The sequence below is a fragment of the Balaenoptera musculus genome, chromosome 5, assembly GCF_009873245.2.
Source record: "Balaenoptera musculus isolate JJ_BM4_2016_0621 chromosome 5, mBalMus1.pri.v3, whole genome shotgun sequence".
Lineage (NCBI taxonomy): Eukaryota > Metazoa > Chordata > Mammalia > Artiodactyla > Balaenopteridae > Balaenoptera > Balaenoptera musculus.
The window spans coordinates 63,743,076-63,807,303 of record NC_045789.1 but is presented as its reverse complement, the minus strand read 5'-3'; the positions used below and the strand labels follow the sequence as shown (position 1 = coordinate 63,807,303).

At 39.9% G+C, this 64,228-nt stretch overlaps 1 long non-coding RNA gene and 1 pseudogene across 8 annotated transcripts; one reads left to right on the top strand and one right to left on the bottom strand.

Annotated features, from left to right (window-relative positions):
- The first annotated feature begins 8,123 nt into the window (after positions 1 to 8,123).
- LOC118895757 lies at positions 8,124 to 54,828 on the top strand. Of its 8 annotated transcripts, XR_005020015.1 has the most exons (8): positions 8,124 to 8,258; positions 9,817 to 10,435; positions 11,830 to 16,213; positions 19,677 to 19,748; positions 30,935 to 31,006; positions 40,942 to 41,045; positions 41,181 to 41,368; positions 54,713 to 54,828. It is a non-coding gene; the product is annotated as an uncharacterized LOC118895757 (long non-coding RNA). The 8 variants fall into 8 exon arrangements; XR_005020013.1 differs by lacking the exons at positions 8,124 to 8,258; positions 9,817 to 10,435 and adding an exon at positions 42,125 to 42,276 and having other exon boundaries at positions 16,078 to 16,213; XR_005020018.1 differs by lacking the exons at positions 8,124 to 8,258; positions 9,817 to 10,435; positions 11,830 to 16,213 and adding an exon at positions 16,602 to 16,702.
- LOC118895756 lies at positions 35,617 to 36,918 on the bottom strand (annotated as a pseudogene).
- Positions 54,829 to 64,228: the final 9,400 nt, after the last annotated feature.

Genomic DNA, 64,228 nt, shown 5'->3' with positions numbered 1-64,228 from the left:
CATGTCAATCCCAATCACCCAATTCATCACTGCCCCCCCTCACGGCTTTCCCCCCTTGGTGTCCATATGTTTGTTCTCTACGTCTGTGTCTCAACTTCTGCCCTGCAAACTGGTTCATCTGTACCATTTTTCTAGGTTCCACATACATGCGTTAATATACGATATTTGTTTTTCCCTTTCTGACTTACTTCACTCTGTATGACAGTCTCTAGATCCATCCACGTCTCAACAAATGACTCAATTTCGTTCCTTTTTATGGCTGAGTAAATATTCCATTGTATATATGTACCACAACTTCTTTATCCATTCGTCTGTCGATGGGCATTTAGGTTGCTTCCATGACCTGGCTATTGTAAATAGTGCTGCAATGAACATTGGGGTGCATGTGTCTTTTTGAATTATGGTTTTCTCTGGGTATATGCCCAGTAGTGGGATTGCTGGATCATGTGGTAATTCTATTTTTAGTTTTTTAAGGAACCTCCATACTGTTCTCCATAGTGGCTGTGTCAATTTACATTCCCACCAACACTGCAAGAGGGTTCCCTTTTCTCCACACCCTCTCCAGCATTTGTTGTTCATAGATTTTCTGATGATGCCCATTCTAACTGGTGTGAGGTGATACCTCATTGTAGTTTTGATCTGCATTTCTCTAATAATTAGTGAGGTTGAGGAGCTTTTCATGTGCTTCTTGGCCATCTGTATGTCTTCTTTGGAGAAATGTCTGTTTAGGTCTTCTGCCCATTTTTGGATTGGGTTCTTTGTTTCTTTAATATTGAGCTGCATGGGCTGTTTATATATTTTGGAGATTACTCCTTTGTCCGTTGATTCGTTTGCAAATATTTTCTCCCATTCTGAGGGTTGTCTTTTCGTCTTGTTTATGGTTTCCGTTGCTGTGCAAAAGCTTTGAAGTTTCATTAGGTCCCATTTGTTTATTTTTGTTTTTATTTCCATTACTCTAGGAGGTGGATCAAAAAAGATCTTGCTGTGATTTATGTCAAAGACTGCTCTTCCTATGTTTTCCTCTAAGAGTTTTATAGTGTCCGGTCTTACATTTAGGTCTCGAATCCATTTTGAGTTTATTTTTGTGTATGGTGTTAAGGAGTGTTCTAATTTCATTCTTTTACTTGTAGCTGTCCAGTTTTCCCAGCACCACTTATTGAAGAGACTGTCTTTTCTCCATTGTATATCCTAGCCTCCTTTGTCGTAGATAAGTTGACCATAGGTGCGTGGGTTTATCTCTGGGCTTTCTATCTTGTTCCATTGATCTATGTTTCTGTTTTTGTGCCAGTACCATATTGTCTTGATTACTGTAGCTTTGTAGTAAAGTCTGAAGTCAGGGAGTCTGATTCCTCCAGCTCAGTTTTTTTCCCTCAAGACTGCTTTGCTATTTGGGGTCTTTTGTGTCTCCATACAAATTTTAAGATTTTTTGTTCTAGTTCCGTAAAAAGTAACATTGGTAATTTGATAGGGATTGCATTGAATCTGTAGATTGCTTTGGGTAGTATAGTCATTTTCACAATCTTGACTCTTCTAATCCAAGAACATGGTATATCTCTCCATCTGTTGGTATCATCTTTAATTTCTTTCATCAGTGTCTGTTTCATCAGTGTATGTTTTCTGCATACAGGTCTTTTGTCTCCCTAGGTAGGTTTATTCCTAGGTATTTTATTCTTTTTGTTGCAATGGTAAATGGGAGTGTTTCCTTAATTTCTCTTTCTGATCTTTCATTGTTATTGTATAGTAATGCAAGAGATTTCTGTGCATTAATTTTGTATCCTGCAACTTTACCAAATTCATTGATTAGCCCTAGTAGTTTTCTGGTGGCATCTTTAGGATTCTGTATGTATAGTATCATGTCATCTGCAAACAGTGACAGTTTTACTTCTTCTTTTCCAATTTGTATTCCTTTTATTTCTTTTTCTTCTCTGATTACCGTGGCTAGGACTTCCAAAACTATGTTGAATAATAGTGGTGAGAGTGGACATCCTTGCCTTGTTCCTGATCTTAGAGGAAATGCTTTCAGTTTTTCACCATTGAGAATAATGTTTGCTTTGGGTTTGTCATATATGGTCTTTATTATGTTGAGGTAGGTTCCCTCTATGCCCACTTTCTGGAGAGTTTTTATTATAAATGGGTGTTGAATATTGTCTAAAGCTTTTTCTGCATCTTTTGAGATGATCGTATGGTTTTTCTTCTTCAATTTGTTAATATGGTATATCACATTGATCTGCGTATATTGAATCCTTGCATCCCTGGGATAAATCCCACTTGATCATGGTGTATGATCCTTTTAATGAATGTGTTGTTGGATTCTGTTTGCTAGTATTTTGTTGAGGATTTTTGCATCTATATTCATCAGTGATATTGGTCTGTAATTTTCTTTTTTTGTAGTATCTTTGTCTGGTTTTGGTATCAGGGTGATGGTGGCCTCATAGAATGAGTTTGGTAGTGTTCCTTCCTCTGCAATTTTTTGGAAGAGTTTGAGAAGGCTGGGTGTTAGCTCTTCTCTAGATGTTTGATAGAATTCACCTGTGAAGCCATCTGGTCCTGGACTTTTGTTTGTTGGAAGAGTTTTAATCACAGTTTCAATTTCATTACTTGTGATTGGTCTGTTCTTATTTTCTGTTTCTTCCTGCTTCAGTCTTGGAAAGCTATACCTTTCTAAGAATTTGTCCATTTCTTCCAGGTTGTCCATTTTATTGGCATAGAGTTGCTTGTAGCAGTCTCTTAGGATGCTTTGTATTTCTGCGGTGTCTGTTGTAACTTCTCCTTTTTCATTTCTAATTTTATTGATTTGAGTCCTCTCCCTCTTTTTCTTGATGAGTCTGGCTAATGGTTTATCAATTTTGTTTATCTTCTCAAAGAACCCACTTTTAGTTTTATTGATCTTTGCTATTGTTTTCTTTGTTTCTGTTTCATTATTTCTGCTCTGATCTTTATGATTTCTTTCCTTCTGCTGACTTTGGGTTTTGTTTGTTCTCTTTCTCTAGTTCCTTTAGGTGTAAGGTTAGATTGTTTATTTGAGATTTGATTTTTCTTGTTTCTTGAGGTAGGCTTGTATAGCTATAAACTTCCCTCTTAGAACTGCTTTTGCTGCATCCCATAGGTTTTGGATCGTCATGTTTTCATTGTCATTTATCTCTAGGTATTTTTTGATTTCCTCTTTGATTTCTTCAGTGACCTCTTGGTTATTTAGTACCGTATTGTTTAGCCTCCATGTGTTTGTGTTTTTTATGTTTTTTTCCCCTGTAATTGATTTCTAATCTCATAGCATTGTGGTCAGAAAAGATGCTTGATATGATTTCAATTTTCTTAAATTTACTGAGGCTTGATTTGTGACCCAAGATGTGATCTATCTTGGAGAATGTTCCGTGCGCACTTGAGAAGAAAGTGTAGTCTGCTGTTTTTGGATGGAATGTCCTATAAATATCAATTAAATCTATCTGGTCTATTGTGTCTATTTAAAGCTTGTGTTTCCATATTAATTTTCCGTTTGAATGATCTGTCCATTGGTGTAAGTGAGGTGTTAAAGTCCCCCACTATTGCTGTGTTACTGTCGATTTCCTCTTTTATAGCTGTTAGCAGTTGCCTTATGTATTGAGGTGCCCCTGTGTTGGGTGCATATATATTTATAATTGTTCTATCTTCTTCTTGGATTGATCCCTTGATCATTATGTAGTGTCCTTCCTTGTCTCTTGTAACATTCTTTATTTTAAAGTCTGTTTTATCTGATATGCATGGAATATCTTTTTCCATCCCCTCACTTTCAGTCTGTATGTGTCCCTAGGTCTGAAGTGGGTCTCTTGTAGCCAGCATATAGATGGGTGTTGCTTTTGTATCCATTCAGCAAGCCTGTGTCTTTTGGTTGGAGCATTTAATCCATTCACGTTTAAGGTAATTATCGATATGTATGTTCCTGTTACCATTTTCTTAATTGTTTTGGGTTTGTTTTTGTAGGTCCTTTTCTTCTCTTGTGTTTCCCAGTTAGAGAAGTTCCTTTAGCATTTGTTGTAGAGCTGGTTTGGTGGTGCTGAATTCTCTTAGCTTTTGCTTGTCTGTAAAGCTTTTGATTTCTCCATCGAATCTGAATGAGATCCTTGCCAGGTAGAGTAATCTTGGTTGTAGGTTCTTCCCTTTCATAACTTTAAGTATATCATGCCACTTGCTTCTGGCTTGTAGAGTTTCTGCTGAGAAATCAGCTGTTAACCTTATGGGAGTTCCCTTGTATGTTATTTGTCGTTTTCCCCTTGCTTTCAATAATCTTTCTTTGTCTTTAAATTTTGCCAATTTGATTACTATGTGTCTCAGCATGTTTCTCCTTGGGTTTATCCTGTACGGGACTCACTGCGCTTCCTGGACTTGGGTGGCTATTTCCTTTCCCATGTTAGGGAAGTTTTCGACTATAATCTCTTGAAATATTTTCTCTGGTCCTTTCTCCCTCTCTTCTCCTTCTGGAACCCCTATAATGTGAATGTTGTTGCATTTAATGTTGTCCCAGAGGTCTATTAGGCTGTCTTCATTTCTTTTCATTCTTTATTCTGTTCTGCAGCAGTGAATTCCACCATTCTGTCTTCCAGGTCACTTATCCATTCTTCTGCCTCAGTTATTCTGCTATTGATTCCTTCTAGTGTATTTTTCATTTCAGTTATTGTATTGTTCATCTCTGTTTGTTTGTTCTTTAATTCTTCTAGGTCTTTGTTTTAACATTTCTTGCATCTTCTTGATCTTTGCCTCCATTCTTTTTCCGAGGTCCTGGATCATCTTCCCTATCATTATTCTGAATTCTTTGTCTGGAAGGTTGCCTATCTCCACTTCATTTAGTTGTTTTTCTGGGGTTTTATCTTGTTCCTTCATCTGGTACATAGTCCTCTGCTTTTTCATCTTGTCTATCTTTCTGTGAATGTGGTTTTTGTTCCACAGGCTGGAGGACTGTAGTTCTTGCTTCTGCTGTCTGCCCTCTGGTGGATGAGGCTGTCTAAGAAGCTTGTGTAAGTTTCCTGATGGGAGGGACTGGTGGTGGGTAGAGCTCCATCAATGGTTTTGTTCTCAGATCAAGTATAAACCTTCATGAGAAGCAGTAAATTCTGAGTAGAACATATTTTCCAGCACAGCTCTAGGCACAAATGTAGAAGTCAAGCTGCTGCCTGCTGACCTCTCTTCTGGCTCTGTAACTGCAGATGACTCCACTTTTTAAAGCATCAGGATCAGGACTTTATATCAGTTTTTTTTTTTTAGGATACTTTACTGGTATATTTCTTTGGATGTTTGCATTCCAAATTTCCTGTGTATGTAATTTCCTATTTTCTTAATCAGAATTGTGGGTCAGGATCTCCACTCATGCTGTGATCTGTCCGTGGTACTTGACAAAGCTCACTAGCAATGTGAAAAGATTCCCAGCCAGCCATGAAAGCACTGTCAATTTAAAACTACCTGAGATGGTAAGACAGCATGAAAATCACAGCGAGACACTTTAGGTTTGGGCAGCATTGCTGAAGTCAGACAGCAAGGGTGCAGCACATCACACACAACACACACCCTAGCTCTGAGGAATGTTCTCAGGCTGGAATTGTATATGGGAGGGTTCAAAGGAAGATAGAAAGAGAACTAAGTGGCAGTGACACAGGGTTTCCAAGGAAATTGTGTCAAAACCTTTGGTCTTCAAAGTGGGTTGCTTTTCTTTTCTAAGATAACACGTTTTCCTCTTAAGGTTGAAAAGTTCTCGCCTTCTCGCCTTTAGCCTTGTAATGGGTTCTAATATATAGAGGAAGTATTGTGTGGCGGTTAAAACCTGGGTGCTGGTGTAGCTGTTTTGTATCCTGATTATGGTGGTTGTTAATTAACTTGTACATATATTAAACTCCATAGAACTGTACATAGAAAGGGAAAAAAAAGTCAGTTTTACTGTATAATTAAACAAACCCACAGGGTGCTGGGGCTAGACTGCTTGGGTTTGTTTGAATCAGAGATCCATCACTCCTTCATTGTGTGACCCTGGGCTGGTTACATGTTCCCTAGCTTCCTCATCTCTAAATGCAGGTAATAACAATACCACCTGCATGGGATTGTTGTAAGGATTCAGTTAATAATGTAAAGTGCTTAAAAGTGCCAGGCTCATTGTGCGTGCTTAAACAAGAGTTAGCTATTATTACTATTATAAGAATGTAAAGGAATAAAAAGAAGCTATATGGGCTATCATGATCATAGCAGCTGCGAATAGTCTCACATACAACTGTCCTGAGGTACTGTCTTTAGGCAGTACAGGAAGAAACCCTAGAAAAGTGTGAAGTTACTAAGCAAATTTAAGTCTGCTCTATTGCTATTTTTCAGGGAAGGCAAAAACCCACTTCCAAAACAAAAAACTCACCTCTTCCTCCTAATTCATTCATTCATGCATTGAATGCTGGCTATTTTTGAGAAACTTACTGAAAAATTAGAAAGGATCTTGGCAGTCTCTCATGTCCAGAATCACCTGATGACGTGTTCTCTAGCATGTGTGTCTTTGTGTGTGGCCTCAGTTTTCTCAGATTTACCACAGTTACTGGCCAGAGGTACTGACTGTCTGTGATTAAGCATCATACCTATTGCACCTACCAGTGAGAATATTATGACCAAATTCTTCCGCTAGGTTGATTAGCCAGAAGGTAAATTCTGAGAATTGTTTGAGAAGCAAAAGGAAGCTTCTGCAAAACAGTGTTTTAAGGATGGTCTAGACTTAATAATCAGAACATGAAACTCCTGTACTAAATGAGAGAATATCGATGGTCTTTGACATGAAGGGGAAAAGTGAGGCATCATTCCTACATGATGTTAAAATATTAATCTTTAGCCATTCCCACCCACTACAGGGCATCAGTGGGGCAGACAACATGACAGAGACATTAAGAGCACGCAGAGGTGCTATCTATTGGATTCACATGAGTCTGAAGTTTTGTTTTTATTGTTTAAGCATTACTCTTTGACAGTTGAGAGAAAACAATCCCCTGGGGAGGAAGAGAGCAGCCAAGAGAAAATGGAACATTCTGAGAAAGAATGGAAATGATTCTATTGCTCCACAAGACAGAGCCAAGTGGGAGGGAAGCCAGGGTAAATGATCAGAGGCCATCTACAAAACAGCTCGCCTCAGCTTCAGTGCTGGGTGCCTACTCAGTGAATAACAGCTCTGCCATGTCCGGCACAGCTGGAGCTCCAAGTTAGTCATCTGCAGGAAACTAGCCTTGATTTCCATTTTGCAAAAAGCGTCTGAGTGATCAAGAAGCACAAGCACACAGGATTGCATCTGTGCTCCACTTTTCCTTGGTTGTCATGGGAATTGTTGCAAGTAACATAAACAAATTTAGACTCTGCGGAACTACACAGTAAAGACCTAGTGATTAGTAGGGCTTGCTGTTTATGGTGATTAAAAATGCAAAATGTTGAAACTTCACTTTGTCTCAGTAACTTTGAAGAAAATGCTGTTTTAAAGAGGGGAAGAAAGATATGATGGAACTTTAAAAAATAAAAATGCATATTTAATATCACATAGAAGTCAAAAAACTCTTTGATGGCACATATTTTCTTTCTTTTAAGGTGTCATGAATACAAAAGGGGTGACATGCTGAACACAACAAGGCCGCAGAACCAACTGGTATAAAGTTACTAAATCATTTTCTAGCCCCTCAAAACAACCTCTGTTCTGTGGACATAAGGGGGCTGTACTGACACCTTGCCATTAATTTCTACTCTTTACTAGTTCCTGCATGCTGCCATAGTGTAAATGATTAATGATGGAAGGGCACTCTTCACACTAAGATCAATGGATTAAGAAGTATCAGTAAGCTGACATATGCTCAGAAACCAACACAGTAAGAGAACTTTCTTAAACCAAAATCCATTGTGGGTCAATTGGATAGAACAGCAGTGATCCTGGGCTGCATTAGGTTGGCAGAATGTGGTGTAAATTAGTAGCAGATGCTAGCACCAGTTCTCAACTGTCTAGGCACAGTTGTCTGAGGTCTGAGGGCCTTTTCTGTCTGAGGTATTGTAACCACTGTTTCCTGGCTTTCCTGCCTGTTTTTGCTGAGAATCATAAAATGTTAGGACTGAAATATCTACTGTCATTCCCCCATTTTACAGATGAGAAAATGATGACCCAAAGAGACTAATACAACCAGGGAAACAGAAACTTACTTAGTAAAGTGCACTGTTTGAAGTTGCTAGCAAAATACCTTGGAACATTTTTAGATATGCCTCAGTCAAAACATAACCATTGAATTTTACAGGTAAGAAAAACCTGAGAATATAAGTTATGAACATTTAAAAATGGAATCTTTGCTGGTTGAGAGGTCTAAAAGCCTAGAGAGAAGATAAGGAGGGAGAAATATTCTGCTTTCTAAAATACATTATAAGTTTTCAGGGTAAATACAGCATCAGTTTTTGGATTCTGTATTTTTCCACAAATGCTAAGTTTACCATATTTTCTTCATTTTATCTAAAGATTCAGGCCTAGCTCCAAACTATAAACAGTAGATAGAAATATAATGGTCACAATTTTAACTTGTAAAATTAATTGTATTTCACTCTCTCCAAAATAAACTAGAAATCGACTACCAATCATTTTCTCAACTTGGGAAGCTACCGCCCTCTAGAGGGTGGGTCTGGAAACGTCAGGGGTTTTTCTCAACTATCACGATGAGGGATGGGGCTGGGAAGTTGCTACTGGCCTTTCATATCTGGGGATGAAGGATGCACATAAAGAACTACCTTCCCCAAGATGTCAATAGTATTCACTTTGAAACCCAATGAAAGTGAGATCTACAAAGTTTTGACAAGTTGCATTTTAAAATACCATTTATCCTACAGTGACTTATTCAGTGAGAAGGGAGCTAGAGTGTGCACGTTGACAGAGAACATGGGACTACTAAGAAGTTCATGCTAGGGCTTCCCTGGTGGCTCAGTGGTTAAGAATACACCTGCCAGTGCAGGGGACACGGGTTCGAGCCCTGGACCAGGACGATCCCACATGCCGTGGAGCAACTAAGCCCGTGCACCACAACTACTGAGCCTGTGCTCTAGAGCCTGCGAGCTACAACTACTGAGCCCATGTGCCACAACTACTGAAGCCCATGCGCCTAGAGCCCGTGCTCCGCAACAAGAGAAGCCACCGCAATGAGAAGCCTGCGCACCGCAATGAAGAGTAGCCCCTCCTCGCCCCAACTAGAGAAAGCCCGCACGCAGCAACGAAAACCCAGCACAGCCAAAAATAAATAAATAAAGTAAATTTATTTAAAAAAAAAAGTTCATGCTAAACCTGAGTCTATAGGAAGCTCATGGATCTGCGTTTCAGGCCAGCTTACTCCACGAGCTTTTATCTCATCATTGGGATCTGGGACTTGACTGGCCAGTTCATTGTCCACATTTGTAGTGCCACTTACTCAATTAGGGATACATAAAGGTAAAGACTTCTGACTGATGTAATGTTATACAGTGTTTACAGGCAAATGTTGATAAAATGGTTAAAGTGCTCTGATCCTTGCAGAAGAAACTGAATGCCAGAAAGACATAACATGAATTCTTTTCTAAGATTTTCAGGCACTTTTAGATTATGTAAGGGAAACTTCTACTTGTTTTCCACCTTCTATTCTCCCCTTCTTCCCTTAAGTAATAAAAGTCCGAAATCCCCATTTCCCTCTGCATCCTCCAGCTTCCCCATGGGGGGGTGTGGCCGTGTAACTGTTGAGCAATGGACGCTGTGAGTGGGCAACTTCCAGCACTTCCCCCTTCTTTTCAGTAGGGGAGCCGCATGCTCTTCACTCTCTTCTCTTTTTCCCATTGCGAAAGGATGACGACTTGAGCAACCACCTTAGACCCAGAGATGGAAGCTGCGGCACGTTCCCCCAGTCGGGTCCTTGGATGACTACGTGGAGCAAAGCCACATACTCACTTCTATCTCATTTAAGCCAATGTATTTTGGAGAAATTGATTCTCTGCCATTTTTTCACATGACAACTAAGTTGCTCTCTCAACTAGCCTCCAAATTAGAAATGCCATCTGGTTTCATTAAAAATATAGTGGAAGAAACCTGAATTCAACAGAACTCCTTTTTAGGTATATCTGAATCACAGATACACACATATATGTACCCAGCAAAAAATAACTTCTGTTTACAAACTCAATTCATTAAAAAGAGGCACGGTCCTTGGTAGCTTAAAAAGGGTGGTGGAAGGCTTTATTATAGCAATATTTAATGCAATGCATACAGTAATGTTCTATATCATTAATCTTCAATGTGAACAGGTCAGCTTCATATATTTATCTTTTTTTTTTTTTTCCTGCAGACTGTACACAAGGGCAGGAGGCTTTTTGGTTTTATAGGCCACACTTCTCTGGATGTGCTCTCCTTTGATGTTAACTACATGTGGCTAGAGTGGGCGCCGGACCGTCAGAACTGTTCCTTGAGGTGTGTAGCCTCGGAGGTGCAGTTTGTCCTTAAACTGCGGCGTTACTGCTACCCAGCCTATGCAAGAACACGGCAGAACACAAATGGTGTTAGCAACTGTCTTATTAAAAACACCAAACACAGCTCAAAATGGAAACCCAAGGGAGGCTACTGCTGTGTTTCTATTTTTTAAAAGCATACAATGCATTTGTGAAAAGGTACAGATTTATTTTCAGAGTAGGTTACATCTTATGAATAATCTAGAATGTATTTCTTAAAATATTCAGCTTATGTCAGTTAAGGCACATCTGTATAAAAAATATACTAAAAGTCAGTAAGGCTACTTTATTCACCTTTTAAAAAGTGCTTGGTGAAGACAAAAAAACCCTAATGGTTTTTGAATAAGAATAAGGTATGTTTTTTTGTTTGTTTGTTTGTTTGTTTTGGCCATGCTATAGATAGGCAGTTAATGAAAGCTTAATCTCATTAGGATAAATAATTTTATAACATATTTTAAAAGAGAGATTTCTGACAACCCAATTATTCTAAGATCTCAACAGTGAAACCATATTTCTAATAAAATAAAATAATTTGGAAGGTCAAAAAAAAAAAAAGTGCTTGGTGTAGGGACCTCCCTGGTGGTCCAGTTGATAAGACTCCGTGCTTCTATTACAGGGGGTGCGGGTTCAATCCCTGGTCAGGGAGCTAAGATCCCACATGCCGCGCGGTGCGGCCAAATTAAAAAAAAAAGTGCTTGGTGTAAAATTACCTGCAGAGGAGAACTTGATGTCAGCCACTGCTTCAGATTCCCCAAGTCCTTCATCTAATGTGATGTCTTCAGCAACAAGAGGAGGAAATCCTGCCATTCTTTCTTCTCCACCCATTGGAATCTTCCATTGGGAGGAGATGAAGATATTTGGAAGTTCAAATTAAACCCCTGATAAGTCTAATATTAAGTAAGGCACTGATAAGATATTACTGTACAGGTATCAAGAATAAAATCCTTTTAAACATTCAACTGTTGAAAAAACCTCAAATCACTTCTAGGTCAAATGAAAAACCCGGGAGCTCTGTGATGGGATGAAGCCTATAGATCCCAGTGACAAGGGCCCCATATGGGCATCCAACTGGTGGTAACCTCCAGACAGCAGAATCTTGCTTTATTAGCTTACAGTTTTTACAGTCCTCCATAAAGCTTTAGACACAATAATTTTGGGCAATTAAAGCAACATCCTTCCAAATACCTTAGTTCTTACAGGCCTGGCTGGACACAGAGATTAATCCCTGCCTCATTACCTCTCAAGGGTACATGGATAATGGGTAAGATTCAGCTTCTGTGTTTACAGGTGTTTCCATGAATTGGAAGTAACTGGATAATAATTTACCTGTTTATTAACAGATCTCTCTGTGTTTAGCACTAAGGACACAAAGATAGCTATTACAATATGTTCTATATGGTCCCTACCCCCGAGGAGATCAGAAGGTGGAAACAGCAAGTAAATAAACTACAAGGTAAGAAACGCGATGAGAGGCATCTACTAAGTACTGTGATTGTGAAGGAAGTAATGAACGTGGTTTGGTCAAGGAAAACAATGAAGAGCAGAATTTGAAAAATAGATTAAAGTTACTCAGTGGAAAGGTATCCTGGGTTAGTATCATGTACAGACACAGAAATTGGAAAAAGGATAATGAGTTCAGAGAACTGTGCAGAGTATGTTATGTGTGTGTGTGCATTAGTGATGAGGCTATCAGTTTAGAGTTCTCTCAGTAATGTGGAACTACCAAGGAATTATAAGCAGGAAAGAGAAAAGAATCAAAAAGGAATACTGCGGCCTGCTTTGTATTTTGGAAAACTCTGCGTAGTGCAGGGTTTCTCAACCTCAGCACTATTGACCTTTGGGGCCAAATAATTCTTTGTCCCGGGAGGCTGTCCTGTGCATTGCACAATTTTAAGCAGCCTCTACTCAGCATCCACCAAGTTGTGAAAACCAAAAACGCCTCCAGTCTTTGTCAAATGTTCCCTTGAGGTAAGAGTCAACCCTGGTTGAGAACTACAGCTGTGGTGGGGTGAGGGTGGGCAGAAGGCAGTGAAACTGGGAGCTGGGAAAATACCTAAGGATCTCAAAACAGCCTAAAGAAAGTAGATTACAGTTTGGACTATGAGGCTGGTCTCAGTGATCATCAGGAGGCGGGATTGACTTTGACTTGGGAGGTGAGTAAGAAAACCAGAAGGCAAGGATGAGCCACAGAGCAGCCCAAGAAACCATTTGTATTACACCGGGAGAGAAGCCTCAGTGTTGCTTTGAGAAGTATCAGTGAGTCCACTCTGAAGACTACACAGATGCATGGGGGTGGAGCCCTACCCTGCAAATCCTACATGTCTCTGGAGTATTAACTTTAGGGCAGTTATTTCGATGGAGTTTTAATTTCACTCTGGCTTTCTTAGGAAATCCAGAGAGAAAGAAGCATTTACTTCCCAAGTCAGGTTGGTTTTATCCTTGTTGAAGGGCGGGTGTGTATTTTGTGTTTTGACTTATTTTCAGTTGTATGAGCATTAATTAATGGTAAATCACCTCTTCATTGGACGTACCCGCTATTTTTGCAGTAGGTATGTCTCATAATCTTCATCACCACAAATACTTACGTATCAGTGACAACAGTCCCCTTGCACTTGATCTTCTCCACAACCTCGTGGTGTAGGTACAACAGAGAGAGGTAAAGGAAACTTACCTAAAGTCACACAGCTTCGTTAAGTGGTGCAGCAGAGCAGGATTTGGACCCATCCTGGCTCCAGAGATCTTAACTATCATACACTACACACTAGCCAACAGTGTGTACCCATGTCTGGTTAAAGATCTGTAAACAGGCCCCATTCAGTCTCTGGTGAACTTGGAACAATTTCAGTGGCATAGAAAGGGCACAACAGGGACTGCAGAGGATGGGACGTGAGAAGCAGGATTAAGCTTGATTGTAAAGAGGAGGAATGAGCGGGACACTGAGTTTTGTTTTGTTTTTTAAAGGTCAGAGAAATTTTAACACACTCCTTAAGAGGTCAAAGGAAGGAGCAAGTAAAGCAGGAGAGAAGAGGTACGATAACCTGTATGTGCCTGGGATTAAGAACCTGGGAAGAGAGCTTTTCCACTCATACAAGGGCTTCTCAACTCAGCACTACGCACCTTTTGGACCAGATAATTCTGTGTTGTGAGGTGCTGTCTTGTGTATCGCATTACGTTTAGCATCATCTCTGGCTTCCACCCACTAGATGCCAGAAGCGTCACCCAGCTGTGAGAAAATCTGTAACTTCTCTTCACTCACATTATCCAGTACAACTTTCTGCAATGATGTGACCGCTGGGCAGTTGAAAAGTGGCTAGTGCAAGTGAAGAACTAAATTTTAAAGTTTATTTCATTTTAATTAACTTATTTAAATAGGCACATGGCGCTACAATATTGGACAGTGTCACCTAGAGAAAACCCAGCTCTGTCACTATTCTAGGATCAGTCCAATCCAGCATCCCTTTTCTATAAGAGCCCACCTCACGTTATAGTCAAAATCCTCAAGGTGGACAAGGTCGGGGGAGAGCTAGCTGAGAGTGTAACAAAGATGGTTCTGTCCAACAAAGGCTTTTTTAGCAGGGCCGTGGGACTATTACAGGGTGTGTTAACCTAACTATCAAAGCGTGTTGCCTCACCTTGAGTAACGTATGACCCCCGTGCTTCTGATATACAGTGTCCACCTTGTCCATTGAAGTAATGTGAACGGGAAGGAAGTTGGAAGCCACAACTGTAAGCCAAGTTCACTGATTTTCCTTAAGAAAGGAAGAAGGAACTTATTTTATACAATGAAAAACTACCGACCAGTATAAAATCGCTGTGTGTATAAGTCAACCAAAGTTCTCTACAGAGAAAAACAGCTTTTCAAAGTTAAATACTGGTTTCAAAGGAACAAATGAGGTATTTAGTTTTGCCTTCTATGACAAACAGGGTCATAGAAGCACCCATTTTGCAATTACTACAGACGTTTCTTAAAGCCACATATTTGACATTTCTTCTCAGCAAAGCCACACATCATATTGCATTAATGAATTATTCAAATGTTAAATCTGTATAGTAATCTCATGAGTAAACTCAAGATATGAAGAGAAAGTGAGGGGTGGAGCTAGGTGTAGAAAGTGAAAGAAGGATTTTCCGGAGAAATATACAAAGAACTAAAGCTACGAGGGATACCTCCAAGATAACAAACTACTTTGTCATCTGGTTCACCTACAGTGCCTAGAAGAGGGACTGGTACATAGAAGTACTCTAATTATTTCTGTTGGAAAGTTACTACAACATATACCGAATTTCCAAGCACTAAACTGACACAGAAGAGAAATGTGACCAAAGTAGGTAGATAATTTTTAAAGTGAAGGCTCCAGCCAGCCCCTAGTGGACATTAAGGAAAGATATAGGATTAGGTGCCTGAACCACGATCAGACTTCCAGCGTCTCAGAAAACGATGGGGACGGGCGCCCTAAGGCTCACCAGACCATCTGGTCAATAGCTTCGGCGCCCTTGGCGATGAAGTAATCGGACTCCAGGAGCGTGCTGAAGAGAGTGCACTTGCCAGCGTTGGTGGCGCCAACCAGGTAGACGTCGCCGCGGTAGCGTCAGGAACGCTGGAGCGCGGAGATCAACTCTTCGACTCCATAGCCAGTCTTGGAGCTGATGAGCCGCACGTCTCTGAGCATCGTGCTGGACTTGGGCGAAGGATTCGCTTTCTCCTGCTCGTCCCGTGGCCGGTCCCCCTGGGGTGTTGTGGCCTTCGGTAGCCAGGGGGCGGCAGGAGCCCGGCGCGGGCACAGTCGTTCCACAGTCGCTCCTGGAGCCGCTGTCGGTAGCCGAGATATCCAGGGGCAGCAGATTCACCTTGTTTCCCAGCAAGATCAGCTGCTTGGGGCCCACCGGCGCGGGCAGGTGGGGCAGCAGGGCGTCGGGCAGATCAAGCAGGTCCACCATGTGTGGCACCAGGGCGAGACTGGGCCGCCGCAGCACGGCGGTCACCAGCTCCAGGTACTGCTTGCGGCTCACCTGCAGATGCAGGGCGCGCCGGTGAAGCACCAGCAGTCAGCAGCGCTGGCATACGGTCCGGGTGCATCTGCCTGCCGTTCCGTAGTTCCTGCTGCCGCCGCTCCTCCCGCCGCTGCAGCACCGTCGCTCCTCCTCCTCCTGCCGCTGCTGCAGCTCCCGCAGCTGGTCCTGGAGGGTCACTGCGGGCTCCGGATCCGGGACGTACTCGGGGAACAGAAAACTCTCCTCCATGTCAGCCCTTCCTTGGTTATCTCCAGTCGCTGTCGCGCCACGGGGAAGCCCACATCCCAGGCCGGATGGGTACAGGGAGGAGTTGGCCTCACATCTCCTCTTAAGGAGCGTCTCCCAGAGGCCATGGCCCGCTACCGTGGGAGTGGATCCCCGCAGGAAGCTACATAGCAGCCTACGAGTGAGGCCCGTGGGCAGCATGAGAAACGCGGGCGTGGGCAAAAGGGGCTGAGCCACCTTTTCGCACGTGCTCTGTGGCCCCATATGTGAGTAAAACAGTAGAGACTACCTGAAAGCTGTCATTTGTCAGCGTCTCACTTCGGCTCCTTCTCTCGCGTCTAATCTCGTGAGTTCTCGCGATGAAGGCTCTGTGGCCTGAGAGCCCAGTTGAAACCAAGATAAAAGCACCGAGGACTTAGACTACGGTGGGTTGGTCGAATAGGCTAGCGAGTGAGGGTTTGTTCACTTTCAGGCTTCTTCAACGCGCTGGCACCATCTGCTGGTAAGAAATCACATTTTAAAAATCTTCGTGTTTTTTTGTCTTTGGAACTGGAAAAAAATAGAAAATTGAATGCCGCAGACATATGGCCACAATAAAATCCTTTTTTTTTAACATCTTTATTAGACTATAATTGCTTTACAATGGTAAAAATCTTTTATTAATACATCTTCTTGGCTTTTTTTTTCATGTGTCATTATTTGTGCAACAGCATTAAAAAGCAAAAACTTTCATTGGCTAGATCCAAAGCTAAGAGTGTAGAAGCAGCCCCCCCCCCCCCCCCCCCGCTTCAACCACTTGAAGCTTCAGCCCACAACTTGCGCATGTGCAGTTCTAGCCGTCAGCAAACCTTAACCTACACTTTGCGCAGGCGCAGAATTAATATTGGGCCTTTGTGGGGATTTTTTTTCCGCGCCCCCTGCCCCTCCCGCGCCATGAGACGCAGAGTATTCTGGGAACGCCCGATACGGAAATGTTTTCGTTTGACGCTGCGTAGGTTTGTGGGCGCTTGGCTTTTCTCTCTGTGGTTTTGAGAGTTAGCTTCTCGTGAACCGTTTGTCAATATGTGTGACGCACACGAGGGTAGGTGACCACTCAGAACACTCCGCGGCGACCCATCTAAGGGGGGAAACGGGTAGCTGGACGAATTGAGGATTTGCGGCCTCCTCCCCGGTTCGCCGCACCATTGCCCCAGTCGTTTCCCCGCACTCCCGAGGCCGCGAACGAATCCGGGATTTTGATAGATGGAGGGTGCAGGGAACGTAGCCTTTCTCATCTTGGTCAGGGTGACTGTTCTCTCATCTGTCTGCCCTGGGTGAATCTGACACTCCCTTCCCGTGTTGAAAATAGCGCGCAGAACCATGCGACAGGTTCTGTTGTTCCGACTTTGAAGCAAAGGACTCCTTTCTTGATTTCCCTTAAGGCCAGAGTTAATGAATTTATGAATAGTTGAATTTTTGAGCGTCAGCCTGTGCCAGGCATTGTGCTAGGCTCTGGAAATACACCGGGGATAAAGAATATTGAGGGGAGGGGAGCAGGGATTAGTCTGTTTTGGCGTTCCTTCATGCTGTCATATGCCTAAGTAAATTATCGTAAAAGATGACTTTTCCATTTCCTCTTTCCACAAGATGACACAGTTCTAGGTGGCGTGTGTTTCACTGAACAGGACCAATATATCTTTTTTCTTTTTATATGTAGAATTCTTGGTCATGTTTAGTGTATTTTCATGATGTATTTTTAAAGCTCCCAATTCCATTCTCTACAGCTTCTATTTCTACATCGTCTTCTTCTAGCTCCTTATACCGTGTTCACCCCTCACATTTCTCCTTATTTTCTCAGCTGCTTCGTGGAGAAAGTAGAAGCAGAAGCTTAAACTCTACTGTTTAAATTTATGTCACTTTTAATCTTGAGTCTAATTTATTAGCATCATTATTATATTCTCTTTTTTTTTTTTACATTCTCTTAATTCTGTGTTGGAAAAAAAGTTGAAAGTTTTTTAGCTTCATTTTTGAGTAGGTAATATATTCTCATGGCTCAACAAGACATGAAAATGTAAAGTGTAAGGTCTTATTCTTGGCCACCATCTCTCCTGTGTGAGCCCTCGCCATCATAAGTAACCACTGTTCTTTAGAGTCATAAGTAACCACTGTTCTTAGATTCTTAGCTCTCCAGATGCTTTATTTATATTCAAGGAAATACAAGTATAGTAGTATCTTTTTTTAAAGCTTATTTATTTATTTATTTTTGGCTGCGTTGCGCACGCTTTCTCTAGTTGTGGCGAGCAGGGGCTACTCTTCGTTGAGGTGTGTGGGCTTCTCATTGCGTTGGCTTCTGTTGTTGAGGAGCACGAGCTCTAGGCGCACGGGCTTCAGTAATTGTGGCACACGGTCTTTGTTGCTTCGCGGCATGTGGGATCTTCCCAGACCAGGGATCGAACCCGTGTCTCCTGCATTGGCAGGTGGATTCTTAACCACTGCGCCACCAGGGAAGTCCCTACAAATATAGTATTCTGTTTTCCCCCTTTTTACAGACGAAAAGTAACTTCACATTTTTCTGCACTTTTATTTTTTGCTATATTTATCTACTATATCCAGGAGATTTTCATATCAGTACATAGAGAGCATCCTATTTTTTTTTCACAGCTACTTAGTTTGTCTGGATATACTAACTAAAGTTGTGTCTTGATGGATAGTTGGGTTATTTCCAGTCTTTTTCTGCTTCAAACAATGCTGTAATGAGTAATCTTGTACATATCATTATGTCCAATACAAGTATACCTGTAGGATAAATTTTTAAGTATAGAATTGTCAGGTCAGATAATGTACACATGTTACACAAAATACTAACATTTTGCTAAATGGTGCCAAGTGACCACTGTAGTGATTGTGCTAATTAATATTCTCTTAACAATGTATAATAATCCTGTGGGAAAAGAGTTAACGTTATCTCAGTTATCAAGTTTGCTCCAGCATTGTCTCCATTCCATTCCTGCCTGTGTCCTTTGATCATTATTTGATATGCCCTCATCAGTTTTTAGACACTTTTTCTTCAGCTGGCTTCTTTCTGTGCGAAATATTAGATCTCTCTTGTCCTCAAGAAAGCAAGTTGAATGGTTTATTTCCTTTTTCTTCCAATATTTTGAGAAAATAAGTGACTTCTCAATGGATAAATCAGATGGACATTTTTTAAACCTTATCTAAACCCTGTGGTAGTCAACACTGTTGAGGACTTTCTCATGGAAAGTCATTCGTTCAATGTGCAACATCACTCTCACTTAATTCTTCTTACCTTTGTGGCTTTTTTTCTCTTTATCTTCTGCTGTCCACATTATCCCTGGATGATTTCATCCCTTCTCCATCGCTTCAGTTTCCATACGTGGATGACTTCTGAGTACAGTCAGCCCTCCATATCAGTAGGTTCTGCATCTGGGAATTTAACTAACCTCGGATGGAAAATATTTGGGAAGAAAGTGCCAGGAAGGAAAACTTGAATTTGCCTTGAGCTGACAACTGTTTATAGGTGTGCCTTGTTTTATTTTGCACCTCTTTTTGTGCTTCACATTACTGCATTCTTTACAAATTTAGGTTTATGGCAACCCTGGATTGAGCAAGTCTGTTGATGCCATTTTTTTAGACAGCATTTGTTCATTTCATGTCTCTGTATCAGATTTTGGTAATTCTTGCAATATTTCAGACTTTTTCATTGTTATATTTGTTATGGTGATCTGTGATCAGTGATCTTTGATTTTACTACTATGAGTCTCTGAAAGATCAGATGATGGTTAGCATTTTTTCACAAAAAAGTATTTTTTAATTAAGGTATCTACATAATTTTTTAGACATAATGCTATTGCATAATTAATAGACTATGGTATAGTATAAACATAACTTTTATATGCCCAACAGGCTTTCTGTCTTGTTCAATTGATCTGTATTTTTTTGTTTGTTTGTTTGTTTTTTGAACTTAGTGCTTTGTATTTACAACAGAAAAATAATGAAGGAAAAGTCTGACGCTAATCAGCTGGAGACACGGAGCAAAGGTGAGAATCTGGGGGAAAGGGTAGGGGATCTGTATTTGTTTTTGTGCCAGTACCATAGTGTTTTGATTACTGTAGCTTTCTAGTATAGTCTGAAGTCAGGGAGCCTGACTCCTCCAGTGGCATTTTTCTTAGAATTGCTTTGGCTGTTCGGGGTCTTTGTTGTTACCATACAAATTAAAACAATTTTTGTTCTAATTTTGTGAAAAATGTATAAAAATGTGTAATTTGATAGGGATTGCACTGACTCTGTAAATTTCCTTGGATAGTACACTCATTTTGACAATATTGATTGTTCCAATCCAAGAACAGGATATATCTTTACATCTGCTTGTGTCATCTTCCATTTCTTTCATCAGTGTCTTAAAGTATTTGGAGTACACATCTTTTGCTTCCTTAGGTAGGTTTATTCCTAGTTATTTTATTCTTTGGATGTGATGGTAAATGGGATTGTTTCCTTAACTTTTCTTTCTGATCTTTGATTGTTAGTGTATAGAAATGTAAGAGATTTCTATGTATATATTTTGTATTCCGCAGCTTTAGCGGAATTAAGTCTTTTCAATTTTTCGATTTTATTTAATTTATTTTTTTATACAGCAGGTTCTTATTAGTTATTCATTTTATACATATTAGTGTATATGTGTCAATCCAGTCTCCCAGTTCATCAGACCACCACCACCTCCCCCCCCCGCCACTTTCCCCCCTTGGTGTCCATACGTTTGTTCTCTACATCTGTGTCTCAATTTCTGCTCTGCAAACCAGTTCATCTGTACCGTTTTTCTAGGTTCTACATATATGCGTTAATATACGATATTTGTTTTTCTCTTTCTGACTTACTTCCCTCTGACAGTCTCTAGATCCATCCATGTCGCTACAAATGACCCAGTTTCGTTCCTTTTTATGGCTAAGTAATATTCCATTGTATATATGTACCATATCTTCTTTATCCATTCATCTGTCGATGGGCATTTAGGTTGCTTCCATGTCCTGGCTATTGTAAATAGTGCTGCAATGAACATTCGGGTGCATGTGTTTTTTTGAATTATGGTTTTCTCTGGGTATATGCCCAGTAGTGGGGTTGCTGGATCATACGGTAATTCTATTTTTAGTTTTTTTTTTTTTTTTTTTTTATTTATTTATTTATGTATTTATTTTTGGCTGTGTTGGGTCTCCGTTTCCGTGCGAGGGCTTTCTCTAGTTGTGGCAAGCGGGGACCACTCTTCATCGCGGTGCGCGGGCCTCTCACTGTCGCGGCCTCTCTTGTTGTGGAGCACAGGCTCCAGACACGCAGGCTCAGTAGTTGTGGCGCACGGGCGTAGTTGCTCCGCGGCATGTGGGATCTTCCCAGACCAGGGCTCGAACCCATGTCCCGTGCATTGGCAGGCAGATTCTCAACCACTGCGCCACCAGGGAAGCCCCCTATTTTTAGTTTTTTAAGGAACCTCCATACTGTTCTTCATAGTGGCTGTATCAATTTACATTCCCACCAACAGTGCAAGAGGGTTCCCTTTTCTCCACACCCTCTCCAGCATTTGTTGTTTGTAGATTTTCTGATGATGCCCATTCTAACTGATGTGAGGTGATATCTCATTGTAGTTTTGATTTGCATTTCTCTAATAATTAGTGAGGTTGAGCAGCTTTTCATGTGCTTCTTGGCCATCTGTATGTCTTCTTTGGAGATATGTCTATTTAGGTCTTCTGCGCATTTTTGGATTGGGTTGTTTGTTTTTTTAGTACTGAGCTGCATGAGCTGTTTATATATTTTGGAGATTAATCCTTTGTCCATTGATTCGTTCACAAATATTTTCTCCCATTCTGATGGTTGTCTTTTCGTCTTGTTTGTAGTTTCCTTTGCTGTGCAAAAGCTTTTAAGTTTCATTAGGTCCCATTTGTTTATTTTTGTTTTTATTTTCATTACTCTAGGAAGTGGATCAAAAAAGATCTTGCTGTGATTTACGTCAAAGAGTGTTCTTCCTATGTTTTGCTCTAAGAGTTTTATAGTATCTGGTCTTACATTTAGGTCTCTAATCCATTTTTTTTTTTTTTTTTAAATGGGATAACCACTTTTTTTTTTTTTTTTTTTAAATTAATTAATTAATTAATTTATGGCTGTGTTGGGTCTTCGTTTCTGTGCGAGGGCTTTCTCTAGTTGCGGCAAGTGGGGACCACTCTTCATCGCGGTGCGCGGGCCTCTCACTATCGCGGCCTCTCATGTTGCGGAGCACAGGCTCCAGACGCGCAGGCTCAGTAATTGTGGCTCACGGGCCCAGTTGCTCCGCGGCATATGGGATCTTCCCAGACCAGGGCTCGAACCCGTGTCCCCTGCATTGGCAGGCAGATTCTCAACCACTGCGCCACCAGGGAAGCCCTCTAATCCATTTTGAATTTATTTTTGTGTATGGTGTTAGGGAGGGTTCTAATTTCATTCTTTAACATGTAGCTGTCCAGTTTTCCGAGCACCACTTATTGAAGAGACTGTCTTTTCTCCATTGTATATCCTTGCCTCCTTAGTCATACATTAGTTGACCACAGGTGCGTGGGTTTATCTATGGACTTTCTATCCTGTTCCATTGATCTATATTTCTGTTTTTGTGCCAGTACCATATTGTCTTGATTACTGTAGCTTTGTAGTATAGTCTGAAGTCAGGGAGTCTGATCCCTCCAGCTCTGTTTTCTTCCCTCAAGGCCGCTTTGGCTATTCGGGGTCTTTTGTGTCTCCATACAAATTTTAAGATTTTTTGTTTTAGTTCTGTAAAAAATGCCATTGGTAATTTGATGGGGATTGCATTGAATCTGTAGATTGCTTTGGGTAGTATAGTCATTTTCACAGTATTGATTCTTCCAATCCAAGAACATGATATATCTCTCCATCTGTTTGTATCATCTTTAATTTCTTTCATCAGTGTCTTATAGTTTTCTGCCTACAAATCTTTTGTCTCCCTAGGTAGGTTTATTCCTAGGTATTTTATTCTTTTTGTTGCAGTGGTAAATGGGAGTGTTTCCTTAATTTCTCTTTCAGATTTGTCATCATTAGTGTATAGGAATGCAAGAGATTTCTGTGCATTGATTTTGTATCCTGCAACTTTACCAGATTCATTGATTAGCTCTAGTAGTTTTCTGGTGGCATCTTTACGATTCTGTATGTACAGTATCGTGTCATCTGCAAACAGTGACAGTTTTACTTCTTCTTTTCCAATTTGTATTCCTTTTATTTCTTTTTCTTTTCTGATTGCCGTGGCTAGGACTTCCAAAACTATGTTGAATAATAGTGGTGAGAGTGGACATCCTTGCCTTGTTCCTGATCTTAGAGGAAATGGTTTCAGTTTTTCACCATTGAGAATGATGTTTGCTGTGGGTTTGTTTTGTATGGCCATTATTATGTTGAGGTAGGTTCCCTCTATGCCCACTTTTTGGAGAGTTTTTATCATAAACGTGTGTTGAATTTTGTCAAAAGCTTTTTCTGCATCTATTGAGATGATCATATGGTTTTTCTTCTTCAATTTGTTAATGTTGTGTATCACATTGATTGATTTGCGTATATTGAAGAATCCTTGCATATCTGGGATAAATCCCACTTGATCATGGTGTATGATCCTTTTAATGTGTTGTTGGATTCTGTTTGCTAGTATTTTGTTGAGGATTTTTGCATCTATATTCATCAGTGATACTGGTCTGTAATTTTCTTTTATTGTACTGTCTTTGTCTGGTTTTGGTATCAGGGTGATGGTGGCCTCATAGAAGGAGTTTGGGAGTGTACCTTCCTCTGCAATTTTTTGGAAGAGTTTGAGAAGGATGGGTGTTAGCCCTTCTCTAAATGTTTGATAGAATTCACCTGTGAAGCCATCTGGTCCTGGCCTTTTGTTTGTTGGAAGATTTTTAATCACACTTTCAATTTCATTACTTGTGATTGGTCTGTTCATGTTTTCTGTTTCTTCCTGGTTCATTCTTGTAAGGTTATATGTTTCTAAGAATTTGTCCATTTCTTCCAGGTTGTCCATTTTATTGGCATAGAGTTGCTTGTCATAGTCTTTTAGGATGCTTTGTATTTCTGCCGTGTCTGTTGTAACTTTTCTCCTTTTTCATTTCTAATTTTATTGATTTGAGTCCTCTCCCTCTTTTTCTTGATGAGTCTGGCTAATGGTTTATCAATTTTGTTTATCGTCTCAAAGAACCAACTTTTAGTTTTATTGATCTTTGCTATTGTTTTCTTTGTTTCTATTTCATTTATTTCTGTTCTGATCTTTATGATTTCTTTCCTTCTACTAACTTTCGGTTTCGTTTGTTCTTCTTTTACTAGTTCCTGTAGGTGTAAGGTTAGATTGTTTATTTGAGATGTTTCTTGTTTCTTGAGGTAGGCTTGTATAGCTATACACTTCCCTCTTAGAACTGCTTTTGCTGCGTCCCATAGTTTTGGATCATCGTGTTTTCATTGTCATTTGTCTCTAGGTATTTTTTGATTTCCTCTTTGATTTCTTCAGTGATTTCTTGGTTATTTAGTAATGTATTGTTTAGCTTCCACGTGTCTGTGTTTTTTTACATTTTTTTCCCCTGTAATTGATTTCTAATCTCATAGCGTTGTGGTCAGAAAAGATGCTTGATATGATTTCAATTTTCTTAAATTTACTGAGGCTTGATTTGTGACCCAAGATGTGATCTATCCTGGAGAATGTTCCATGCACACTTGAGAAGAAAGTGTAATCTGTTGTTTTTGAATGGAATGTCATATAAATGTCAAATCTATCTGGTCTTTTGTGGCTATTTAAAGCTTGTGTTTCCATATTAATTTTCTGTTTGAATGATCTGTCCATTGGTGTAAGTGAGGTGTTAAAGTCCCCCACTATTACTGTGTTAGTGTCGTTTTCCTCTTTTATAGCTGTTAGCAGTTGCCTTATGTATTGAGGTGCTCCTATGTTGGGTACATATATATTTATAATTGTCATATCTTCTTCTTGGGTTGATCCCTTGATCATTATGTAGTGTCCTTCCTTGTCTCTTGTAACATTCTTTATTTTAAAGTCTATTTTATCTGATACGAGTATAGCTACTCCAGCTTTCTTTTGATTTCCATTTGCATGGAATATCTCTTTCCATCCCCTCACTTTCAGTCTGTATGTGTCCCTAGGTCTGAAGTGGTTCTCTTGTAGACAGCATATATATGGGTCTTGTCTTTGTATCCATTCAGCAAGCCTGTGTCTTTTGGTTGGAGCATTTAATCCATTCACATTTAAGGTAATTATCGATATGTATGTTTCTATTACCATTTTGTTAACTGTTTTGGGTTTGTTTTTGTAAGTCCTTTTCTTCTCTGTGTTTCCCACTTAGAAAAGTTCCTTTAGTATTTGTTGCAGAGCTGGTTTGGTGGTGCTGAATTCTCTTAGCTTTTGGTTATATGTAAAGCTTTTGATTTCTCCATCGAATCTGAATGAGATCCTTGTCGGGTAGAGTAATCTTGGCTTTAGGTTCTTTGCTTTCATTACTTTAGGTATGTCATGCCACTTCCTTCTGGCTTGTAGAGTTTCTGCTGAGAAATCAGCTGTTAACCTTATGGGTGTTCCCTTGTATGTCATTTGTCGTTTTTCCCTTGCTGCTTTCAATAATTTTTATTTGTTTTTAATTTTTACCAATTTGATTACTATATGTCTCGGCGTGTTTCTCCTTGGGTTTATCCTGTATGGGACTCTCTGCGCTTCCTGGACTTTGGTGTCTATTTCCTTTCCCATGTTAGGGAAGTTTTTGAGTGTAATCTCTTCAGATATTTTCTGGGGTCCTTTCTCTCTCTCTTCTCCTTCTGAGACCCCTATAATGCGAATGTTGTTGCATTTAATGTTGTCCCAGAGGTCTCTTAGGCTGTCTTCATTTCTTTTCAGTCTTTTTTCTTTATTCTGTTCCATAGCAGTGAATTCCACCATTCTGTCTTCCAGGTCACTTATCCGTTCTTCTGCCTCAGTTATTCTGCTATTGATTTCTTCTAGTGTATTTTTTGTTTCAGTTATTGTATTGTTCATCTGTTTTTTTGTTCTTTAATTCTTCTAGGTCTTTGTTAAACCTTTCTTGCATCTTCTCGATCTTTGCCTCCATTGTTTTTCCGAGGTCCTGGATCATCTTCACTATCATTATTCCGAATTCTTTTTCTGGAAGGTTGCCTATCTCCACTTCATTTAGTTGTTTTTCTGGGATTTTATGTTGTTCCTTCATCTGGTATATAGCCGTCTGCCTTTTCATCTTGTCTGTCTTTCTGTGAATGTGGTTTTTGTTCCACAGGCTGCAGGATTGTAGTTCTTCTTGCTTCTGCTCTCTGCCCTCTGGTGGATGAAGCTATCTAAGGGGCTTGAGCAAGTTTCCTGATGGGAGGGACTGGTGTAGCGGAATTCATTCTTGAGCTCTAGTAGTTTACTGGTAGCATCTTTATGATTTTCTATGTATAGTATCATGTCATCTGCCAACAGTGACAGTTTTACTTCTTCTTTTCCAATTTGGATTCATTTTATTTCTTTTTCTACCCTGATTGCAGTGGCCAGGACTTCCAAAACTATGTTGAATAAAAGTGGCAAGAGTGGACATCCTTGTCTTGTTCCTGATCTTAGAGGAAGTGCTTTCAGCTTTTCACCATTGAGTGTGATGTTAGCTGTGGGTTTGTCATATATGGCTTTATTATGTTGAGGTAGGTTCCCTCTATGCCCACTTTCTGGAGGTTTTTATCAAAAATGTGTGTTGAATTTTGTTAGAAGCTTTTTCTTCATCTATTGAGATGATCGTATGGTTTTTATCCTTCAATTTATAATGTGGCGTATCACACTGATTGATTTGTGGACATTGAAAAATCCTTGCATCCCTGGGATAAATCCCACTTGATCATCGTGTATGATCCTTTTAATGTATTGTTGGATTCGGTTTGTTAGCATTTGTTGAGGATTTTTGCATCTGTGTTCATCAGTGCTATTGGCCTGTAAGTTTCTTTTTTTGTGATATTTTTGTCTGGTTTTGATATCAGGTGATGGTGGCCTCCTAGAAGGAGTTTGGGAGTGTTCCTTCCTCTGCAGTTTTTTGGAATAGTTTCAGAAGGTTGGGTGTGATAGACCCACTCCTATGTTGGGTGCATGTATATTTACAATTGCAGTATCTCCTTCTTGTATTGATCCCTTGATCATTACATAGTGTCCTTCTTTGTCTCTTCTAACAGTCTTTATTTTAAAGTTTGTTTTGTCTATATGAGTATTGCTACTTCAACTTTTTTTTACTTTCCATTTGCATGGAATACCTTTTTCCATCCCCTCACTTTCAGTCTGTATGTGTCCCTAGATTTGAAGTGGGCCTCTTGTAGACAGCATATATATAGGTCTCGTTTTTGTATCCATTCAGCCAGTCGGTGTCTTTTGGTTGGAGCATTTAATCCAATTACATTTAAGGTAATTATTGATATGTATATTCTTATTACCATTTTGTTAATTGTTTTGGATTTGTTTTGTAGGTCTTTTTTCTTCCCCTTCTCTTTTGTTCTTCCCTCTTGTGATTTGATGACTATGTTTTTTTTTTAATGTATAAATTTATTTATTTATTTTTGGCTGTGTTGGGTCTTTGTTGCTGCACACGGGCTTTGTCTAGTTGCAGCACACTGGGCTACTTTTTGTTGTGGTGCGCAGGCTTCTCATTGCAGTGGCTTCTCTTGTGGTGGAGCACGGGCTGTAGGCGTGCAGGCTTCAGTAGTTGTGGCTTGCAGGCTCTGTAGTTGTGTCTTGTGGGCTCTAGAGCACAGGCTCAGTAGTTGTGGCATATGGGCTTAGTTGCTCCGCAGCATGTGGGATCTTCCCGGACCAGGGCTCAAACTCGTGTCCCCTGCACTGGCAGGCGGATTCTTAACCACTGCGCCACCAGGGAAGTCCCATGACTATGTTTAGAGTTGTGTTTTATAGCTTTTTCTTTTTTGTGTGTGTATTTATTGTAGATTTTTGGTTTGTGGTTATCGTGAGGTTTTTAATATAGCAGTCTCTCTCTATATTTTTATATATATGATTGCTTTAAGTTGCTGGTCTCTTAATTGCAAATACATTTTGAATATCTTGCATTTGTACTCTTCTCTTCTCATCATTGCTGATTTTGACTTGATATATGTGTGTAGATGATTTCCTGCCTTTACTGTATGTTTATCTTTACTGATGAGCTTTGTCATTGGTAATTTTCTTGGTTCTAGTTGTGGCCTTTTCTTTTCCATCTAGAGAAGTTCCTTTAGCATTTGTTGTAAAGCTGGTTTGGTGGTGCTGAATTCTCTTAGCTTTTGCTTGTCTGTAAAGCTTTTGATTTCTCTGTCAACTCTGAACAAGAGCCTTGCTAGGTAGAGCATTCTTGGTTGTAGGTTTTCCCCTTTGATCGCTTTAAATATATCATGGCACTCCCTTCTGGCCTGCAGAGTTTCTGGGGAAAAAAACAGCTGATAACCTTATGGGGATTCCCTTGTATGTTATTTGTTGCTTTTCCCTTGTTGCTTTTAACGTTTTCTCTTTGTTTTTAATTTTTATCAGTTTGATAAATATGTGTCTCAGAGTGTTCCTCCTTGGATTTATCCTGTATGGAACTCTCTGCACTTCCTGGACTTGAGTGATTGTTTCCTTTCCTATGTTAGGGAAATTTTCGGCTATTATCTCTTCAAATATTTTCTCAGGCCCTTTTTCCTCTCTCTTCTCCTTCTGGGACCCCTATAATGTGAACGTTGGTGCATTTAATGTGTCCCAGAGGTCTCTTAGACTGTCCTCATTTCTTTCCGTTCTTCTTTCTTTATTCTGTTCCACAACAGTGATTTCCACCAATCTGTTTTCCAGTCTCGTTTATTCTGCAATTGATTCCTTCTAGTGTATTTTTAATTTCAGCTATTGTATTGTTCATCTCTATGTCTTTGTTTTTTAAATCTTCTAGCTCTTTATTAAACATTTCTTGTATCCTCTCGGTCTGTGTCTCCATTCTTTTTCTGAGATTTTGGATCATCTTTACTATCATTACTCTGAATTCTTTTTCAGGTAGATTGACTATCTCCACTTCACTTAGTTCTTTTTGGGTTTTGTCTGGTTCCTTTGGAACATATTTCTCTGCCATCTCATTTTGTCTAACTTCCTGTGTTTGTGGTCTCTGTTCCTCGGGCTGCAGGACTGTAGTTCCTTTTGCTTCTGGTGTGTGCCCCCAGTGGGTGAGGTTGGTTCAGGGGCTTATGCAGGCTTCCTGGTGGGAGGGGCTGGTGTCTGCCCACTGGTGTGTGGAGCTGGGTCTTATCCTTCTGGTGGGCAGTGGTGTGTTTATAAGCAGCTGTTGGTTCAGGACAACTTTAGGCAGCCTGTCTGCTGATGGGTAGGGCTGCGTTCCCACCCTGTTGGTTGTTTGGCCTGAGACGTCCCAGCACTGGAGCCTGCAGGCTTTTGAGTGGGGCAGGTCTTGGTGCCAAAGTGGCAACCTCGGGAGAGCTCACTCTGGGACCTCTACCACCAGTGGCCTTGCCCCTGGTGTGAGCCACAGCCAACCCCCTCCTCCCCGGGAGACACCCCAAGACCTGCAGTTACATCTGGCCCAGACTCCTGTGGAGTCACTGTTTTGCCCTGGGTCCCAGTGTATGTGAAAACTTGTGTGCTCCCTCCAAGAGTGGAGTCTGTATTTCCCCCAGTCCTGTGGAGCTCCTGCACTCAATCCCTGCTGACCTTGAAAGCCAAATGCTCTGGGGGCTCCTCCTCCCATTGCCAGTCCCCCACTGGGGAGCCTGATGTGGGGCTCAGAACTCTCACTCCTGTGGGAGAACCTCTGTGATATAATTATTTTCCAGTTTGTGGGTTGCCCGCCTGGCAGATATGGGATTGATTATATCGTGAAAGCACCCCTCCTACCATCTCATTGTGGCTTCTTCTTTTTCTTTGGATGTAGAATATCTTTTTTGTTAGGTTTCCATCTTTTTTGTTAGTGGTTGTTCAGCAGTTATTTGTGATTTTGGTGTTTTCGTGAGAGGAGTTGAGCTCAAGTCCTTCTACTCCCCCATCTCGTCCTTATCTCCACAACACACTTATTCTTTTACATAAGAAGATGAGACTAATATTAGGACCAGTGCACCCTAATTTTTCAAATGCCCTGTTGTTTAAGTACCTATTATTGCATAACTACCCCAAAATTTGGCTGTGCAAAAATTAATTTAATATGTTCATGGATTCAGTGGGTCAGGAATTTGGACAGAGCATAGTAGGAATGGCTCATCTGCTGCTTGATGTCAGTGGTTGAACTGAGAAGTCTCAAAGGCTGAGTGTTGACAGCTGGGGGTTGGGTGATCCTAGAGTGTTTACTCACATGTCTGGCATCCAGCCTAGGAAAACTCAAGGACTAGGATTGCTGACTAGAGCATCTGTAAGTGGCCTCTCCATGTAGTTTGGGCTTCCTCACCCAAGTATACCAGCCTTAGAGTAGTAGAACTTCTTAGTGGCAGCTCAGGGCTCCAGAAGAAAGTGTCTCAGCAAACAAGGTGGAACCACATTGCCTTTCCTGACCTAGCTTCTAAAGTCATGTAGCATTGTTTTAGCTGTATTCTCTTGGTTATAGGAGAGTCAAAAATCCACTCACATTCAAGGGAAGAAAAGATAGACTCTCATATCTTGGTAGTAGGAGTGTCAAGACCACTTTTATTATTATAAAGGAGCATGTGAAATGGACGATATGGTTGTGATCATCTTTGGAAAATACAGCCTGTTATCCCTGTCCATGTATGAAATGTTGCTGTAATAGACAGCCCACCTTAAGGTATTGCCCAGCTATTGGAGTCTTTTGCTGGCTGTACCCTCTTACCCAAATGTCTCCAAGGAGCCTGTTGGTCAGAGGACTATGACCTTGTTCCTAGTTATCAATAGTTAGCTATTAATGAGAATTACATGGACTTTCTGGAGAAGATGGAATACTTAAAATTCACACAATTTACACTGAACCTTTGTCATGAAGCCACTTAGTGTGTTGGGAGAATACCTGTGTGACGTAGACATATGTATATATAGACCTATAAATATTATTTCATTACAATTCAGTTAATGTAATTGACTGAAATTTTAGAAAAGTGGGGTAAAAGGATTGTTTTTTACTTAGCAGATAGTTATATGTTTCTTCTACATCATATCATAGGAGCAAGATGTTAACTGGTTGCATTTTACTGAAAGTGAGAATATTTTTGTTTTTTGTAGATATGCAGTATGATGAGGAGGAAGATGAAATCCCCCAGATTTGTGGCAAGAGGCATGCTGGATTGTAATCAGGTAACTTTTTAGACCAAACTGAATCAACTTTAAAAAGCACTATAAGCTATACAGGAATTTCCTGCTAATTCTGATTTTGAAAATTAAATGTTCTATATGAATATGCTACATGAGAGCTGGTTTCTCATTTTATTTGTTTATTTAAATATTTAACTTTAACTTTTGAAGTATTTCCGACCTACACAAAAGTTACACAAAGAAATCATGTATGTACTTCACCCAGATTCCATAAATGTTAACCTTATATTACATTTTCTTTGTCTTTTCCTTTTTCTCTCTCTCTACATATATTTTTTTTCTGAAACATTTGGGAGTAATTTGGTTACATAAGAACATTCTTTTACGTACTCATAATAGAACTCATCAAAATCAGGAAATTAATATTAATACAGTTATTTCATCTAGAAACCATATGCAAATTCTGCCAGTTGTCCTACTAATGTTGTTTATAACAAAATAAAAAGAGGTTTTTTGATCCTGGATCCAACATAAGAGCGCATAGTGGAGTTAGTTTTCATGCCTTATTTTTTTGTCTCCCATAATCTACAACAGTTTCTCACTCTTTTTCTGTTTTTCCTTACCTTGACATTTTTGAAGAATACATGCCAGTTACTTTTTAGAATGCCCCTCAGTTTGGGTTTCCTCATAATTAGATTCAGATGATTACTTTTGGAAACATTGAATTTTCTGCTCTTAGTGCATTATATCAGGAGGCACATGATGCCTATTAGGTGCTATTAATTTGATTCCTTTGTTTTCTCATTATTTTAAATGGATGAAGTTACAGTAGGTGGTAGTATTTCAACCCAAATTCCCATTCAATTGTGAGTATAATTAACTGTAATAAAAGTCAGTAAGAAGCCTTACATATAGGTAAGAAGAGTAACTTTTAACTAAATAAAGTAACATCCTGCTATGGGATGTAAAATGTAAAAACTCTCCTCTCTTACCAAACTGACAGTTGCTTTGTATATAGTAACATTATGATTCCCCTTTGAGCCTTGCCATCTCCAAGATGCACATCCTCTCAGTTGAGCCTCTCTCCTTTTTCAAAGAACACATGCTTCTGACATTCTACTAGTTGTATTTGGAGGATAAGTGAACCTTTCTTGAACATTGTTTTGTTAAAAATCTATTGAGTTTTTGGGGTGTAAGTACATATCTATTTTCCCTATTAAACATGGGTATAAAAACTTCTTACTGAGATATTTTGTATTTTCTATGATGTTTGAGTATTAAACACCAACAGACATTTTATTAGGAAATGCCTTTATTCTGTAGGGTATGCCTATATTCTGTAATCTCTAGGGAGAAAGAATATTTTGATCTTAGCCAAAAGAGAATTGTTTTCAATGTATGTGACAGGTTGCTCAAGGATAAAATACCCTATTTGACCAGTCATTGCATTTAACATTTGTTACAAAATAAATTATTAGATGCTTATACTTGAATTGATTATAGGTGCTTTGGCTATTGTGAGATGACATTTTGTTTTTTCACTATTTAACATCAAGTGATCTGTCCCAAGCATTGTGAATGTGATATTACTTAATATCACCAATGATTTCAGTAAGATGATTTCTTGTACAATTATCATGGTAGATAGCATAAATATGAACTATTCATAGAGTTTAGGTGTTTAAAGAATAGCATTTGAATGAAGAAGTAATACTGTTCTAATGATTTGGGGGAAAGTAACTATGGTTCAGCTTCCTGGGGGACTGAAACTTGTTCATAGTTTTGTAAAGATTTTTCATTGTAAATTGTCCATAAAAACCATTGCTATTTATCTTACGGACAGTGCCTTCTAGGTGCTTCTTACATATCGATGGCTAACCCAGATCATTGTGAGAAATTTTTCTTTCCTGTCAGCTCACAGTCTCTACTGAAGGAAATTGCCCCCACCATTCTTGAGGCCATACCTTGTACAGGGATGATTGTGTACTGTGTTCTCTACCATAGGACCTGACTTCTAATATTGGTGACCACGGTGGGTTAAATCAGGGTGGGACTTTGACCCAAAGCCAGCCAGTCTTTAGGCTGGCCAGTAACCTGTGTGGTGATCTGATGATGTCAGAATGGGAGGCTGATGATTAGTTGGGCTACACATGTTGTTTCAGAAAATTAATCTGAGGATGGGGAGTTAGTTACTAAGGAGAGGAGGCTAGAAGCTGAGTCCAGCTATGCAGCTCTTCCTGTGTGGTGGTGAGGGGAGAGATTCCTCTTGCACTTACATCTACTTGTATCTTCATTGTATATCTCCTTCCCCATCCCTGACGTGAACAAGTGTCTATTCCTTGTAAACAGTACATCTACTCTTTTAGATTCTTTGTTCTTCTTTAAGGCATCATTCTGTGATTTCTCTATCTACACTACTAATTCTGATCTCTCACCCTTGCTCCATTTGTTATCATCAGTCATTTGCTGAATATTTTCACTTCAGTGACTTATTCTCATCTTACCTTTAACATATTCAAAATAGAATAATTTTAACCTAAAGTTGAAATTCTTACCCATTCCATATTTTAGTCATTGATAGCATCATCCTCATGCTCATTCAAATTAGAGTTTTTTTTTTTTTTTTTACAAGAAATGCTGTTTAACTTTTGAGGTAATAAAAAAGTAAAATAACAATGAAATATTCTGTTTTTACATGTCATGTTGAATCAGACAACAACTTAAACAAAATCCTTTGTTCTTAGAGTATACGGAAATGAGCAATCCTCCATACTCATAACAGAAATGTTAAGTGGCACAAATCTCTGAACAGCATTTGGGCAATTTAAATATTAAACATTAATTCCAATGAATCATACATTTTTTGAAGAAAATAATTATATACATCAGCGTATAAGAGTTTGCAAAGGGTGTTTATCTCCAAGTTGTTTATGATAGAGGAAAAAAAAAAGGGAGGAAACAATCTAGCAACCTATACGTTTATCAAGAGGAAATTGTTATATTATGGTACAAACATTAAAGGAAAGATAAAAGTCATTAAAATTATAGTGCAAATAATTATTTGTGGTCCTGGAAGTTGACTATGGCGTATTGTCAAATTAAGAAAGCAGTTTCAAACAAGGCTTATAGCATGATTCCATTTTTGTTAAATCATGTGTATAAGTATAGAGAAAAATTTGGGAGGAGATACAAGAAATTTTAACAGAAGATCTGTCTGCATAATAGGATTATGTGTTGCCGTAATTTTTTCATTGTCCATAATTTTTTCATTGTCTAAAGAGATTTTAAATTTAGAAAATGTGCAATGAATATACATATAGTTCATACAAAAAAAAAACAGAAACAGATTTTCTCATTCTTTCATAGCTAAAGTATGGCCACAGAAATACTTTAATATTTCTTTTGTACTGGTAATATATGAAACAGAAGACTTGAATATATGGTTACAGGAAACAATGAAGCAGAGTAAAAAAAAAAAAAACAACAAAACTATTTTCTAGACACCTTTGGTATGAGAGAATCAGAATTTTAAAAGTAATTACTTAAATGTAAATAAATAACTCTTGCATCTATTTCCAAAGTGGATTTCAAACAGCACACAGTAAAAGTCAGTATAATAAAACCCTTTTTAAAAAGTAGAGAGGAGCTGAGTAATATAGAGGAAAGGCAGGAGAGAAGAAAAGATCTGGGAATGGGACTGAAATAAAAATCATGCTGGAAAGCAGGCTAAGTGATGTAACTTCAATTTATCAGAAAATCAGTTAGTGGACTTATGATCAATCAAGGCTAAAAGTGAGCCTTCATGGGTTACATAGCTCTTAAAGTCTAATAAAAGGAGACGTGGAGTTCATAAACATAAACTTTTACTGTTCTGAACCCTGAGACAATATCACTACGTGTTACAATATATAACAGAGATTAGAAAACACAGTTGTTAAACAGAATGTCTATGTTTTCTATATATGACTTTTATAATGTTGGTACCTGGTTCAAAACTTAAGGCATAATTTTATGCTGTATACGTATGAAGAGAATTAAGACTAGGCCAACTTTTTGACCAGAAATGATACAGGCTTATATCTTAAGGAATGTGGAAGTTAAGGTTTTACTATTCAAGTCACAATTTTGATAACCAGCAAGCACCTGGATTATGTCAACCAATGGAAAGAACAGTAAAATATCCTATAAAGCAGGTTTGTAGGCAACATTAAAAAACTCCATCATTAATTTTAGCCATCAGAAAAACACCATTTCAGGATATAAATTGAAAGGAAATTCAACTATTTCCTAGTAATTTAAACATTAATTCAAAATGAAATTAGATATTGAGTTTGTAGTAGCAATTTTTAAACTTTGGTTTCTTTAAAAAAAATAGATGAGAAATTAGAAAGTTTCTGTTTGTAAAAATAAATTACTTTGCAATTCTTGGGCATAAGAACTACTTTGGGCATATTTTCATGGAAGAAATTAAAGCTAGCAATATTATTAAAATAAAAAGTATGCAATAAATGCAAACAGTTACCACACTTCAGTTGGTTCAAAATGCAGTAAAAATATATCTAATTATACTTATTGCTATGAGCACTACATCAAAATCAGAAAAATATACCATATTATAATTAGATGGTATGCCTCTATGAAAAGAACCGAGGTTCTAAGATTCACTTATTTTTCCTCCAAAGAAAAATAAATAGCTTTGTATACAAAACCTTCGATCATAATGTTTACTAAACTAAGCAGCCATCAGCTGGGATTTGAAATTTACTGAGGACGATTCAGGCAGAGATCACTAACATCCCCCAAGCTGCTACAAACACTGGCTGGTGCATTAAGTTTTCCTCTCCTACGGCCTCTGGGCCAGGGCGATGTTGAGCGGCTTGGAGCCCAAGATGCGGCCATTCATCTCAGTCATTGCTTTAGTGGCCTCCTCAGGAGAGGAGAAGCAGATCAAGCCAAACCCTTTGCTTTGCCCTTCTTCCTGCATTACCTTAACTCTGCTAATTGATCCAAATGAAGAAAATTCCCTCCGTAGCTTTTCATCATCAATGGTCTCATCCAGTTTCTTAATATAGAGCTTTGCCCCCCGGCACCGCCGAAATCTTTCCTGTTTCAGCTGCTCAAACATTTGCTTTAACTCAGCCTGTCGCTCTTTCTTTTGTGCCCGGCCTACAAAAAGCAGTTGTCCATTTATGTCCTTTCCATTCATTTCTTCAACAGCCTTTTTGGCAGCCTCATGGCTATCAAAACTCACAAAGCCAAAGCCTTTGGATTTCCCAGTGGAATCTGTCATCACCTTAACACTCAGGGTTTTTCCATATTTGCTGAAAACTTCCCTCAGTCTCTCATCATCCATGTCATCTCCTAAGTTTTTGATGTAAACATTGGTGAACTCACTGGCTTTGTTTTGGAGCTCGGCTTCCTGATCTTTGCGGCTTTTGAATCTGCCAACAAACAGCCTGCAGTCCTTAAGCAGTGCCCCATTCATCTCCTGGATGGCCCTGTCGGTGGCAATCTGGTTCTGAAAGTGCACAAACGCATAGCCCCTGGAGCCGTGATCATCACTCATCACCTTGGAGGACAGGATCTTCCCAAAAGATGAAAAGTGTTCATGAAGGGTTTTGTTATCATTGGATTTGTCCAGATTCTTGATGAACACGTTCCCAATTCCAGATTTCCTTGCAAGAAGGCGTCACGCTGAGAACACATGAGACGGATGGATTTGCCTTTTATCGGGTCAAAGTTCATGGTGTCCAGGGCCTTCTGGGCATCTGCCAGCTGCAGAAAGTTCACGTAGGCATAGCCCAGGGAGCGGCGGGTGACCAGGTCCCTTCAGATGCAGATGTACAGCACGGGCCCACAGTGCTGAACTTCTTGAACAGCAGGTCCTCGGTGACGTCCGCATGGAGGTCACCCGCGTACAGGGAGGCCTGGCGGTACGTGGCTGCTACATGCATCTCCTGGCTCCTCACCACCACAAGCCGGTCCCTAAGGAGCTCCTGGAGTGATTTCTGCAGGAGGGTGGCCCGGGCTCATGCGTGGTGGCCTCAGAGTCAGCGCTTTGAGGCCAGGCGATGCGGTTCATTCATGCACAGCTCCCCAGGCTCGGGCAGCGCCCTCAATCAAAAGCCCCTCAGCAACCAGTCCGGCCAACCCTGGAAGGGGGCGACAGAACCTTGAAATCTCAAAGAAAGATTCCTAGGTAAAGCCGGTGCTTCCCGGCCACTTGGTGAGGAATCTTCAAGTGGCGGGCTGGCCCTCCATCTCGGCGTTCTCCGCAGCCGTTCTCCGGTGGTTGGTTTCTGAATAAAAACAGGCCTCGCTCAGGCCGGTTTAAAGTTACAGCCGCCGGGGAAAGAATTCCACAAGTGGCGTCTGAGGCGGCGGCCCGGGGACGCGGCGCGCGGGCGGCGGGCGCGGGGCCCCGGAGCCCCGAACCGCCTGGGAGCGGGTTGTGCAGGCACCGCCTGCCGCGCGCGCCCTGACCAACCCCGGCCGCTCTCCTCCCTGCAGACCCCGCCTAGAGTTCTTATTTTATCTTTTTTTTAATCCTTCTTTAAAATTATGTAAGTTTCAGGAATACAGCATTATAGTTCAACATCTGTATATACAACTGAGTGATCACCACCGTAGTCTAGTTACCATCCATCATCGTACAGTTGACCCCCCCTTCACCCATTTCAACTACCCCGCAACTCCCTTCCCCTCTGGTAACCATTAATCTGTTTCCTATATCTGTGAGTTTGTTTTTCTGTTCTCTTGTTTGTTGGTTGGTTTGGGTTTGGGGTTTTTTTTTTTTTAGATTCCAAATATGAGTGAAATCATGGTATTTGTCCTTCTCCATCTGACTTAGCATAATTATCTAAAGGTCCATTCATGTTGTCATACTTATTTTTATCTTTGTGCATTTTCTTTAGTTTTATCTCCTGACACTTTTTTCAAGAAATGTTTCAAACATGTTGGATGAAATTGATATATAAAGGACATTTGTAAATTAGGGCTTTCTTATAGTTCTTAAGTTCTGTTTGAATTATTTTACCAATATGTCTCTTTCCCCCAAATTTAACTAAGTTCTACAGAGAAAGCGTTCTTAGACTTATTCCTTTTTTGGATACCACATAGTATTTTTTGTAATGATTTGTATAGAGTGGTTGGTATTTAATGATTAGTATTTATTGAATTTAATAATAATGGAAATGGGGAAATATGCTAAAAAACATCACTGAGTTGTAACTGATTATGAACTCAACTATTTTCCCAGTTCCCATTTTGACAAGAAAGGCGTGGTCAGACAACAGCTGGATGCTTTTGATGAGTTTATTCAGATGTCTGTTCAAAGAATTGTGGAAGATGCTCCACCTATAGACCTATAAGCGGAAACAGCATGCTAGTAGAGAAGTTGAAGAACCAGTAAAATGGTTATTCTAATAAAGTAACATAAATGAGAGTATTGACTTGAAATTTCAGTCCTTAACTCATCTGGCCTAACAGTTAAAAAAAAAGAAGAGGGTCTGTAGGTGTTTTCAGTAGTGTTCTTCTAGCATCATCAATCAGCTCCTGATTTATTCTTACTAATGGAGAGATGCATTTTTGCAAGTAATGTAAAACCCTAATCCTTATTCAGATAGTAAGTATTTAATAGCTAGTAAGACAGAACTCAGAGATATGATAGACTACTAAGAGAAGCAAGCCAGAAATAGTTATATTGCTTCAGAAAAACCTCACTTTTTTCCTTCACAGTGTAAGGAATCATAAAAGAAAAAGTATGTGAAGGACTTTTTCCCTTGATTATTTGTTGCATGAAATACATTATCATAACAATAGGAGATATAATAAAGGAAAACCATCAATCATATTAGCTGTTTTAATTTTTCTAAGTTCATTGTAGTCTTTGTTTTCACATATGCATTTTTTTAACATTGTTAAAATCATAGCAAGGCTATAATTTTATTTAATTAATTAACTTATTTTTTATGTAAATTTATTTATTTATTTATTTTTGGCTGCATTGGGTCTTTGTTGCTGCGTGGGGGCTTTCTCTAGTTGCAGTCAGCAGGGGCTGCTCTTCGTTATGGTGCACGGGCTTCTCATTCAGGTGGCTTCTCTTGTTGCAGAGCACAGGCTCTAGGCATGCGGGCTTCCGTAGTTGTGGCACGTGGGCTCAGTAGTTGTGGCTCACGGGCTCTAGAGCACAGGCTCAGTAGTTGTGGCACATGGGCTTAGTTGCTCTGCAGCATGTGAGATCTTCCCGGACCAGGGATCAAACCCATGTCCCCTGCATTGGCAGGCAGATTCTTAACCACTGCACCAACAGGGAAGTCCTAAGGCTATAATTTTAGAATCTAGTTTTACATGAATGATAATGACTGACCCCAGATTTTGAGTAGAGAAGCAGCATGATGGGCCTTAAGGGACAGGGAAAACTGAAAAACAAGGGGAAGTAGGGAGAGCCCCAGAAATAGAATTAGACAGAAAGAGAGAATATTACTTCTGGCCAGTTCAGTCCCTCTTTTCTGTAGCTTATCTTGTAAGGGCTGATGTATTATTCTCATTTTGGCTGGAGGTGCTGCACAGACTTCTGCTGTTAAGAACAAAAATAATTGGCACTTCTGGCACTGTGTTGGAAAATGGGCATAAAATGCCTTTTTTATACTTAGAGCATTTTCTCTTCATGGTCTTTGCAAAACAAGAGAGACAACAATATTATAATGTAGCATTTTCAAAGTGCCAGTGTCATAAGTACTTATGGAGGAAGAGATCTCTCAAGCTGGGCTGTCAGAGCCTAGAGGAAGAGATGGGATGGACTTTAACTAACTCTGAAGGGCAGGGTAGGACTTGTCTTAGTAGAGAAAAGGTACTTAATCATTTCAGCAAAAAAATACTTGGTATATCAATATTTGGCTTGGGGATAGATTTTAGGGACCGTAACAGTCAGTATATGATTTTTGATTTGATTTGTTTTTGATGGGTATTAGTGGAAGGTAAGATGAAACCAGATTGTCACAGCCTTTGGATGTCATTGGATGTCAAGGGGAATTGTGGAAGGATTGTCAGAGAATGTGCATGAAGCATTATTTTAGAAAGGTTACTTTGGAGATCATGTTTACTTGGCGTGGAGAGAGGCTGGAGTCAGATTAAAATCTTGGTATAGCTTGGGTTTCAGATAATAATGTCCTAGACTAGGGTGATAGTAGAAATGAGTAGTTGGATGGCTGGCTTTCCTTTGACTCATTATCACCATCAGTTCTCTATGCTTTTTTCTACTCCAGTTTGGGAAGCTTGGGTGTCAACAATTTACCTTTAATGATCTGCTTACTCACATCTTCTCTGAGAATTGATCTAGAGAGAAATACGCTATCCATTTATTACTGGAAAGTTTTCATGGGTCTTGTTTTATTGGGCAACAAATAGATACGTTATTGAAAACTTTTTTTTTTCCTGCTAAGGGCTGAGCTATAGTCAGCCAGGGCTAGAAGTATTCAGTCCTTTATGTAGAGTAGTAATTAGGATTTTCTGTATGTTTAATTGAAGAGTTAGGTTTACTTTTTCTATGTTCTATTGATGAGATTAGAGTATAGTTCTAATTGTCCAAATTTATCTTTTCTTTTTTTTCTGGGAACTGTACTTCTAACCTGAATGAAGGAGAGGGCACATGAAACGGCTGTGTAGATCATTTGTGCAAATCCATTTTAATTGTTTCATATAAATTCAGAGCATATGTTATGTGTATAGTCTTTACTTACTTGCGATATATTAACTCTTTTTTTGTCTTACACCTTGAGAAAGTGATGAAGTATAAAACTTAATGTATATGGAACATGGCTGTTGACTTTGGAGAGTACCCATATTAAAGTGGATTGATTTAGTCGGTTTATAGAGTTTCTTCTACTCAAAATGTTAATGGTGGTTTAAATGGAATCATCAAAACTTTTATAGAAAAAAATTATTTACCCTCTTCATGTTTTTTGGTTTCATTTTAGCCAAGATATTTGCTGAAGTTTGAACAACTTTACCTCTCCAAGCCCATAAGAGATTGTGCTGCTTCACCAGTGTTGCCACGTGAAGCCAGATTAAGAAATCTCACGTAAGAAAGAGTTATTCCAGCAGCTGATATTGAAATACAGTTTAGAAAATGCAATTTTAACCAGTTGAAAGTTTTAACAATTACCTTACTATTAACTTGTGATCTGCTTTTATTTTCTGCTCCACTTTATAACAGCAACAGTCATTAAAGAAGGTGAAGAACAACTTCAGATGCAGCATCAGAAAACTTTTATTGGTAAAGTTCCAGTTATGTTGCATTCAATTTACTGTCTACTAAATGGCTTAGCAGATCATGATCTTTGTGAGTTAAATGGATGCCTCTTGGATCCTGATGGCTACTTCATTATTAATGGATCAGAAAAGGTATAGTAGCGTTATTTTATTTTATTTTTATAAATTTATTTTATTTTTATTTGTTTATTATTTTTGGCTGTGTTGGGTCTTCATTGCTGTGCACAGGCTTTCTCTAGTTGCGGCGAGCGGGGGCTACTCTTCGTTGCAGTGCACGGGCTTCTCACTGCGGTGGCTTCTCTTGTTGTGGAGCACGGGCTCTGGAGTGCGCGGGCTTCAGTAGATGTGGCGTGTGGGCTCAGTAGTTGTGGCTCGTGGGCTCTAGAGCGCAGGGTCAGTAGTTGTGGCACACAGGCTTAGTTGCTCCACGGCATGTGGGATCTTCCCGGACCAGGGCTCGATACCATGTCCCCTGCATTGGCAGGTGGATTCTTAACTACTGCACCACCAGGAAAGCCCTAGTAGCATTATTTTTTAAAAATTACACAATTATCATTACGATTTAAATTATGAAAGTTGAAATTAAAAAGTAAGCTTTTCTACAGAATAATCTGAAAGTGGTAGTTGAATTATTTAGGGGGGTGACAGCTGAATTTATATAAACCAAAGTTTTATTTAGCTGTATATAATAAGCACTAGAAATTTGGTCAGTTGTTTGAACTTGTATGTTTTTATGGAGCATTTTTGCAAAATGGAGTTTGTAAAGTTCAAGAATTGATGTTTCAGTGAGCCTGTATGATGAGATTAAATTAAGATGCAGATTTCACTCTTCTTTCTACTTCAAGGACCTTGTGGGTTTTATGGCTGTAACTTTTATTGTCCATATAGGTTCTGATTGCTCAAGAGAAAATGGCAACAAACATAACCTTTGTGTTTGCCAAAAAGGATTCTAAATATGCCTACACAGGAGAGTGTAGATCATGTCTGGAGAATTCTTCTGACCCACTATCTGGGTTAGCATGCTGGCAAGAGGAGGACAGGTATGGACTATTACATGATATTGTTTGGGTTTATTCCTGTTGGTCTAGTTTTGTAAGTTACCAGACTGCATGTTTAGTCAAAAAGTTTTTCTGGAGCATATTATCAGTGTTATATGCTAGGCATTTTATTATTTACTTACTACTGTGTAATAAATCACTCCAGTAGCAACATTTATCATCTCACAGTTTCTGGATGTGGCTTAGTTGGGTCCTTTAGCTAAGCGTCTCTCACAAGGCTTCAGTCAAGTTATTTGTCTGGGCTGCAGTCATCATCTTAAGGCTCATTTGCCTGGTTGTTGGCAGGAATCAGTTCCTTGCCGCTTGGCTCCCCTCCATACAGCAACTGATAACATGGCAGCTCACTTTGGCAGAGAGAGTAATTAAGAAAATTTGTAGAGCATAAGGGCAGTATGGAAGTCACCTTTTTTTTTTTTTTTTTTTTTTTGGCTGCGCCTCGAGGCTTGCAGGATCTTAGTTCCCCAACCAAGGATTGAACCCAGACCCTGGCAGTGAAAGCGCCGAGTCCTAACCACTGGATTGCCAGGGAATTCCTGGAAATCACCATCTTTTTATACCTTGGTCTTGGAAGCAACATTCTATAATTTTTGCCAAGTTCTATTTATTAGATGCAAGTCAGCACATCCAGTCCATACTCAAGGGAGGGGATTATACAAGGCAGTAATAGTAGGCAGGGATCATCGGGCACTATCTTAGTAGCTGCCTACCCTAGGCATGTTGCTTATAGTAATGTAATATAATAACAGCTAGCATTTCTTGAATATTTGCTATGTGCCAATTACGTTACTCAGTTTGCTTGATTTAATCTTTACAACTATATTGGGAATTTGTTGTAATCAACTCTTATTTAATTTCATGTAAATTTTTTATTAAATTTTTTTGAATAAGGCATATGTGCACATTAAAATAGTTCAAAAAATTACAAAAAAGGGTACACTATAAAAAGTAGTCTTCGGGGCTTCCCTGGTGGCGCAGTGGTTGAGAATCTGCCTGCCAATGCAGGGGACACGGGTTCGAGCCCTGGTCTGGGAAGATCCCACATGCCGCAGAGCAGCTGGGCCCCGTGAGCCACAATTACTGAGCCTGCGCGTCTGGAGCCTGTGCTCCGCAACAAGAGAGGCCGCGATAGTGAGAGGCCCGCGCACTGCGATGAAAAGTGGCCCCCACTTGCCGCAACTAGAGAAAAGCCCTCGCACAGAAACGAAGACCCAACACAGCCATAAATAAATAAGTAAGTAAGTAAGTAAGTAAGTAAGTAAATAAATAAATAATTGGGAAAAAAAAGTAGTCTTCCTTTGATCCCCAGATTTCTTCCCTAGCGGTAGCTGTTTGGTTGTTTATTTATGGCTGCATTGGGTCTTCGTTGCTGCATGTGGGGTTTCTCTAGTTGCGGTGAGCGGGGGCTACTCTTGGTTGCAGTGCGTGGGCTTCTCATTGCTGTGGCTTCTCTTGTTTCAGAGCCCAGGCTTCTAGGTGCTCGGGCTCCAGTAGTTGTGGCTCGCAGGCTCTAGAGCGCAGGTTCAGTAGCTGTGGCGCGTGGACTTAGTTGCTTCGCAGCATGTGGGATCTTCCCAGACCAGGGCTTGAACCCGTGTCCCCTGCATTGGCAGGCAGATTCTTAACCACTGTGCCACCAAGGAAGTCCCGTGGTAGCTGTTTTTGATAATTTCTCATGAATCCATCCATAAATAGTCTTAACACAAAATTATAAATGGGAGCATAACATATGCCTGTTTGAAGATTGCTGGTATCCTTTAAAAATATATTTAGATCAGCAATTGATCATTGTTTATGAGCTGTGATATTCCATGTGTATATGTAGCATAATTTTTTGAACCATTTCTCTTTTGATGGACATTTAGGTTTCCAGTCTTGTGCTCTTACAAACAGTTCTGCAGAGTCTAATATCACTTTTATAAGTTTTATAAAGAAGGAGTCTTGAACATTAGAGACATTTAAGTGCCTGAAGTTAAAATCCCATGTAGAATAGGTGTTTTAAAGAATTAAAATGGTTTTTACTTGTGAATGGGGGTAGAACGGGGCCCAAGCACAAGTGTTTGGAAAAGATCCCCAGGTGACTGATGTGCATTCTTTGTTGATAAGCATTGGCCTGGATTATGGAGGGCAAAGTAAGAACACAGTATGTTAGAGAGATTATCATGGCAGCTATGGGCAAAATGAATTAATTAGTGGCAGAGAAAGGAAAATCATCCAGATATAGTGATAAGTTTGATATAATATGAGAATGAGTCAATTAAGATTGTATGGTTCTTACTCTGAGGTCCTAGATAAAATAGAGAACTTCTAAGAATTGGTTTTTAGAGAGAACCTAGTGAGTGCATTTTTAGACAAAAGATTTTGGGTGGTGCATGATGTAGGCATTCTGCTTTAATGTTTTGCTTATTCAGAAAAATTTTTTTGATGAAACAAATAATAGACTGAATGGAATAATTGGTATCTAAGTTGAAAGAATGAAATGGCAATTGGAGACGTGAGGGTTGAGGGTACAGGAAAAAGATCAAGATGAAGATTTGCGTATCCTTTATGTAAAGTTGTTACTGAACATCCGTAAGATGGGATAAGGTTTCTAAGGAAGGAGGCCTGAAGTAGGAGGAGGAAGACAACAGAAACTGTTATTAGATGGACCATGATAATGTAGGGTTATGAGGCCAAGAGAAGATAGAATTTGATATTGAAGGAAAGAAATTTGATTAAAACTGAGAAACCAGGTGTTGTGTAATGCAGTGTAAGTTAGTAGCTTTTATTTCATTTCTGTCTGTGTTGCAATTAAAGGGGGAAAAATTGGAAAAGAGAAGCTTATATGAGAGAGGCTGTTTGTTAATTTTGCAACATTGTTTGTATGTGGCCATACCTCACAGACCAACTAAGAGTTAATATTTATTTTTCATTTTGTGCTTAGCTTTTCCCACATTTGTGTTTCCATATTCTCTCCTATTTTGCCCTCATTTATTTCTTTGTTCCAAAGTTTTAAATTTTTTTGGTTGCGGGAAAGGACTTGGGGGTCTGTGTTTTGCAGCCAAAGGTCATTTCCAAATACAGTCTTGGGGAATTCTAGAGGATCTTGGCAGACAGAGAGAGTAGATAATGCAAGTTCTCTCAGGTCCAAATGACCAGCCTGTCCATCAAATGAGTAAACCTGTTCCATTGGTTTGAAAAGCAGCCATAGGACGTTCCTTAAAATATGAGAGACATGCTTCTTTTGAGATACATATAATGAACATATATATAAAATGCTTCTTATGATGTTTATATATGGCTACGATCTCTGTGTCCTCATATTCTAATGATTTTTTTTTTCCTAGGGTGCAAAAAGAGTGCTGTTGGTCAGCACATTGTGGCAACCCTACCATATATTAACCCAGACATTTTCATCATTAATTTTTTTAGAGCATTAGATTTTGTGTCTGACAGAGATATTTCAGAGCATATTCATGATTTTGAAGATCCAGAGATGATGGAAGTGGTATTGCGCAAGCAAAATGTATTCATAGTATTTTTCATGAGATTTAAAGTTACTGACTGTTGCTAATCCTAAAACACAGTACAAAGCTGCTCTGAAGATCAGTTTAGCTGTTGCAAACCCCATGCTGTTTACTGTGTAGTGCAATCCTTCAGCCCTGCCTTACCTTCTCTCCTGACAATTCTCTGTAAAATAGACATGAAACCTAGAGGCAGCCAGAGTTCATTGACATCAACAAGAAGAAACAGTAGTAAGGAAAACCATACTAGTCTGGTGCTATTTAGTATAAAGGGAAAAAGAGTAGTTGATACCTTTTTTTTTTTTTAAACCTTTTACTTTGAAATCATTTCTAATTTATAGAAAAGTTGCAAATAACTCTCCTATACTCTGCACCCAGAATCACCAGTTGTTACCTTTGCCTCATTTACTTTAGGATTCTATTATCTATATATACGTTTTATTTTTTTCTGGACCGCTTGAGAGTAAATTTCAGGCATTCATGCCCCTTTACTCCTAAATACTTCAGTGTATATTTCCTAAGAACCAGGACATTCACTTACACAATTGTAGTATAATTATCCAAATCAGGACATTTAACTTTGGTACAACACTATTAGCTTCACGATCTTATTCAGGTTTTTGCCAGTTGTGCTGATCATGTCCTTAATGGCATTTTTTTTTTCTGGTTCAGAAATCTAGTCCAGGATCATGTATTGCATGTTGTTTTTATGCCTCTTTAGTCTCTTTTTATCTTCCCTTGTCTTTATTTATTTATTTATTTTTGACTGCTTTGGGTCTCTGTTTCTGCGTGCGGGCTTTCTCTAGTTACAGCGAGCGGGGGCTACTCTTCGTTACAGTGCATGGGCTTCTCATTGCGGTGGCTTCTCTTGTTGTGGAGCACGGGCTCTAGGGGCATGAGCTTCAGTAGTTGTGGCATGCAGCCTCAGTAGTTGTGGCTCACGGGCTCTAGAGTGCAGGCTCAGTAGTTGTGGTGCACGGGCTTAGTTGCTCCGTGGCATGTGGAATCTTCCTGGACCAGGGCTCAAACCCGTGTCCCCTGCATTGGCAGGCAGATTCTTAACCACTGTGCCACCAGGTAAGTCCCTATCTTCCCTTGTCTTTATCCTCAGTGTTTCAAAACACTGAAATTTTTGAAAAGGATAGGCCATTTATTTTGTAGAATATCCTCAATTTGGGCTTTTCCAATATTTCCTCATGATTAGATTCAATTTGTGCATTTTTTGGCCGGACACATACAGAGATCATATTGTGTGCTTCCCAGGGCATCACATCAGGAGTCACAGGATGTCATTTTGTCCCATTATTGGTAATATTAACCTCACAGTGGCATCTGTTAGATTCGTCCACTGTAAAGTTACTATTTTTGTGGAAAGATTTGTTGAGTCTAGATAAATATGCATTTCCTTATCAATTTTTTCCATTGATGATCCTTGTCTCAGGAGTAATTGATATTCTTAAATTTGTCCTGAATTGTCCAGAGTCTTTAAGACTACAGAGAAGTAAGGTAAAATGTTGACCAAACACTGGTCACAGAGTTAGAAAGTGGAGTATATTTTAGTTATTAGAGTATTTATTGATATGGTTACAGGACCCAAATGGATCATTTAAATCCAACAGAGAATGAAACAAACAAATAAAAATTCCCCACCCTTGTGGAACTAACATCCTAGTGGTTGGAGATAGACCATAAACAAAACATTTACGTGGTATGTTAGAACTATATGTCATGTATTTGCCATCCCTGCTCTAAGGGTCAGTTAAGTTACAGGGGTGAATAAGATTATCCAGGGCAGGATGGAGAAAGGAGGGATGGGGACAATTGAACACTGAGTGGATTATATGTAAAAATATGACTTTGCTTCATTCTAGTATTTGCCAAAAACATGATAGTGTGAGTAACAGAAATGCCCAAACTTTAAAGATTTACTATTGTTTTCTAGGTATTAAACTGCCTGACTTTTGCATCTACTCTTTCTCACCTGTGTTGTTTAAATCCTTCCATTGGTAGAGATGGCAAGCTAGCAAAACCAAGACAGTTACGTAATACGTTGTGGGGAATGGTGTGTCCTGCTGAGACTCCAGAGGTAATGCATTAGAATTTATGTTCAGGATAAAAAGTGTGACAGTAATTATGTAGGGTATAATTATTTTTAGAAGCAAGTTTTTGTTATGTAGTGTAGTTTAGAACTAAGATATTATTTATAATTTTGTTCTTAGGAAGTAAGAGTACATCCTGAGATCAAATTGAAGGAAAAATATTTTTGGAAAAGAATTTCGATAGGCATGTTCAATCAGTATGAGTAATATGTACTTTATTTATTCCAAGGGCCATGCTCTAGGACTTGTGAAGAATTTAGCTCTGATGGCTTATGTTTCAGTTGGAGCTCAACCTTCTCCAATTCTGGTATTTTTAGAAGAAAGGAGTATGGAAATTTAGAAGAAATTTCTCCTGCAGCTGTTGCTGAGTGTGTATAGATGCAAAAACTATTGTTAATCTTTAGTTATAGCTTATTATAGGGTTACTAAGTACAAAGTGCTTTTGGTGTTGCATTTTAGTGCAACCAAGATTTTTGTTAATGGCTGCTGGGTTGGAATACATAAAGATCCTGAACAACTTATGAACACTCTTTGGAAATTGTGGCATCAGGTGGACATCACTGTGTCTGAAATAAGAGTATTTAATTAACTAAGACCATGTGATCTGTGAGATTTCCAAATGAGGTATAAGACTCGTGAAAGTTATCTTTGCATTGGTATCTTTCTTGAACCGGTTTCCCTTGAATTGTAAAGTATATTGTCAAAATTATCGGTGATGTTTTGAGCTAAATTTAATTATAAGGTATTCCTTGCTTTAATGCATTAGATATATGCATCTATATGCATTGAGAATCTTTTTGTAAAGGTGACAACAGTGCTTTTAAAAAGGGAATGAGCATCTCTGATTTCTCCTTTGTCTGATTCCAGAGATTCATTCATGAAATGTGATACACCTCTATTAGATCTTCTTATGTTTGGAGGCTGTTGAAGTACTCTGGGATTAGGATGAATTTTTTTTAATCATTAAAATAGAGTATGAGTTCTAATACTCCCTGAAATAGGGCTTTTGCTTTTAGTGTACTGTATTGAGGGATAGGGCTCAGGCTTTTGATTCTCTCAGATATACACCTTGGGGTCTGTCTAGGTGAAAGTAGGTTTGGAGAGAAACTGTAACACACTTCAGCCAGAGCTGGCCTCCTGTCTACGTAGCAAAGCAGAGAATCGAGGTTTGGCTGCTCCAAAGCAGGGAGACCCTGGGTTTTGACTCGGGTGTATTCCTAGCTTGAAGTCAGGAACAGCATGCTTCACCTGAGGGCAGGCAGGGCCAAGAGAAAGCCTAAGAACCAACACTGGCTGTGTTTTTTATGATTGAGAACTCATTGTTAATGCCATGTGTTTCTGCTGAGAGCTGCCTTCAGCTTTCCTGTGTTCTCTAGGGTAAAATTGAGTTCTTTATGCTGTTTTAGGCCTCTTTACCTTTCCATGGGCCCATTCCCTCAACCTGGAATGCCCTGTCACCCATGCCTCCTCAAAAATGGGTAATAGGGAGAAGGGTGCTTATTACTTTTTTCAGGTAAATCTCACTTATTCTGCAAAACTTGTATTAACTCTCATCTCCTTCGGGATACCTTACCTGACCCCTCAATTTGATTTAGATCAGAGGTTGGCAAACATTTTCTGTGAAGGGTCAGATATTAAATATTTTAGTCTTTGTTTACCTTACCTGTTGTGTGTTGAACTCTGTTGTGTAGTGAAAAGCAGCCATAGACAATACGTAAACCAATAAAACTTTATTTACAAAAGCAGATGGCAGATGAGGGCAGATTTGGCCTGCAGGCTGTTCGCTGAGCCCCTGATTTAGATCTATCCTTGTGACTATATATGGCATATTCTCCTTAAATAACTTCTGACAGAATGTGTATACCAGATAGTAACTGTTGATTTACATGCCTGCCTCACTCACTACACTATTCAGTTTTCAGAGGCAGGGAACATGTCTTAATATGACTTTGTATTTTCAGCTCTGAGAATGGTGCCTGACATGTAGTGTCTGACACTGAGTGTGTGTTTGTTGAACCTATAAAGTGGATCCTGTGTCCTTGGACTAGGCTCTTTAATCTTCTATTGGGGAGTGTTATTGGGATTTTCTGAGTGGGAAAATTGTATTTTTCAGGAGTCTAGTAGTTTTCTTTTACTTCATATTTTCTGATAACCAGAGGTCCTCATTTTGCCTGTTTCTGGTAGGGTTTCCTGTCAGTAGTCCTCTCTAGACCCACTAAAGAACACCTGTTTCCTTTGGAACACAAGATACTATTTGGCCTTTGAGAAGACACAGCTCAGTTTATGTCTTCCTGTTAAGACAATAGAGCTATATTCTACTAGCTATATTGTAATATAATATTCTATATTCTATTAGGAATTCTCTAAGGATTGAAGGCAAGCATTTGAGAATGTCACTCATGCTGTTTTTGCTCACAAACAGTGTTTCATCTTAGATTGTTTTCTAAGGACAGGAAGTGGGCTAAGAATGTGGGGCATTTTCTGTTTCTTGACTTCTGACTCTTTGGGAGAACTTGATGTTTTTGATCAACCTTTTAGGATTTACTATTGTTTTTAAACTGAGTAAGCCAAAGCTTTTCCTTTCTTAAATAAACCTGATCTTTTTAAAAATAAAAGTGTCCAGATGTGATTTTACTTTTTTAAAGTACTTTTGTGGAGAAATACCAATCTATTTTTCCATTTCCCAACTAACTGGCAATTCATTTCTTAGTTGACTTCCATGATTGTACATTAGATATAGATAATTCACTGGAAATTCTTAATTTGTTTACTTTTTGACTTATACCTTTATATATAGGCACCTCAAAATCTGAACTGCTTTTAATAAATATTATGTCCTATATTGCATATTTTCCCAAAATATTTTTGATATTTTCACGGAATATATTTTCTAGTGCTATCCAGTAGAAATATAATGTGAATTACATACGCAATTAAAAATTTTCTAGACGCCATATTAAGGTAAAAAGGAAATAGATGGGACTTCCCTTGTGGTGCAGTGGTTAAGAATCCGCCTGCCAATGCAGGGGACACAGGTTCAATCCCTGGCCCAGGAAGATCCCACATGCCGCAGAGCAACTAAGCCCGTGCACCACAACTACTGAGCCTGTGCTCTAGAGCCCATGTGCCACAACTGTTGAAGCCTGTGTGCCTAGAGCCCGTGCTCTGCAACAAGAGAAGCCACTGCAATGGTAAGCCCGTGCACTGCAACTAGAGAAAGCCTGCACGCAGCAACGAAAACCCAATGCAGTCAAAAATAAATAAATTTATATTTAAAAAAAGGAAATAGATGAAAGTAATTTTAATATTATTTTTTATTTGACCTGATACATCCAAAATATTATTTCAGCATATAATCAACATAAAAATTATTAATGAGAATTTTATGTTTGTGTGTGTGTGAGATATTGTCTTTGAAGTCCAGTGTGTAGTTTATACTAACAACATACCTCATTTCAGAATGGCCGTATTTCAGGTGCTCAGTAGTGACATGTGGCTAGTTACTGCTGTATTAGACAGCTAGGCTAGAAGCCATTTGTCTGATAGGCAATTGTGAGAAGTCAGGCTTATAACTGGGAAAGCCTGAGGAAGGCAGAGTGATACAGGACTGGATACTGAAAGGTTACAGAGTGAAGTATGTATAATTATCAGAGAGGCAAAATAAGAAATTATCAGATACAATTGACCCTTAAACAACATAAGTTTGAACTGCATAGTTCCACTTATATGTGGATTATTTTCAGTAAACATTTTGGAAAATTATTTGGAGATTTGCAACAATTTGAAAAATTCACAGACTAACCATGTAGCCTAGAAATATTGAAAAAAATAAGAAAAAGATATGTCATGAATGTATAAAATATGTATAGATACTAGTCTATTTGATCATTTTCTACCATAAAATATACACAAATCTATTAATAAGAGTTAAAATTTATCAAAACTTATGCAAAGACTTATAGATAGTACATGGCGCATTTGCAGTTGAAAGAAATATAAACAAACATAAATGTGCAGTATTGAATCATAACTGCATAAAATTAACTATAGTGCATATTGTACTATTATAATAATTAACCTTTTAATATTGTGGTGAGCTCAAGTTTTGTGGGTATCCACTTAAAATGCCATGTGACACTAATCATCTCCACGTGAGCACTTCATCTTTCCACTAAACTGCTTATCACAGTAAAAATTGATTTCTTGCAGTTCTTGCATATTTTTCTTCATGTTTAGTGCAATACTGTAAACCTTGAATAACCCCATGGGACTCATTAGAAGTGCCACTAGTGATGCTGGAGGTGCTCCCAGGAAGCAAAGTCTTGACATTTCAAGAAAAAGCTGAATTGCTTGATGTATACTGTAGATTGAGATCTGTAGCTGCGGTTGCCAGCCATTTCAGGATAAATGAATCCAGCATAAAGACCGCTGTAAAAAAAAAAGAAAAAAAGAAAAGGAAATACGTGAAAGCATCACTACACCTATGCCAGTATGCATGAAAATGTACTTTTTGTGAAATAACTTTTTATTTTATATTGAAAATGGAGCTTTTATGTAGGTGTAGGATTGCTATAAGAAAGGCATACCTACTAATATGGTTTGAGAAAAAGCAGTCATTATATGATGACTTCAAGCAAAAGGAAGGTGAAGGATCTAAAGCTGGAGAATTTAATGCCAGCAAAGGTTGGTTTGATAATTTTAGAAAGAGGTTTGGCTTTAAAAAAAATGTCAAGATAACAGGAGGATGACCAAGAGGCAGCAGACCAGTTCCCAGGCATGATTAAGAAAATCACTGAGGAGAAACAATAGGCTGAACAGGTTTTTAATGTAGACAAGAGTGCCCTATTCTGGAAAAAAAAATGCCACAAAGGACATTTACTAGTAAGGAAGGGAAGCGAATACTAGGATTTAAGACAGGAAGGGATAGGCTAACTCTCTTGTTTTGCACAAATGCAGTGGGGTTTAGGATCAGGACTGCCCTTATCTATAAAGCTGCTAACCCCCGAGCCTTGAAGCGAAAAGATAAACACCAGATGCCAGTCTTTTGGTTGTACTACAGCAAGGAAGCCTGGACATTGAGAACCCTTTTTCTAGATTGGTTCCATCCATGCTTTGTCCTTGAAGTCAGGAATTACATTGCCAGTAAAGGACTGCCTTTTAAAGTTTATTTGATTTGGACAATACCCCTGGCCACCCAGAACCCCATGAGTTCAACACTGAAGGCGCTGAAGTGGTCTTCTTGCCTCCAAACACAACATCTAATGCATTCTCTAGATCAGGGGATCTTAAGGACCTTGATGGCTCATTACACATGGTACTCCATGGAAAAAATTGTCAGTGCTATGGTAGAGAAAGATCATGGAAGTCTGGAAGGATTATACCATTGAAGATGCTGTTGTTATTATAGGAGAAGCTGTGAAGACCATCAAGCCCCAAACAATAAATTCCTGCTGGAGAAAACTGTGTCCAGAGGTGCCGACTTCACAGGATTTAGGACAGAACCAATCAAAGAAATCATGAAAGAGATTGCGGATATGGCAAAAAAAGGTTGGCGGTGAAGGGTTTCAAGATAGGGATCTCAGAGAAATTCAAGAGCTAATAGACAGGACTTCCCTGATGGTCCAGTGGTAAAGAATCCGCCTTACAATGCAGGGTTCAATCCCTGGTCAGGGAACTAAGATCCCACATGCCGCGGGGCAACTAAGCCCGCGTGCCACAACTAATGAGGTCACGTGCCTCAGCTAGAGCCCGCGTGCCGCAAACTACAGAACCCATGCACTCTGGAACCCCTGTGCCACAACTACAGAGCCCACGCGCCCTGGAGCCTGTGCACCACAACTAGAGAAGAGAAAACCCGCACGCCACAACTAGAGAGAAGCCCACACACCACAACAAAGAGCCCACGCGCCACAATGAAGAGCCTGCATGCCTCAACTAAGACCCAGTGCAGCCAAAAATAAATTAAATAAATAAATAATAAATAAATCTTAAAAAAAAAAAAAAAAAGAGCTAGTAGACACCATACCAGAGGATTTAACAAGAGATGACTTGGACAGGAGTGCTTCTGAGCCAGTGCCAGACAATGAGGAAAAAGACATGGGAGAAGTAGTGCCAGAAAACAAATTGACATTGGACACTCTGGCAGAAGGGTTCTGATAATTAAAAACTGCTTTTGACTTCTTTTACGACATGGACCATTCTATGATACTGGTGCTGAAACTAAAGCACACAGTGGAAGAAGGATTAGTACTTTATAGAAACATTTTTAGAAAAATATAAAAGCAAAAAACTCAGATAGAAATGAGGATGTAAGGACTTCCCTGGTGGCACAGTGGTTAAGAATCCGCCTGCCAATGCAGGGGACACAGGTTTCAGCCCTGGTCCGGGAAGATCCCACATGCCGCGGAGCAACTAAGCCTGTGCGCCACAACTACTGAGCCTGTGCTCTAGAGCCTGCAAGCCACAACTACTAAGCCCACGTGCCACAACTACTGAAGCCCGTGCACCTGGATCTCGTGCTTCGCAACAAGAGAAGCCACTGCGATGAGAAGCCTGCACACCGCAACGGAGTAGCCCCCGCTCGCCGCAACTAGAGAAAGCCTGTGCACAGCAACGAAGACCCAACACAGCCAAAAATAAATAAATAAATAAAGTAAATAAATAGCTGCTCTATACTACATTTTAAAAAAAGGAATTAGGATGTATTTTTGTCAAGTTACACCCCGTGTGCGTACCTCTCCTGCCTCCCCTCCCACCTCCTCCACCTCTTCCACAACTGAGACAGCAAAACCAACCCTTCCTCTTTCTCTTCCTCCTCAGCCTACTCAATGTGAATCAAGACTACTAGGATGAAGACCTTTGTGATGATCCACTTCTACTTAATGAATAGTAGACAGTCATCATGTGCTACAGTTAATAAACTTATCTGTTATGTATGTGTGTGAGTGTCTTTCTATGAAAATCTAATAACTACTGCAAGAACCATGAGACATTGTGTCATCACCATCATATCATCATCATTGCCTAAATATCATCATGTAGAATATCAGGTGCAAGACTTGTATTGAAGTGGCTAGCCTACCTTATATAGGAATAAGGTAAGTGATACTTAATATAAAATTAATAATGTATTAGTTTTCCTACTGTTTATAACTTTGCTTTCAAAGTTATATACATTACCATACAGTATGCCTCTCTCTTCCCTCCTAATTGGAGAAACTGTGTATCAGGATGTCACCATAGGTAAGTGGATTTTTAAAAATGTAACAGTGTTTCCAACACTGTATTATGAATATGACTGTAATACTGTATGCCATAAAATTTTTTTAAGGATTCATTCACTGTATAAGCTAAGCTACTGTGAAGCAATTGTATCAATTACACTAAGCTTACCATGAAGTAATCATATTGCTGCTTCTGTATTATTATATATGTATATAAATATATTATACCTGTATATAAATATGAATTTGTTTTTACACATTATCTTTTCATTTGTGATGTCTAGAGTTAGTAATTCATATAGTATCTACAGTGTTTCATATCATATACAACAATATGGATGTTAGGTACTGACAGATAATCTCATAAACAGATGACATTAACTTGTATTGGTACAGTCTCTAGTTTACTTTATTGTAAGAGTACAATAATATTATATATAGTATACATGTATTTTGTACAATGGTACTATTATCATATAGTAGTGCTATTATATAATAGTATATGTGTAGTATATAATATTGATACAAGTAACATAAAATATGTGTTAATTGACTATTTTATCGGTAAGGCTTCTGGTCAGCAGTAGCCTATTGGTAGTTAAGGTGTGGGGGAGTCAAAAATTATATATGGATTTTTGACTGCACTGGTGTTGGCACCCCTAACCCCCATGTTGTTTGAGGACCACCTGTACAAGCATCCTTGAAAAGATAGCCTGGATCAAAGGCAGTCATTGCCTCTGCTTACAACATACGCAAAACCATGAGAGATCCATGGAGAATTGTCTCCCAATATTTAGTAGACATTTGTAACAAGTAATATGCATAAACTGAAAGAAAAATATTTTACTTTAAACAACTGCAGTCACTTGGTGATGGAATGTGTATACCTATGGGGCACTGCACAACTCCTCAAACCTTGGAATCAGATTGGACATCACTACCCCATCCCCTGTTCCACAGTGATTTTCTTAGAGGACTTGCTTTTTATCAGAGCAACCACCAAAAACCTAGATTCAGAAATATCTCATGTCATCAGAAGGAAAGCAGTGCTATCTCATGTTGAAACTGAACGACCTCAAGCTAGTAGTTTATGTGGTGTATATCAGATGTTGAGGATTACTGTGTTTTTCTCAAAAATCTGACACGTCCCATGGTGCTCCTGTGAGCTCACTGAGGCTCTTTGGGACAACTTGGGAACTGTAGCCCTAAGCAGTGGTGGAAGAAGCACTGATTCTGAATGACCTCGCAGAGTAGCGCTGTTTCGGTAGCCTAGACTAAATGGTTGTTATTATACCAGAGAGAAATAAACTTCTATCCTCTTCCAGTCAGATTTGTGGATGTTTTTGTTGCAGTAGCATAGTCTTTATCTTAACTAGTACAATCTCCTAATAAATTCGGCTGCGTCTCATAATGTAGTATTTGATGACATGTTCTTATACTGTGAAAAACAGTATTCACTATGTGTTTCTTTTGTCTTTCCAACCTCAGTCATCACCTCAGTCCACATTTATTGAGCCCCTGCTATGCCCTGGCAGTGGGTTAAGTCAAATCCAAGTCCACTTCTATGTTCCTCAGTCCCCTCAGCTGCAGGCCAGCTGCTCTTGACCATTTAGCCACATCTAAGCAAGTCCCCTCCCCATTTGGCAGGTAGGGTCTGGAAGTTGCATTGATGCTTTACACCCAGGAGTAGCTGGTGTGCCTTCGTTGCTGACTGGGCTTGGACCTGGAACTCAGTGAGAAGAGCTTGGGTGATCTGAACTGAAATGCGTGCATCAGTCCTTTTTGGCCAGTCTGGTTAGGACTAAGAACCTTCAGGCAAAAAGCCAATCTGACACATCCAGCAAGACACAGAGAGTGTTCAGAAAGAAGCACACAGACAGCAAGATAGAAGGTACTTGTTTTCACTGCCTACTACTGAGCTGGCTTAGACTACTGCTGGGGTAGTGAGCACTGTGTGTGTCTGTGCAAAAGGGAAGCAGGAAGGAGAACAGACTCTGGCCTGTCAGTGATTGAAGGGAGAGAAGAGACAAGGGATGGCTGGGCTGGCCTTGGGTAGTGTTGGGAGAAGCAAACCCTATGTCCACTCACTATTTTGCAACCTGGGGCGCGCGCACACACACACACACACACACACACACACACACACACACACACACACACACACACACACACACACACACACACACACACACACACACACACACACCTAGGAATGGGCCCTGACACCTTCCAGTTCTTCAGCATGGAGAGAAGAGAATGCAGAAAGAGTTTCAGTCTTCCCACACCCAAAATGAGTGACGTTTTAATGTACATTAATTGCTAGTAAACTTGACCCAATAAGAGTCCTAGAACTTGAACAATCCATGCCAACTTTCTTCTTGATGGCAGCACAGGGAAGAGGAGAAAGATGATGGAGGGGGTGGCTTTGCCTCTCTTAAAGCATATTCTGTGTAATACTCATGGACTTATTATAGCAGGAAGAGTTCATTTACCTAAGGATCTCAGAAGGGTTGAAATAAAGCAAGGTTTTAGGTACATTTTGAATAAATGAGAAAATTTGTCTTGATCTGAAACCAGGTTTCTGGTTTCAGAGTCTATTGTTAAATGTTATTTTTAACATGTAGGTTTTCTTAAAACATTTTATTGACAGAGAAATATAGATGCAGTAAAAAGAATCAAGCAGTACAGCTCTTAGCCAGTATGATGGGTGAAAAAATGATACTTTGGTTTTATTTGCACTTCTTTAATGATGAATGAATTTGAGCATGTCTTCCTACGTTTAAAAGCTTTTTCTGTGAACTGCCTATTCATAGCCTTCATCCATTTTGTTTCTTTTTCTGTTGGTATTTTTCTTATCGTTTTGTAAGAGTTCTTATGTGAAGAAAATTAGCATTTTGTCTGTCATAATTGTTTTAAGTATTTTTCTAGGGTCTTTTACTGTATTAAAGGTATTTTTTCCATGTAGGAATTTTTAATCAGCTTGGTGTCTCATCCCAGGATCCCCATATATTCATGTCTGAGTGCTGGGAGCAACAACTAAAAGAGCTTTCAGTTAAAGAACACTCACTCAATTAAAACAAAAACCTCTGTCAGACAGTGAGAGAATATAAGCAACACTATTTGTATTCATTTCCTGAGGCTGCTGTAAAAAATTACCATTACTGGGTAGATGAACACAACAGAAATTTATTGTGGCACAATTCTGGAGTCCGGAAGTCAGAAATCAAGATGTCAGCAGGACTGCACTCCCACTGGAGGCCCTAGGGAACAATCCATTCCTGCCTCTTCCATCTTCTGATGGCTGCCTTAGCATTTCTGGGCTTGTGGCCTCATCATTCCAAATCCCTCTTCCTGTTACCTTCTCCTCTGTACGTCTGGCTCTTCTCCTCTGTGTATTTATCTTATAAGGATACATATGGTTGCATTTAGGGCCCACTAGGATAAGCACCTCCTCTCAAGATTGATAATTTAATCACATTGGCAAAGACCTTCACAGATTCCAGGAATTCGATGTGGATATCTTTTGGGGGCTATTTTTTGGCTTACTACATGACTCTTAAATACCCTAATAACAGTAAAATTTAAAGTGGGGAATGAGGTGCTCTCCCCCTGCTTTGCCCTGCACCTCAGTAGCGCAGGGGGACAGTGCAGGATGCTGGCAGCAGAGTCCAGGGACATAACATTGTAACTGAGCTGATTTAATACTAAAGACCCAAGAGAAAGTCCCTGTGGGCATCCAGAATTATTTAAGATGAGGAGTGGGGAGAACTTTGCAGGGGGCTGGGATCCTGCATTAGCAGGAGAGGCAAGAACACCCTAAGACTTTACTCTTTGAACAGTTTGTAACAAGACCAGTACACAAAGCCTGTGGCTGGCTTGGAGGAGGTCCAGAAGAGGCTCCCTGCACCTCCTAGTTTGCAGCTGTTAATCCGACAGGTCAACCTGTTCCAAGGGACTCAACTCTTGGCCTCTAGGGCTGCAGGGTGCTCTGCCTCTGGGGGAATAGCCAGCTTGGTGCTTGTCAAGGCTTCACTGCCCAACCCCAGGAAGCTTGGTCCTTCAGGCTGATTCTGGGTCTGGATGGTGTGTTCCAGGCCCAGCCTGGGCCAGTATCAAAGGTCACCCCTGTGCCATCTCAAACCAGCTTGGGCTCTGGGAGATGTAGGATGGAAATGGCCAAAGATCCAGGGTGTACACCAGGCCAGAGGCAAAATGCTGGCAGTCTGTGGGCTTATGCGGTGGGAAAATACTCAGACATAGTCCAGCGGGGTCCTCTGTACCCAGGCCTTGCAGGCAGCAGCAGCATATCAAACAGTCTGAGAGCTACGGGCAGCTAGGGTATGCTGGTAGGGCTGGATGGGCTTGACATTGTTAAACATTTTATTTGTTTGCACTGGGTCTTATTTGCAGCTTGCGGGCTCCTTAGTTGTGGCTTGCAGCCTCCTTAGTTGTGGCTCACCGGCTCCTTAATTGAAGCATGTGGGCTTCTTAGTTGAAGCAGGCAGCCTTCGTAGTTGAGGCAGGCAGACTCCTTAGTTGAGGCAGGTGGGCTCCTTAGTTGTGGCTGGCAGGCTCCTTGGTTGTGGCACGCGAACTCTTATTTGCGGCATGCGTGTGGGGTCTAGTTTCCTGACCAGGGATCGAACCTTGGCCCCCTGCATTGGGAGTGTGGAGTCTTATCCACTGTGCCACCAGGGAAGTCCCTTTTGTTTTTCTTTTAAGAAAGTACAAGTACAAATTATGTTATTGTCTCTTTCCCTGCTGGCCTGCCTACTGATTTATTGCTTGAGAGAATCCAGTGCATCTCCCTCAAACATTCAAGCAGCTGGGGAGTGTCCTGGCACCCAACCTTCTACTCTCCCCTGTTAGTGTGAAGCCCCTGATCAGGCTGTCAAGGGGGAGGGACACAGGATGAAATCTGGCATCTCTGGAGCCTTGGGTTTGGCACTGGATTAGGAGAGACCGTTAACAATGGAAAGCCTGGGACAGGGGTTCAGGGGCTAACTGCCAGGATTTGGCTTTCAGTGAGAAGATATGGAGGTGGGTGAGTTTAGTGCAAAGAAATGGGTTTTACTTCCTGGGAGTCTGTTCATTCTGCTCTGGCTGAACCTAGGTGCTCTTTTTTTTTCTCCTATATGGTTGGTTGTTTTGGGCTTTAGCTTACTGCAGTATCAGTTTCTGTCAGAGTTTGTTAAAAAGGTACTTGTGAGTAACCAAAGGCCAGGATGAAAGTAAAATAGGGAGACTTTAAAATGTTTTTTGTTTTTACATAACTTGAGTTTAATTCCCACCCAGGGTTAAACAAAGTTCTGGTCAGTATAAAGAATGCCCATTGGCTTGGGCAAAGTTTTAGAGCTGGGAGAGAAACAGTGATAGCCCTGGAGTTGGAGACCCACCCTATGGTACTGGAGGTATTTGGTTGCACCTACGGGCTCCAAGACACCAAGAAAAAAAAAACAAAGAATTGTAACTTCTGTTATAAACTAGCTATATTCCTGAAAAGTTATATGAAAAATTTCTAAACCGATTCCTAGTTACAATGCAATAAGTAAGCTCTCCAAAGAAACTTCACCAGAAAGTTTCATACAGCAAGGCCCTTGCAGGGCCAGGATTAGAGTGAGGCAAGTAAGGGGTGGCCAAAAAACTCAACAATCAAGATGAATAATATGTTAATACAATAATCTAACAAATCAAAATTAATGCAAAAAATTCATGATGAACAAATTATTAAAATTTTAAATAAAGACAGGATCTGTGTATTTCTGAGGACAGGATCTTTTCTAGTCTGAGATTTCAAGCACCAGCAATTGCTTCAAGGGGGGGTAAGTCCACTTCTTCATGATTGAGGGATGGAGAGAAATTTGTAGGTAACAGCCCTCATGATGCCCTTATTCACGACTTTGCTCAAAGTGACGCCATTTCTTTTGTCTGCACTATAGGTAAACACCTTAATCACGGCTTGTGTATTCAGTGACTGGGTGGGGGGGTGTTCACCACCTTTTCTTAATATCTTTATCAGTGTTGCCTGGGTTAGCTTGAAAGCTTCCCTGAGATAGACTTTCAGCTGAAATCTAAAATGGCCCTCACAATTAGACATATGGGCTGGGCAACGGTGATGTTGATCAGTGGCACCCTAGTAACCCCCAGAAATAGAGTAGAATTGTTTTGTGAAACCTGCATGCACGACTACTGTGTGATGAACAGTGCTGGGACCCAGTGGGGTTCAGAGGCAGAAAAGAAAATAGGTTAAATCCACTTTGACCATATGTGGGAACCTGGGTTGCATTCTCAGGACGTAACCACTGGTACTTAAGTTTTTTCTTTGTTTCCTTTCGTCCAGTGGGTAGAAAGTCCCCTCCTTGGGCAGACCGCCAATTGTGCAATGATGATGAAAGGGTCGTGTGCTGGGTATTTTCCATTTTTTTCCCACCAGATCCGCTTTCTCAACAAGGATCCCTGGTGCCCTGTCCTTGAGTTGGGTTAGGAAAATGGGAGGCAACGCAGAAGACAGAGGAGGGATAAGAGAAGGGTTGGGGTATTTATCCCCTGGCTCCCTTCCTGCTGGGCTTCAGATTGGCTGGCATTCCTCCACTGAAGGACCCAGCTGTTCAGTCCCTTCTCAGTTGTTGTCTCTGAGCTTTGTAACTACTCCCTCCCCCTGTCTCTTTAGACCTGGGGTAGGGGGTATTCTAGCCCTGAGAGGTCTCAGCATCCCTTGTTAAGTTTTCTTAACCCTACCCACACCTTGTAAATAGCCTTATATTAAACCTTCCTCCTCCATTGACCTCTGTTGGTGTGGCATCTGTCTGTGGCAGGACCCTGACTGATGTCAGTCGTAGGTGCCTATCACCCAGCAAAGGTGGGGCACAGTCCTGGCCTCAGGACCCTTGGCTCTGGCAGTTACCTTTCCCCTTAGAGAGTAAAGCAGCCCTGCCTGGCATTTCCTGGCTAGAGATCCTGTGCACAATCAAGTGCACCTGTGAATGAGTGAGCTGCAGGAAGTTTAAACAATGGAGGATTCCCATTAACATCATTTCTGCCCCTTTGGATTTAAAATATTCAAGAATGAGAAGCTTAGTTAGCTTAGATGCAAACTATTACATATAGAATGGATAAACAAGGTCCTACTGTACAGCACAGGGAACTATATTCAGTATCCTGAGATAAACCATAATGGAAAAGAATATTAAAAAAAGTGTGTGTGTATATATGTAACTGAATCACTTTGCTGTATGGTAGAAATTAACACAACATTGTAAATCAACTATACTTCAATTAAATAAAATTTTAAAAATGAGTGGAAAGCCCCTAGTTAGCTCAAATAAATACAGCTCCAGCAATTGTGTTACTTTTAAGCTTTCTGCCATGTTCCAAAACACTGGGAAGAGCAGACATTTCAGGCCCCAGACAAGATGCTCTGTATCTCTGCAGCTGTGAAGATGACAGGCGATATCAAAAGATCAAGGGACTTTGCTGCGCTCACTGAGGTACCATCTGCATCCTCCTGTACCTTTAACTTGGTGTCTCATACCTGATGGCTTCCAGGACATCCCCAACCCCCTTTTGTGCCACCTTTCTCTCCAGGTGTGCCTCAACAAGGAAGCACTGTAGCCCTGATAACTTGGGCAGGTAACTTACAACTCTAAGGAAAATCGACCTTAGGTGAAGCTAAGGACAATGGAGTGGAGGAGTGGAAAGAGCCCGAGTTCTTGAGAAGCTGATCAACACTTACTGGAGCCCATCCTAATTCTGGACTTATACTACAGTGACACAGTGAGAGGAAGCTGTACAATCAGCCTTTTACACTGGTGCATTAAAAAAAAAAAAAGCTGAGTGGTAAATTTAATGTGGCATAGACATTGTGGTCACCAGCCAGCACTGGAAAGCAGTGGAATCAAATACTGCATGTGAAAGCCTGGTGCGCAGGGCTTGGGCCATCAGAGCTGCTTCACTGTTCACTCAGCCTCACTGAAAGCAGGTCCTCTGTAACAAGAAGACCTGATGCCTTTTTAGAAAGAGTGCCACTGCTTAGGTTGGTTTCTTTCTTGCTTTGAGAGTTCTCACAAGCAGCAATATCAATAGAGTTGTTTTCTTTTTCTTTCCCAAGCTAGCACTGAAAGTGCTGATGAATATAAATAAAAATGGACCAGTCAACAAAATCTAAGTGATAGCAGTCAGAATGATGAACACCTTCAGGTGGCATCCTTTAGGTGGTAAAGAAGATGGGTGTGGGTGTGGGTGTGTGTGCACGTGTATGTGTGTGTAAATTCAAGCTCTACACTAGATTTTGCATGTATAGGTTGTATTTCAATTTCTTTTTTAAAAATGAGTCATATGAGATAGGCTACCCCATAAGTGATAACTGTGTGTAAAAAAACTTTCTTCCTACTCCTAGCTCTGCCATGGATCTGTCTTCCATACTGCTGATCACAGCTTGAAACTCCAATATGTAATCCACTTGATAGAATTTTAAATAGATTCACAGAAAGTTGCAGTAAAATGCAGCTAAGGCTAAAGAAGGCCTGGAATCTTCTATGTTTGAACTTTTGGGAGCCCTGAGTCACCACATAAGTCAGGCTACCCTACTGAAGAGACCACGTAGAGGGAGAGGTCATGTACCAACAGATAGAGGTCCTAGTCTTCCCGTCATCTCTGCCAAGGCAGAGATGAATGACACCTTCTCGAAGGTCAAAAAAATTCCAATTGTATGTATATTAAGTATGTAAAACAACACAGCCCTAAAAACTATGTAACACATGCTTCTTTTGTGATACTCTTCTCCATGGCCTAGACGTTGCAACTTACGATTTATTTTCCTAATAAATCAACCTTATGGCAAACAAAGGATTTCTTCACTCCTCCAAAGACTAACGTATGACATTGCAAGTTAGGGTCATCTGTCTCACAACTATTCATTGTCAATTTCATGTGCATGGATGCCTGTGAAAGTCTTTGAGTGGCAAATGCTTCTGCAGTGCCACCTTGCCCTTCCTTTTCAGAAAGGAATGTGTTCCTGAGCTCCATACCCCAGATTCTAACACTTCCATTCTGCCCACATCACACTGTTTACCCTGCAGCTTGGTCTGTGTTGCCAGGCCAATGCAATGTCCTT